This window comes from Capricornis sumatraensis, unplaced genomic scaffold, assembly GCF_032405125.1.
Source record: "Capricornis sumatraensis isolate serow.1 unplaced genomic scaffold, serow.2 scaffold13, whole genome shotgun sequence".
Taxonomy (NCBI): Eukaryota; Metazoa; Chordata; class Mammalia; order Artiodactyla; family Bovidae; genus Capricornis; species Capricornis sumatraensis.
Genome location: NW_027184624.1, coordinates 2,949,778 through 3,021,866, shown reverse-complemented (window position 1 = coordinate 3,021,866; position 72,089 = coordinate 2,949,778). Strand labels below are relative to the sequence as shown.

Genomic DNA, 72,089 nt, shown 5'->3' with positions numbered 1-72,089 from the left:
TCTTTGGTTTTTGTTGTCAATTTTGTACATTTAAAAACCCAAACTTCACTACCCAATTTTACCTGAGAGCGAGATTACTGGCGTGACCACTCTCTCCTCCTTTGGACTCTCCTTTTTCTCCACCAGGTGGCCTCTGTCTCTTTTCTCCCCCATCTCTTCTCTATCCAACTCTGTGAATCTCTGTGTGTTCCAGACGGTGGAGAACACGTAAGGAACTGGTTACTGGCAGGATTTGTCTCTCTCCTTCTCATTCCTCTCTCATCCTCCTGGCCACCTCTGTCTACTTCCTCCCTCTCCTCTTCCCTGTATAACTCTGTAAATACCTCTGAGCGGTCCAGACTATGGAACGCACATAAGGAAGTGACCACTGGCTAGCTTGCTCTCTCTTCTTTTGATCTCACCGCATCTCATTCCAGTCACCTCTAACTACCCCCTCCCTCTTCTCTTCTCCTTGTAACTCAGTGAACCTCTCTGAGTGTCCCTCAATGTGGAGAAACTTTTCATCTTTAACCTAGATGTTTTATCATCGGTGCTAAAAGAGGAAGAGGTAGGGAATCTACCTGAGAAAGAATTCCCAATATTGATAGTGAAAATGATCCAAATTCTTAAAATCAAAATGGAATCACAGATAAATAGCCTAGAGACAAGGACTGAGAAGATGCAAGAAAGGTTTAACAAGGACCTAGAAGAAATAAAAAAGAGTCAATATATAATGAATAATGCAATAAATGAGATCAGAAACACTCTGGAGGCAAAAAATAGTAGAATAATGGAGGCAGAAGATAGGATTAGTGAAATAGAAGATAGAATGGTAGAAATAAATGAATCAGAGAGGAAACAAGAAAAACGAATTAAAAGAAATGAGGACAATCTCAGAGACCTCCAGGACAATATGAAATGCTCCAACATTCGAATTATAGGAGTCCCAGAAGAACAAGATTAAAAAGAAAGACCATGAGAAAATCCTTGAGGAGATAATAGTTGAAAACTTCCCTAAAATGGGGAAGGAAATAATCACCCAAGTTCAAGAAACACAGAGAGTTCCAAATAGGATAAACCCAAGGCGAAACACCCCAAGACACATATTAATCAAATTAACAAAGATCAAACACAAAGAACAAATATTAAAAGCAGCAAGGGAAAAACAACAAACAACACACAAGGGGATTCCCATAAGGATAACAGCTGATCTTTCAATAGAAACTCTTCAGGCCAGGAGGGAATGGCAAGACATACTTAAAGTGATGAAAGACAATAACCTACAGCCCAGATTACTGTACCCAGCAAGGATCTCATTCAAATACGAAAGAGAAATCAAAAGCTTTACAGACAAGCAAAAGCTGAGAGAATTCAGCACCACCAAACCAGCTCTCCAACAAATTCTAAAGGATATTCTCTAGACAGGAAACACAAAAAGGGTGTATAAACCCGAACCCAAAACAATAAAGTAAATGGTAACGGGATCATACTCATCAATAATTACCTTAAACGTAAATGGGTTGAACGCCCCAACCAAAAGGCAAAGACTGGCCGAATGGATACAAAAACAAGACCCCTCTATATGCTGCTTACAAGAGACCCACCTCAGAACAAGGGACACATACAGACTGAAAGTGAAGGGCTGAAAAAAGATATACCATGCAAATAGAGACCAAAAGAAAGCAGGAGTGGCAATACTCATATCCGATAAAATAGACTTTAAACCACAGGAGGTCAAAAGACACAAAGAAGGCCACTACATAATGATCAAAGGATCAATCCAAGAAGATGTAACAATTATAAATATATATGCACCCAATATAGGAGCACAGCAATATGTAAGACAAATGCTAACAACTACGAAAGGGGAAATCAACAATAACACAATAATAGTGGGAGACTTTAATACCCACTCACACCTATGGACAGATCAACTAAACAGAAAATCAACAAAGAAACGCAAACTTTAAATGATACATTAGACCAGTTAGACCTAATTGATATCTAGAGGACATTTCACCCCAAAACAATGAATTTCACCTTTTTCTCAAGTGCTCATGGAACATTCTCCAGGACAGATCACATCCTGGGCCATAAATCTAAACATGATAAATTCAAAAAAATCGAAATCATTCCAACCATCTTTTCTGACCACAATGCATTAAGATTAGATCTCAATTACAGGAGAAAAACTATTAAAAATTCCAACATACGGAGGTTGAACAACACACTTCTGAATAACCAACAAATCACAGAAGAAATCAAAAAAGAAATCAAAATATGCATAGAAACTAATGAAAATGAAAACACAACAACCCAAAACCTGTGGGACACTATAAAAGCAGTGCTAAGAGGAAAGTTCATAGCAATACAGGCATACCTCAAGAAACAAGAAAAAAGTCAAATAAATAACCTAACTCTACACCTAAAGCAGCTAGAAAAGGAAGAAATGGAGAACCCCAGAGTTAGTAGAAGGAAAGAAATCTTTAAAATTAGGGCAGAAATAAATGCAAAAGAAACAAAAGAGACCATAGCAAAAATCAACAAAGCCAAAAGCTGGTTCTTTGACAGGATAAATAAAATTGACAAACCATTAGCCAGACTCATCAAGAAGCAAAGAGAGAAAAATCAAATCAATAACATTAGAAATGAAAATGGAGAGATCACAACAGACAACACAGAAATACAAAGGATCATAAGAGACTACTATCAGCAGTTCTATGCCAATAAAATGGACAGCGTGGAAGAAATGGACAAATTCTTAGAAAAGTACAACTTTCCAAAACTGAACCAGAAAGAAATAGAAAATCTTAACAGACCCATCACAAGCACGGAAATTGAAACTGTAATCAGAAATCTTCCAGCAAACAAAAGCCCAGGTCCAGACGGCTTCACAGCTGAATTCTACCAAAAATTTCGAGAAGAGCTAACACCTATCCTCCTCAAACTCTTCCAGAAAATTGCAGAGGAAGGTAAACTTCCAAACTCATTCTATGAGGCCACCATCACCCTAATACCAAAACCTGACAAAGATACTACAAAAAAAGAAAACTACAGGCCAATATCACTGATGAACATAGATGCAAAAATCCTCAACAAAATTCTAGCAATCAGAATCCAACAACACATTAAAAAGATCATACACCATGACCAAGTGGGCTTTATCCCAGGGATGCAAGGATCCTTCAATATCCGCAAATCAATCAATGTAATTCACCACATTAACAAATTGAAAAATAAAAGCCATATGATTATCTCAATAGATGCAGACAAGGCCTTTGACAAAATTCAAAATCCATTTATGATAAAAAAAACTCTCCAGAAAGCAGGAATAGAAGGAACATACCTCAACATAATAAAAGCTATATATGACAAACCCACAGCAAACATTATCCTCAATGGTGAAAAATTGAAAGCATTTCCCCTAATGTCAGGAACAAGACAAGGGTGCCCACTTTCACCGCTACTATTCAACATAGTTTTGGAAGTTTTGGCCACAGCAATCAGAGCAGAAAAAGAAATAAAAGGAATCCAAATTGGAAAAGAAGAAGTAAAACTTTCACTGTTTGCAGATGGCATGATCCTCTACATGGAAAACCCTAAAGACTCCACCAGAAAATTACTAGAGATCATCAATGAATATAGTAAAGCTGCAGGATATAAAATCAACACACAGAAATCCCTTGCATTCCTATACACTAATAATGAGAAAGTAGAAAGAGAAATTAAGGAAACAATTCCATTCACCATTGCAACGAAAAGAATAAAATACTTAGGAATATATCTACCTAAAGAAACTAAAGACCTATATACAGAAAACTATAAAACACTGATGAAAGAAATCAAAGAGGACACTAATAGATGGAGAAATATACCATGTTCATGGATCGGAAGAATCAATATAGTGAAAATGAGTATACTACCCAAAGCAATTTACAAATTCAACGCAATCCCTATCAAGCTACCAGCGATATTTTTCACAGAACTAGAATAAATAATTTCAAGATTTGTATGGAAATACAAAAAACCTCGAATAGCCAAAGCAATCTTGAGAAAGAAGAATGGAACTGGAGGAATCAACCTGCCTGACTTCAGGCTCTACTACAAAGCCACAGTCATCAAGACAGTATGGTACTGGCACAAAGACAGAAATATAGATCAATGGAACAAAACAGAAAGCCCAGAGATAAATCCACACACATATGGACACCTTATCTTTGACAAAGGAGGCAAGAATATACAATGGAATAAAGACAATCTCTTCAACAAGTGGTGCTGGGAAAACTGGTCAACCACTTGTAAAAGAATGAAAGCTCAATTCCAGAAAAATAAACGACCCAATCAAAAAATGGGCCAAAGAACTAAATAGACATTTCTCCAAAGAAGACACAGATGGCTAACAAACACATGAAGAGATGCTCAACATCACTCATTATCAGAGAAATGCAAATCAAAACCACAATGAGGTACCACTTCACACCAGTCAGAATGGCTGCGATCCAAAAATCTGCAAGCAATAAATGCTGGAGAGGGTGTGGAGAAAAGGGAATCCTCCTACACTGTTGGTGGGAATGCAAACTAGTACAGCCACTTTGGAGAACAGTGTGGAGATTCCTTAAAAAATTGCAAATAGATCTGCCTTATGACCCAGCAATCCCACTGCTGGGCATATACACCGAGGAAACCAGAATTGAAAGAGACACATGTACCCCAATGTTCATCGCAGCACTGTTTATAATAGCCAGGACATGGAAACAACCTAGATGTCCATCAACAGATGAATGGATAAGAAAGCAGTGGTACATATACACAATGGAGTATTACTCAGCCATTAAAAAGAATACATTTGAATCAGTTCTGATGAGATGGATGAAACTGGAGCCGATTATACAGAGTGAAGTAAGTCAGAAAAAAAAAAACACCAATACAGTATACTAACACATATATACGGAATTTAGAAAGATGGCAATGACGACCCTGTATGCAAGACAGGAAAAAAGCCACAGCTGTGTATAACGGACTTTTGGACTCAGAGGGAGAGGGAGAGGGTGGGATGATTTGGGAGAATGGCATTGTAACATATATACTATCATGTAAGAATCGAATCGCCAGTCTATGTCCGACGCAGGATACAGCATGCTTGGGGCTGGTGCACGGTGATGACCCAGAGAGATGTTATGGGGAGGGACGTGGGAGGGGGGTTCATGTTTGGGAACGCATGTACACCCGTGGTGGATTCATGTCAATGTATGGCAAAACCAATACAGTATTGTAGAGTAAAATAAAGTAAAAATAAAATTTTTTTTTTAAAAAAAGAAGAAGTCCAAACCACATGGGCAGCCTTCTGCAGGCACACCAGTCAACAGTCCTTGTCAGCTCCAGTCTTCAAGTCATCCCATCTCGGGTGCCAGACATGAAATTAAGATGATCTAGATGATTCCAGCCCTAGCCACTCAAATCCTCATGAGCTGAGGTTTCAGACATCAGTTATGGAGTAGAGACAAGCCATCTCCTCTGGGCACTGTTTGAATTGCTGATCCATAGAATCTGTGCATATGTTAAAATTTCTCTTCACACACTACTAGGTTTAGACTTTTTATCATGTAAGCAATTGATAACTGTAGCACTGTGTCTGTACACAGGAGATCTACATTTCACAGCACACGTACAAGAACTGATAAATCCCTGCATTGTATAAATTTTCTCTTTTAACCTCATAGACACTCCCTGAGAGAAGCAATATTGTCTCTATTTTATAGATGAGAAAACGGAGGCACGAACAGGTAACATACTTGAGTACTCAACAAGCAAATTTTAGTCAGGGTTTGAATCCAAGCAGTCAAGTTTCAGATCCCTTTCTCTTAGTCATCAAGCAATATGCTGAGAAAGGGGATGCAAGCTGAAAGCCATTACTTCATGTTCAAGAAGACAGAAAATCAGCAGGCATGGTTGAAAGAATGCAGGACTTGGGAGTTGTAAGACCAGAACTCAAGTTATGCAACGAATTCTCCTCTCATCTAGATATAGGTTTGTGTTAGAAAATGAAGAAGAGTACTACATATTTTGATTGTTAATGTCTGTACTTAAGAAAATTACCAAAGATGAGCATTTCACCAAGGAGTTATTTTGCAATGACAGAAATTACTGATTCAAAATTAAATCTTTATTAAGTATCCATTGCATCAGAAGTCTTTCCCATTCTGCATTTTAAAAATTCCTTTTCTGTCTATTCTTGGCTAAAGCCTTGAAGCCTAACATTTGGAAAGACAATAATTTAGGGGAGACTCCTATTTGCTAAGGTTAGAACCAAAAGAGCATGGTGGGTAAAAAGCTGCCCAAGGATATAAGTTCCTGCAGCTGGGAGGAGACAGAATGAATATCTGAAGATGTGTACTGAGCCAACACTAATTCTACAGCATCAAGTTAGAATTCAGGGAGCCAAACTGCTGGCAATTTTTCCTTATTCCACCCCCCGCCCCCGGCCCCCACCAAAAGCAGCAAAACAAGCACATTGGCAAATGAAGAGCATTAGCCATCACAAATTCCTTTTTAGAGGTGACCTAGCAAATGATTTGATGCAATGTAGACTATGATTTGGCTCCAAAAACCATAAGTCAGGCCTTTTATAAGAGGTCTGTCCTCAAATATCCATGATAGAATCTCCCCAGCTGATTATATTAATAAAATGCAAATAGGGTTAAGAGCCACCAACATAGCCAATTCTAGACACATAATATTGGAGAGAACATTTAAACTGAAATTTAGTTGAACAGTAAAACAAACTGTGACTTTACTGGCTGGAACTAGCTAAGGGCTGTGGATTTAGCAGGATGAGAGAAAAAGATGACTAGGGAGTAAATCAAATGCTTTACACCTGTGCTTAGCTAATTGCTACTCATAATTCAGACAGTCTCATAGTACCTGGAGAGAAGGCAATAGCAACCCATTCCAGTACTCTTGCCTGGAAAATCCCATGGACCGAGGAGCCTGGTAGGCTGCAGTCCATGGGGGTCGCTAAGAGTTGGACATGACTGCAGCGACTTGGCAGCAGCAGCATAGTACCTGAACCTTAAAATCCCTTAGTTCTGTTAAAAAAAAAAAAACTCTTCAAGTAAATAAATTCTGAGAATTATATAAATCATAAAGAAAAAGAAGAAACCTTACTTTCTGAGTTAGTTGCTTTCATATTTACTAGTTCACTTTCATGACATAAACTAGATTATTTTTCTCTCCAGTTTATATTTGAGGAAAATACGGCTTTAAAAATGGTACTGAAACAATTGAACATCCCTCCAAATAAAAATAATGATAATAACCTCAACCTAAACCTCCACACCTTATATAAAAAATAAATCAAAGTGGATCATAACCTTAAAAAGTAGAGGGAAAAAAATAGAAAATCTTTGGCATCTAGAGCTAGGTGAGGAATTCTTAGACTTGACAACAAAAGTATGATCAATAAAAGCAAAAACAAGAAATTGGATCTCATCAAAATGAATTAAGAGTGCTTCATAGAATATCCTTTTTAAGTGGATGAAAACTCAAATTACACACTGAGAAAACACATTTGAAATCCCATATGAGAAAAATGACTTGTATCTATAATATACAAAGTATTCTCAAAACTAAACTTCAAAAAATGTAATTAGAAAATAGGCAGATGCAGGCAGAATACAGGGAAAGACATTTCCATGGAATAGAATATACACATGGCAAACAAGCACACAAAAAGATGTTCAACATCATTAGCCATTAGAAAAACACAAACTAAGACCATAATAAGATATCACAGAATAACTAAAATTAAAATACAGTGACAACATCAAGTGCTGGTGAGTATGAGGAAAAATTGTATCACATTGCTGGTAGGAATAGAAAATGGTTTAGCCACTCTGAGAAACAGCTTGACAGTTTTATTTTTTTAATCCTAAAACTAGATTTACCCTACAAACCAGTAATTGTATCACTGAGCATTTATCCCAAAGCAAAACTTAAGTTCCTGCAGAAACTTAAACATAAATATTCAACTAACCACATTTCTTTCGATGGGTAAATGTTTAAACAAGTTGTGATCAAATATTGTGATAGAATACTACTTAGCAACAAAAAGGAATAAATAATATATGCCAAAAATTGAAATAAACTTCAAGGGAATGATACTGAGTCAAAAACTTTAAAAAGCCAATCTCTGAAGATTAATTCATGATCGTGTTCATATATCATTCTTAAAATAACAAAACTGTGGAGACAGGGAAAAATTAGAAGCTGCCAAGGGTTAGAAACGGGGGTAGAAGGTGCAGGAGGGAACTTTGTGAGTTGTTTTGTTTTTTTTTTTTGGTCCCAGTACAAATAACATAGCAATCTTCGTTTTAATCCCTAAAGATATTTAAAAGCAATTCCTAATATGAGGTGTCCAGATATTTAGCAATGGGAGCAGATCAGAGGTGACAACTTCAAAAGAGACTGTACTAATTCAAACTATGTGTCAGTTTTTACAACACCAGTGACACTACTTAAATGATACAAATTTTTTTAATGGAACATACTTTAACTATTCTGGATATCCAGTATACCAGATGGACCAGCAGCATTTTCTCTACATTTAATCTTATTTAAGAAAATAACTTTCATAATAAGACAGTAAGAGAAGAGAAGCCACAAACCTCAAGTACAGTTCTCACAGGAAGACGAGGTTAAAATAAGCGGTAGCAGTTCAAAAGCTTAAGCCATAGTACCTAAATTTGGCTGTGCCTTAGGATTATCTGAGAAACTTTTAAAAAAACCCTCACACTCAGGATGCACCCTAGATCAATAAACTCATTTTAAAGCTCCTCATGACACCAACATCTAGCCAGAACCAGCAGACTAAACAGAAGGGGATGTTTCTACAAAAATCTTTTAAAAGTAAGTCCTTTCACCCAATCAGATTTACCTCCCCCAAAGACCTCCCTACTCAGCAAGTAAAGAATCTCCCTGCAATGCAGGTGTCACAGGAGACAAGGGTTTGATCCCTGGGTCAGGAAGATACCCTGAAGGAAATGGCAACCCACTCCAGTATTCTTGCCTGGAAAATCCCATGGACAGAGGAGCCTGGCAGGCTATAGTCCCAAGGGTAGCAAAAAATCTGGCATAACTGAGTGACTAAGCGCACACGCACACACACACACACACACGCACACACACACACACGCACGCACACACACACATGTAAAAAAAGGCTAGATGTTGTCCATACTGAACTTTAATTAATACTTAGGACTTGCCAAAAACTTGAATCATGTTCACCCAAATTACATATCATTCTCTAAGTTTTTCAAACCCAGAGCTAAGGGGAAAAGTTTCCCAAAATGAGATTTTAAGTGCTCACAGAGGACTAGTCCCTGGAAAACCAGAAGAGCCATCACTCTGCGTTGAAACGTAAAGCGTTCTTGATAACCTTACCACTGCCAACAGATACTAGTCTCTGCCAACCAATGGAGAAAAGATATTTCCCATTCCTACCAGGGCAAATTCGGCTGTACTTCTCTTAGCTAGACCCCTTCTTTTCCAGGCACCACTGCCCTTCACCTGGTGGTGGACACTTTGGTTCTCTGACAGTGCAGCTATTTTAAAACTCTCAGGTGAATGAAAATCATCTGGAGGACCTATTATAACAAAGATCACTGAGCCCCTCTAGAGTTGCTGAGCCCATAAGTCTGGGACAGGGCCTTAAAACTTGAATATCTAACACAATACCAGGGGACACTCTCAGGCTGTCACCGAATGCCAAGTTCCTGTGCCTGAAGCACAGTGAGGCCAAACAAACCTAAACCCTGGAGTGTGGAGCAGAGAAAGGTTTACAGTAGGGCTGAGCAAGGAGAGGGGTGGTTTATGCTCCCAAAATCCCAAACTCCCTGAAGGGTTTCAGCAAAGCATTTTTTACAGGCCTGTCATAGGCAAGGGGCATCCCCAGGAATGTGATAACCTCATGTCTAATTTTGATTGGCTGATGTAGAGGTAATAGGGCAGTTAACATTATCAATCCTCAGGAGCCACAGGCCGGGGGGCTACAAGCTCCAGATCATCAAGTGGTTAATTTCTTCCATTTGGTGCTGGGTTTTAGCATCTGAAAACTCAGGAAATATGCATGAGATACTAGAGGGCAGCTACAGCTGAGGATACCAGGGACGGAATCTGCTCGAAGAAGGCCTGGTCGATTACTGCTTGGTTAATAGATGACCATACTTTGAGACCCACTCGAGGAAGGGCTGGTAGGTTACTGCTTGGTTACTAGATGACCATACTTTGAGAGCCACTCTTCTAGTGACTTGGAATGTTAAGTAATCGAATTCCTTTCCTTGTAGAGCCAACTATGGGGGGCAGGGAGTAAGTTTCGTCTTTGGTTGTGTTTCTTGTTCATTTAAATCAAAGCCTATTTGAGGGACTTCCCTGGTGCCCGAGTAGTTAAGAATCTGCCAGCCAATGCAGGGTACAAGGGTTCAATGTCTGGTCTGAGAAAATCCCACATGTCTTAGAGAAACTCAACCTGGCCACCACAACTACTGAGCTAGCGCTTTAAAGCCTGAGACTTACAACTACTGAAATTACTGAGGTGCGCATCCCACCCCACAACTACTGAAGCCTGAGTGGCCTAGAGCCTGTGCTTCACAACAAGATAAACCACTGCAACACCTCAATGAGAAGCCCACCCAACACAATGAAGAGAAGCCTACTGCCCCCACCCATCCCCCGCCCTTGCTGCAACTAGGGAAAGCCACCGTGCAGCAAGCAAGACCCAGCACAGACAAAAATATACCTAAAAAAGAAAAAGCCTATTTGAGACAGTGCTGCACTCAAGCAGGCCGGCAGACCTGTCTCTTGCTTCAACAGAGTTTGCACAGAACCGACCCACGTATTCCCCGTCCTCTAGCCTCCACCACCCTCCAACCTCTTTTCCAGGTGCAACCTTTGGAATCCACCACTCAGCTCTCCTCGGCCTTTGGAACTAGCCAACATCAGTTTTGAGCTTACTTTACTCCTGTTCCACCAGGAGCTCCCTGATTTGTCAGAATTATTCCACCGTGGTGGAGACTGCCGTTCACCGCCTGTTCATCACGCATCTGCGGGCACTTACCTCTTTCTGCGCTTCCACTGCAACCACAACAATGCGGCTCTGCACAAGCTAGGTCCACTGTTTTTTCCCCCATTGGCCCAGGAGAAGCCAAGAACGCCTAGAGTCTTCGGAAAACGCAAAACCAGTGTTGCGACTGCGCCCTCTTCTAGGATATGCAGAAGCTTCTCAAGAGAGTGGGGTAAAACCCAGGACGCTGTGAAGCCACCACTGTCATGGAGAAAAACCTGAACTGGGCCCTTCTGGATCTGTCTGCCCTGGTTCTCGCGAGCAGACTTGCGCCTCCGTGATTTCCTGGGGAGACCCGTCCTGGAGGAGCAGGTGAAACTCATATCAAGGCCTGTCTCCTCAGGCTCGCGGCCCCCCAGGCTGGGCTAGGTGAGTCTCTCTCTCAAAGGCTCACCCTCAAGCTCTACCAGGAGCCTCCAAAGCCCAGAGGCCTCTGAGGAGCCCCTCTGGCGTCAGGGCTTCTCCCTGAAGCCCCTTTTCGGAGCCACAAGGCAGCTGTTTAACCACTCTGGAGCCCTCTTTTCACGCCTTGAACCAAATGGAAACAGAAAAGCTTTTTGCAGTGGGGGGTGGGGCGGGGGGAAGCATGTTTGAAACTCAAACAGTATAATGAGATATAAAGAATAGATATATGAATTAATGTCCTTTTTACATATTTATTGCTCTCACTGTATCTGCATGAAATAAGTTTGTCCCCCTATTGGACTGGTTCTCAAACTTTGCTGCTTTTGTTTGAATTACCTAAAGAGCTTAAAAACAAAACAAAACAAAACGAGTGTCTGCGTCCCAGCCCCAGAGATTTTGATTTAATAGGTCTAGGAGGAGCCTGGGCACAGAGAGCTAAGTAGAGTTCCCCAGGTGATTCTAATGTGCAGCAAATTTGTGAACTGCCTCTTGGCTTCAGTCCAGCTAGTGATCAGCTATTAAATCTAAGACACATGGGCTATTGCGTGAGCTCTGTTGCTCTGTGTATTCCATTTTCTTCCTCCTGGAATATCTGTACCAGGGAAAAGGATGGACAGTTGTGTAACTTTGATGAAATGGACTGACATTTTCAATTAGCTTGAAGGCAGGGCGGGGGTAAATGCAATAATGCATATAGCCCTAGGTGAGTGGCTAGAAGCTTTTTCAATTGAGTCCACTCTACTGTTCATGCTAATGGTAATACTTCTCCTCTTAATGCAGCTGTAAACTTTATAAGCCCACAGGTAGAGCGCATCACAAAATATTCACCCCTCCCCATTGGCCCACTCTCAAGCTCCATTCCCTTCCCCAATACACCAAGGTACATCAGTGTGCTTGAGAGCAAAATAAACATATTGATCTTCAATTCCTCTCCTTTGCAGCTTCTCTCTTATCAGGAGATGTCAGCATTTAGTGCAAGGACAAATGCTTGCCTCTTGGGAAGTAATGCAGACCAAGCCTCCAAGAGACAAATGGCCTTTAGGGAGTGGGGGGAAATAGTCTTTCAAAAAGGTTGATGGCCTTTTCCAGTCATCTCATCTTAGAGATCAAATATCCAAGATAAAAATGGTTAAAAAGAAAAAGAAGAAGAAAGGAAAGAAAGAAAATATAACTTTCTTATTACATTATAAGAAGGCAATTTTCCTTTAAATAAAACACCTTAAATTCTCTTTCCGAAATAAAATTTGCTATCCCATCTTTAGACTATCCCTCTTACTTCCTATATTATTCATGATGCTTAATTCCCCAAATAGCACATGGCTGAAAACAGAAGCTAACCTCTTGTTAAGCATGAACTAAATCTTTTCCTAGAGCCCACATTCAAGGTACAAATTGGGGTTGGCCAATACAAATATTTTATCTGAAATAAGTTGCAGTATTATGCCTCTTCAATATATTGTTAACACAATATAATTAATATCGTTACTATAATCAATATAGTTAATATAAGTGCAAGACATGGTATGATGCCACTTTGGTGATTTCCTTCATCCATGTAATTTTGAAATTTGACTGCATATATTTTTTTGTATTCTAATGAGCTTAATAATACCTTTCCAGGGATACAAAAATAAAATAAATCTGTAATATTCATGTGTGGTTTGCCCCTGGGGTGGATTATCATAATGGCGGGTGAGATATTTGAGCCTTTTCCCAAGTCATTAAAAAACCTCTGGCAAGCCGCCCCTGGTCCTCTCCAGGGGGTGGGAGGAAAGGATCTTTAATCATAATAATCCTGGGGGGAAAAATCTCGGAAATAAGACATCTGCTTCTGTGCCTGTTGTTTTGTAGAATAGCAACGATTGCTTTAGCAGCTTCCATTGCCATATGTGTACAATAAGTAAATGAACATAAAATTGAACGAACACATAAAAGAAGGATAAACCCACCCAGCTTAACAAATCCAGTCTCTCACCTGCTGTGCCCTGAAACATGAAAAAAAGAATCCCTGGATCATAAGGATTAATAAAATAACAGTCTCTGTTAACAATACTGACAGGCGGTACAGGATCATTTGTCTGATGTGGGGACTGACAGCTTAGCTGCTTAATTCTTAAGCCTGCCCTCTTTTATCACTTTTCTCCTAATTAGGCAATAAACATCACCTATACATTTGTCTTAGAAAAAATTAAAAGTTTGTAGTCCAGACATTCCATTTTGTTTTCTGTCCAGCTGGAAATGGAATGCATGCCTGAGTTTTCTCCATCATTCAGACAGTCAGTGTGGAAAATATCAGGGCTGTGAATCTCAGCGCAGTAAGATCAGAAATTTTCATATTGGTCTTTCCAAACCACTAACAATTAACCAGTACTTTGTATAATGCTAAAATCTTAGACTTTATCTGATATTTTAAAAGTTCTGAAAACATTAGCAATTTTTCATAATCACATTTCTCATGCCTCAAACCTAGGTATTATTGAAAGTCCTTAATAATTCTTGATGAATAAATGTTTGTGAATTCTCACTGCTGCAGCAAAGTCATACTACTGATAAAAGAAATTTTATTTTAGATTTAGTAGAACAGGACAGAAGTAGGAGATTTTTGTGTGCTAACAATGGTAATAATTAAATGTGTAAAAGAAGTTTCATATATTGTTGTTGGTCATTCTAAAATGTAATTAATACCCTCAGTTTCACAAGCATTTATCACAAAGAAAGCATATCATGTGTTTCCATTCAAAGTGCTACAAGCTCAGGCAATAAATTCAAGAAGACCCAGGTTCAAGTTAATGGTTACCACTTACTGTCTATGTGACCTTGGGCAAGTTATTTAACCAAGCTAGGCCTTTATTTCCTCCTTTATAAGATAATGCTCGCTTCCCTGGTGGTGCAGAGGTTAAAGCGTCTGCCTGCAATGTGGGAGACCTGGGTTCGATCCCTGGGTTGGGAAGATCCCCTGGAGGAGGAAATGGCAACCCACTCCAGTATTCTTGCCTGGAGAATCCCATAGATAGAGGAGCCTGGCAGGCTACAGTCCATGGGGCCGCAAGAGTCGGACACGATTCAGCGACTAAACCACCACCACCACCACAGTTGCTGAGGAGAAGCTTCAGGGTTCTTGAGCCACCAGGAAGATAGTTGCGGTAAAGTGAAGTGAAGTCGCTCAGTCGTGTCCGACTCTTTGCGACTCCGTGGACCGTAGCCTACCAGGCTCCTCAGTCCACAGAATTTCCCAAGCAAGAGTACTGGAGTGGGTTGTCATTTCTCCAGGGGATCTTCCCAACCCAGGGATCAAACCCAGGTCTCCTGCATTGCCAGCAGGCGCTTTACCGTCTGAGCCACCAGGGAAGCCTCAGTTGCGGTACAAGGGAGTCTAAAATGATGTTGTACCTGGAGGGCTATTTGCAAGATGAAAGGTTACCAGGGCAGTTCTTACAGTAAAGGGGATGATCCAGCAGAGGGAGAAACTCAGGATCGGGAAACCCTCAGCCTAAACTGGAGTAGGGAGAGGGCTGTGATGAAGACTGCATGTGGAGACACTGCCATCGGCAGGAGCAAGGCCCTTCATCCCAGTGATAACGGGGAAGGAAGGGAGGGTGAGCCCACGGAAAGACATGAGCTCTGTTATGGTGGCCAAGAGGGGAGGGTTTTATATGAGTTGCTTCTGTTCTGTCAGTGTAATGTGAGGCTGGGTGGTCTACCACGGGCAGAGTGTGGAAGGCCAGTGGTTGGCGTGTGCGCCAGGACTTTGAAATGAGAGAAGAAGTAAATAGTAACAGTCATTTTGAGGAATTGGGACACCAACACAGGATTTCAGAGAAGTGACTAAGATGACCAGGCTGATTAGAGGGCCCATTTGAGATTTGTGTTTATGAATTTAGTGTGCAGGAAATTCCCTGGAGGTCCAGTGGTTAGGGCTCCAAGCTTTCACTGTGGAGGATGCAGGTTCAATCCCTGGTCAGAGCACTAAGATCCCACAAACCTAGTAGCACCGCTAAAAAAATTTAAAAATAGAGATCTGTCAGCATGCTTATGTATTTTTCTTCAGCAATATTTACCTATTTTTGGATTTTGTAAGAACTTTCTTTTTAAGATGATATATACCCTATCTCTTTATGATTAAATCCATTGAGGAAAAAATGTTACTTAATGTCAATGTGCATTCTATGATTAAAGAGAATATACACACAGAAAAAAATCTAGCTGTTTCGGTACAGGTGAGGATGTAGGAAATACTAAGTGTCAGATAATCTTTTTCTCAAATATATATGTATGTATTTTTTCAGAGACGCTAAATGACTTAACAAAGAAAGACGAAGTAGAAATTGCAAAGCTTTTACTGAAAATGTACTTTTTATAGCATTCATGATTTCACACCTGTGATTAACTAGCAATGATTTCAATACTTACAAACTCTTCTGCCTCTGAATTTGTGATAATGCATGAAACTAAGCTTATAACATTAAGAAAAAACAACAGCTCATCTAATCCATCTTTATATCCTTCATGACAGCAAGATGCACAATTGAGTTCTTTAAAAGGGCTAAAAGTGATTGACATAAATTCTGAGCTTATTTTTAAAGCTGTGTAAATGCAACATTTTTAAGACAACATTTAAAACAAAGGTCACACTTTATGAAAACAAAATTCTTAATTCAGGCTTTCTTCATTCTTAGTCATTTGGCATTCTGCTCCATTTAACATTTTATATTGCCCAACAAAGAGTGATTATCTTTCACTGTTTTTGGAGATGACTGAACAGATGACGGTGTTACGTGCCTACTACACAGGTGGGATCTTGCCTAAGATCAGTTTGCTTAAAGATATTATTTTGCTATATTTTTGTTGAATATTGGGGAGTACTTGTATGATTCAAGATGAAGTCTGTGCTATTTCTTTAAGAACTGAATGCTCTGGATATATATTTGATAATTAAGATTTTAGACAAATATTCACCAGCATTAGGTCTATTAAACTGAAATACACTGTGGGCCTAATATCAAATAATAAATACATGAAGTAAACATTAAGTATCTTAAAAGAAAGACCACATGATCCTTCTTCTGTAAAAAAAACATTATTTGTTTGAAAGTATGACCTTTCCCTCAACTATTACTTCCTGAATATGAAAAAGAGATAAAATGGGTTGAAGTAAAAACTCCAGTGTTACACTCCACAACCCTGAATGTAACTGGTGAGATCTTGGTTTTGACAATGACTTCTCCATGCCACCCTGTAGAGAAAGATGAAACAAATGGTAATAAGGTTGAAACATAGCTTCACTGTATTACCTATATTTCAAGTCCTTTGGGAAAACAACATAGTTTATCAATACATGAAATAAAAGCTACAGACAGATCCAAGTATTGCTATTTATTACCTGGAGATATGTATACCAAGGACTTCACATCTCCCCCAAACCTTCGCTGGGGCACAGAACATCTGAGTACAAATGTTGAGTCCTGTGTAGTTCACAGCACAAATGCAAAGTGCATTCCATATTTACTTAATGACAAAAATAATGTCAAGATATGACAAGGAATTAGTATAAGGTGGAGAATCTTAAAACCTCTAGAAATTCCCAAAAATAAATTGAGGAGTAAAAGAATAAGATTTTGAATCCGTTAAAGTAGATTGTTTCTATGTTATACACCATTTAGCATGAATCCAAAGCTGCAATTTTCAGTTCTCAGTACCATACTTTGCTCTTTGGAAATATTCTCTCACCTCTTTCATAACAATAGGATAAAACAGCTCTCTCCTTTAATACTTAACACATACCACACTCTGTAATGGGAACTAACATAGTGTTGTACATCCATTATATTTCAAACACAAACAAACAAAGCAATAAAGTCCTAGAAAAAGAGGTCAAATTTGTGGTTAGGTAGAGTGAGGGAAGGGGAATTGGATGAAGGCAGTCAAAGGTACTACAAACTTCCAGTTATAAGATAAATAAATACTAGGGATATAATGTGCAGCATGGGGCTTCCCTGGTGGCTCAGCAGTAAAGAATTTGCCTGCAATGCAGGAGATACAAATTCAGTCCCTGGGTTAGGAAGATCTCCTGGAGGAGGGAAGGGCAACCTGCCTCAGTATTCTTGCCTGGAATCATCCCATGGACAGAGGAACCTGGCAGGTAACAGTTTATTGATCACAAAAGTCAGACAGGACTTAGTGACTAAAGAGCAAAAACAAATATAAAGCATGATAAATATAATTAACACTGCTATATTTTATATATGAAAAGTGTTAAAAAGAGAGTAAATCCTAAGAATTTTCACCACACACAAAATTTTTTTTATTTCTTTAATTTTGTATCCATGTGAGATAATGGATGTTCACTAAATTTATTGTGATACTGTTTCCTGATGTAAGTCAAATCATTATGCTATACACCTTGAACTTACATAGTGCTTTATGTCAATTACATCTCAATAAACTGAAAGGGGAAAAAAAACCACATACCATGCTCTAATGCCTTGTGGATCACTGACAACCCTCTTGGCACATGCTACAGCTTGAGTGATGTCATCTTGCAGCAAAGCTGAAAAAGAGGTGGTGAGAAGTGAAAATACCATTCATAGAAATGTTAAGTTTAGGCTCAGTCAGCTTTATTCTGTTAGGCTGAGGAAAGAACAACTAAAATAATTTTTAAGGGTCTGCTTATCTGTTGATGTTGGGGGAAACTCTTCATTCCATCCCATTTGGCATCTGTTTCTCATTTACCAAAGTCATTGGAAGCTCTGGAATTATTAATTAGCATGATAGAAGGTTTTCTTTTTACTGGGAACTATTGGAAAAAAAAAAAAAAAGACAAACAAGCAGAAACTGGTCTAGCAGGTTTTTGCTCAGCAATTCAACGCTGGAAATTGATTCTAAAGAAATAATAAGAGATGTACTGAAAGACATGTATACAAACTGTTTCATAGCAATTAATAGAGGGCATAAATGGAACTAGCCTAAATGTTTAACAGTAAGAGTTAGGTTGATACATTATAGAGCATTTATATTGTGAAAATCTATTCATTTTTAAAAAACAATAAGGATTGGTATTTGTTGACAAAAATAATTTTGTGTAATAAAGACAAAATTGTAAAGCAGTGACTATAGTACAATTTCACTTTTGTTATGTGGGTACAAATGTGTATAATATAGCTTTACATTCATGTCCGGGATTGTTGTGTATTCCAAAAGAACATGTGGATACCAAAATTTCTCTATGGTCATACATGTCTGGGTAGTAAGAATTTTTATTCAATGACAACAGGTTATTCCATGATACAACATTTTTTAAATAAATTAACTGGATACAAAAGTATATTCTTAGACTCATCTTCACTATTAGGATTTGTAATATTTAAAAATTTAGCAGTATCAATTTTGCTATATTTCTCCAATATTTCAGGCACTAAAGATTCTACATGCTTTGGGAGGTTCAAAAAAAATGTAGGGGATATATGTGTACCAATGGCTGATTCACACTGAGGTTTGACAAAAAAGAACAAAATTCTGTAAAGCAATTATCCTTCAATTAAAAAATAAATAAATTAAAAAAAAATTTTTTTAAAGATTCCACATGCTTTCTCTATTTTAAAAGGAAATCAATAGAATACTTGTTTCACCTCAGTTAAGCAAATTTAGAAATTAACTTGTTAGAATGACAATTTTTATATAGGAGCTGTGTTTTTGGAGATTCGTTCTAAAGAATTTATAAATGAAATGTCATAATGTTTCTAATTCACCTTAAAATCACTCAGCAAAAAGAAGTTTATATACATATATATATATATATATATACACATAAGTAAATATGCCAAAATGTTAACAACTGTTAAAGTACGTGATGAGCATATTGATGCTTATTATAGTAATGTTTCTAATTGTCCATATATTTAAAATATTTTATCGTAAAAAGTAAAAACAATTTTTTAAAAATACCACGTATATTCCTCCACTTTGATTAACTAGTAATTCTTTTGTTTTCCAATAAAGGAGGGTAGATTTTTAAAAACAGACCACCCAACAAAATTATCGCTAATCCTCCCCAAACAAGGAAAGTAGAAGGAATGGCATTGTTTTCCAAAGTATCAATATGTCCAGTTATGATAAAGTGATAGGTCATTCCAGCAACTCCTGTATGTTAGCAAACAGCAAGCTTTTATGATTAGAAACTGAAGAAATTAGGAGGAGGAGAATAGAGTTTCTAGATATTAAAATGGAGTTTTTATAGGTCCCTGATGAACCCTTCAAGATTTTTTTTATTTCTATTGAATCTTGACCTATAGGATTGTTCCAATTTTCCCATAAGATGTTTATGGAAAAACCTGAACGAACTTTTTGGATAACTCAATAGGTATAACCAGGTGAGTCCTGTGCCATCACTCCACATTATCTTGTCTTACCGCTGCAGGGTATATGACAGGCATTAACTGCTCCTGGGGTTTTGCCATCATTACACCACCAGTGGCTATTGATTTGAAATATCCCATAATCAGTGCTTCTGTCTCCACTATTGTAGTTTGTAGCTTGTGTGTTATAACTGCTTTCCCATCTGGCCAAACACATCCCTGAAAAAAACATATTTTGAGTAATAAAGAGTGAATCATGTGACTTACAGTTCATAGCATAATCAGTTCTACTTAACTAGTTCTATTTTACTAACGACTTACTTTACAAGTATAAAGATGCATTTTACTTGTAAAGTGTTTTAACACTTTGGTGTTAAAGGTCCCTTCAGAAAATTCTTTTCTTAGCAAATGATTTGGTAGTACAAATGAAAAAGATAACATATTTTTAAAAATATCTTCCATTGCTATTACACTTTCCTTACTACTAACACCCAGGTAGGATTAAGCCTAGAACAGAAAAATCAACAGAGTTGTTGACTGGGTTTGGTCATTAGCAGCAGATGCATATGTTAATGGAAAAATGCTTTTTATCAGAAAAAAATAAGGATTTTCTGGGAGAAAGAAAATTTATGATACCGAAGGCGAATTTGGGTATCAAATTATAATGCAGGCAAGAATCATAGAATAGGAAAGGCTGGGTCATCCATCCATCCATCTAGCAATTGGCTAACTCATTCAAAAATATTTATGGAGGAGAAATGTCTGAATTCAGTACGAAAACTACAGTGATGACATTGACAAATATGGACTAAAATACAAAGGAAATTTTCCTTATGGCACATCTCAAATTCTGTGGAAGAAAATGAAAAATAATTAATGAACTAGAGTCAGAATAATAAAATGTCATTTCATGCTGCATTTCAGGGATCCTTATATAGATATTGATTGAGGGGAGATAGTTCTACTGTCCCTGTTTTAAGAGTTCAATGGAATTTTTAAAAAACCTTGATGTTAAAAGTGCAACATCATGTTAGGGGGATTAAAAATGAGAAAAATACTGCCTTATTCAGAACCCAAGATCCAAATTAGAAATGGCTAGAGTCAAACAACAAGGGCTTGACAGACATGTTCCAGGTGCTAAAATGTATCTTATAGTCAGTCTACATGCGCCAGTTGTCAAATTTAGTAGCACTAGAGGAGTACATGGGAACCTTGCATGCTTAGAATGATGTAGAATTTGACCCACCATGCCTCATTCCTTCACCTGGTACATCTGATTCTAAAAGAACAAGTGGATACTTTTAACCATTGTAAGTGTATAAGCTTTTGAACTGTGGTGTTGGAGAAGACTCTTGAGAGTCCCTTGGAGTGCAAGGAGATCCAACCAGTCCATCCTAAAGGAGATCAGTCCTGGGTGTTCTTTGGAAGGACTGATGCTGAAGCTGAAACTCCAATCTTTTGGCCACCTGATGTGAAGAGTTGGCTCATTGGAAAAGACCCTGATGCTGGGAAAGATTGAAGGCAGGAGGAGAAGGGGACGACAGAGGATGAGATGCTTGGATGGCATCACCAACTCAGTGGACATGGGTTTGGGTGGACTCCGGAAGTTGGTGATGGACAGGGAGGCCTGGTGTGCTGTGGTTCATGAGGTCGCAGAGTCGGACACGACTGAGCGACTGAACTGAACTGAACTGAAGTGTGTAAACCCTCCAAGAAAGAAAAAAACATTCACTCAAAGACCCTTTCTTTTGGTTCATCCTCTATTAGTATCTGTTCTACACCTAGCTAACTATTTGAAAGGATGAAAAAGAGTTAACTTACAGTTTGCCAGGCTGATTCCCCTAAAGCCATCCATTCCAAATCTTTTCAGAGTTCTGGCAAGCTCACATCTCTCAAAGACCTTGCCTTGGACAGCGACCGAAAGGAGGAGAAGCCCCAGAATAAGGAGAGCCTTCATGTTGACTGAGAAGCCAGACCTCCAGGCTGACCAGGGGAGCTGGCCCTGCTTTTTAACATCTTTTCACTTCCTTCTTATGCGACTGGTTTGGGAGCTCCACCCTCTGAGACGTGGAAAACAGGAAATGTTGATTGGTTCACTAACTTTAAAATTTTCTTTCTTATGTTTGAAGAGGGACATTCTGACGTCCTAAGAATTAATCTGCAAGAAAATAGTGAAATGACATTACTTAAAGACATTGCTCAGGACTAATTGGGATTAGCACTATTGCCAAAAGCGGAACTTTTTCCTATTTTATTATGAATTTGAGCAAGTATAAAAAAAACCTGAATGAACATTTGACTCAACTGAAAATGAATTCCAATCTTTCATTACATTTTTCTTCATTAAGTTGCTTTATGTGCCTTCTGTATGTTGCCTTCATCTTTTTCCTTTAAGATTATTTTATATACACTTTCCACAAAAGAACATTGCCTGTTGTTCAGATAGGTATATAGTACAACACTATGTTGTTCGGCCAAATTCCATTCCTAACTTCTTGGTTACTCTTGTAAATTCTTAATTTATAAATCAATGTTTCACTATTAGAAGTAAGCCTCGTGCAAATAACATTCTTAACTCCATGAACTGTGAACTTCCAGATGTTCAAGCTGGTTTTAGAAAAGGCAGAGGAACCAGAGATCAAATTGCCAACATCCACTGGATCATGGAAAAAGCAAGAGAGTTCCAGAAAAACATCTAGTTCTGCTTTATTGACTATGCCAAAGCCTTTGACTGTGTGGATCACAACAAACTGTGGAGAATTCTTCAAGAGATGGGCATACCAGACCACCTAACCTGCCTCTTGAGAAACCTGTGTGCAGGTCAGGAAGCAACAGTTAGAACTGGACAGGGAACAACAGACTGGCTCCAAATAGGAAAAGGAGTACGTCAAGGCTGTATATTGTCACCCTGCTTATTTAACTTATATGCAGAGCACATCATGAGAAACGCTGGGCTGGAGGAAGCACAAGCTGGAATCAAGATTGCCGGGAGAAATATCAATAACCTCAGATATGCAGATAACACCACCCTTATGGCAGAAAGTGAAGAGGAACGAAAAAGCCTCTTGATGTAAGTAAAAGAGGAGAGTGAAAAAGTTGGCTTAAAGTTCAACATTCAGAAAATGAAGATCATGGCATCCAGTCCCATCACTTCATGGCAAATGGATGGGGAAACAGTGGAAACAGTGTCAGAATTTATTTTTGGGGCTCCAAAATCACTGCAGATGGTGACTGCAGCCCTGAAATTAAAAGACGCTTACTCCTTGGAAGAAAAGTTATGACCAACCAACATAGCATATTCAAAAGCAGAGACATTACTTTGCCAACAAAAGTCCATCTAGTCAAGGCTATGGTTTTTCCAGTGGTCATGTATGGATGTGAGAGTTGGACTGTGAAGAAAGCTGAGCACTGAAGAATTGATGCTTTTGAACTGTGGTGTTGGAGAAGACTTTTGAGAGTCCCTTGGACTGCAAGGAGATCCAACCAGTTCACTCTAAAGGAGATCAGCCCTGGGTGTTCTTTGGAAGGAATGATGCTAAAGCTGAAACTCCAGTACTTTGGCCACCTCATGAGAAGAGTTGACTCATTGGAAAAGACTCTGATGCTGGGAGGGATTGGGAGCAGGAGGAGAAGGGGACGACAGAGGATGAGATGGCTGGATGGCATCACTGACTCGATGGACATGAGTTTGAGTGAACTCTGGGAGTTGGTGATGGACAAGGAGCCCTGGAGTGCGATTCATGGTGTCGCGAAGAGTCGGACATGACTGAGCAACTGAATTGAACTGAACTGAATTCCTTTCTGACAAAGCCTTACTTCACGTTTTCATGTTAGAGCATAAAGAGTCATTGTAAAGCAAGGGAATTTTACAGCAAAAAAACCCAAAAAAAACAGAATATGCCACCCCAAGAATCTTCCCCTTTGACACAAAAATTTTGAGCTGAAGGCAATGCAGAAGAAGAAGATCCAAGAAAAGTTCTCTGTTCTCCCCCCTATTTTCCTGAAAGCAGCACATAAATTTGTGCAAGAATTAATCATCAACATCCCTAGACACATATTAGGCCCAAGTCAGGACTAGAGAACTCTGGAAAACAACCTATACTGACTAGCTATTATTTTCCATTAGTTTCTGATGTATTTATTGTACCACTATTTGCTGCCCTTGGAAGCCCAGTACTCTTTGCCTCTGTCTTGTAGTTCCCCTAAAAATATATTGTTCTTTGGTTAAGATGATCTGTAAGTCCAAGTCCTAGACACCTCTTTGAGTTACTCACCACTTTCATCTCTCATAAGTATATATGAGATGTACATGTTAATATACTCATTTCCTTTTCTCTTGTTAAGCTGTCTTTTTGTTACAGAGTCCCAGCCAAAAACCTAAAATAGTGAAAGGAAACAAACATTTCCCCCTGTACAGTTTCTGGTGAGGAGGATGGGACCGTGAAAGGCTAGAACACTCCATTCTCCCTGGCGACTGCAATTGAAATATGGGATAACAGACAGCAGACCAGCAGAAGGTACAGATTCTTACCATGTCAGTCTCCCAGCTCTTTCTCTGTAGTGCACAGACAAGAGAGGAGGATAAAACTTTCTCCTTTTCCCTTCCTTTCCCAATTCACAGTGGCAGAAGAAAAACATTTGTGAAAACAGACCTTGAATTGTGATTCTCGTGAATCTGTTTTTGTTAATCAGCCCCTATGGTTACTGACTCTTAGCCTCGCAGGAAGAGTTACGTTTTCCTTTGTCGTCTGTCATAAGGACGAAAAACCATAAGATGAGAATCTCCATTTGTTTTGTTTTCTCTTCTGAGAACTTGGCTTTGTCACCAGTGAGAATACTCCCTTTGTGGGGTTGGCGGGGTGCAGGTTGTCAGGCTTGCATCAGCAGTTAGCCAGCCAGCCAGCTAGCAGCCGAAGACATGAAGGGGACAGGCAATATTCTCTTTGTCCAACCATGCTGGCTGTCAGGGAAATTTGTCTTAATGAAGTGTCTCAGGTCATAAGAGGCCTTTAGGGCCTCTACCTTTGCTGCCTGGTTTGTGAAGGAAAAATTCTCCTCTCAGTATCACCTTTCTGGTAGCATAGGTTAGGAGGTCAGTTATGTAAGGTGTCCCACTTTGCAGGACATAGAGCTTTCTTTGTCACCTGAGACAAGGAAGGTCTTTGTTTCTTAGGCTTTCTCTGGAGTGGCTCTGCATCTTGAGAGGCCTACGTTTCTTAAGGGACAGCTCTTGCGTCCTAATAGTATAAGCTCTAATATTAGTTTTAAGCTCTTGTAAGCCCTAATATTGGTTTTAAGCCATGAAAAAGGCTCACTGGCTCAGACTCACAGTTGGAATAGATCTATTGAAGACTTGAACTTTTACACCTAAAAGGACTTTTAAGATAGCTCTCATCTTAAACAAGTGTCCTACAGGTACCAATGGGAAGATCAAATTGAGAAAAAAAAAAAAAAGGAAAGAAAGAGAGAAAAGATAGAAATAGATACAGAAGGTACAGGGTTTTCCTGATGGCTCAATGGTAAAAAATCTGCCTGCCAATGAGGGGGACCCTGGGTCAGGAAGATCCCTTAGAGAAGGAAATGGCTACTCACTCCAGTATTTATGCCTGGAAAATCCCATGGACACAAGAGGAGCCTCGTGGGTTACAGTTCACAGGATTGCAAAGTCAGACATGACTGAGCGACTGTGTGAAAGAAAAACAAAACACTTCCTTAACTTTCTCAACAAGGTTAGGAGGGGAACATCAGAGGACTGTCAAGAGCTACAGCTGGCACTCAAGCACGTATAAAACTTACAGAAATATTGATAGCCAGGAAATAGCTTTGACAAAGGTCCAGAAAAGGCACATGAAGGTTTGATTTATTGTCCTTTACTTTGTAAAGCCAACCCCACCAGGTCCAGACATCCCATATTTTGGGCCTGCACTACCAAAAAAATGTCAACATTGTTGAGTTCTCCTATCCTCCTGTTAAACAAAGGGAAAATGTAATAATAATGACCTTAGGTTTCTGATAAGGGCAAATATACCCTTGAGTTCCATCTCATATAAGACCTACAGTCCCTTCTCTGACCCTTGGAAATATTGATCTTACTGTATCTTTGAAATGTAAGCACCCAAAGAGATCCTTGTTGCTAAAGCAATTCAGTTCAATTCAGTCACTCAGTTGTGTCTGACTCTGCCGCCCCATGAACCACAGCACTCCAGGCCTCCCTGTCCATCACCAACTCCCGGAGTCCACCCAAACCCATGTCTATTGAGTTGGTGATGCCATCCAACCATCTCATCCTCTGTCGTCCCCTTCTCCTCCTGCCCCCAATCCCTCCCAGCATCAGGGTCTTTTCAAATGAGTCAGCTCTTCGCATCAGGTGGCCAAAGTATTGGAGTTTCAGCCTCAACATCAGTCTTTCCAATGAACACTCAGGACTGACCTCCTTTAGGATGGACTGCTTGGATCTCCTTGCAGTCCAAGGGACTCTCAAGAGTCTTCTCCAGCACCACAGTTCAAAAGCATCAATTCTTCAGCACTCAGCCTTCTTCACAGTCCAACAATTACATCCATACATGACCACTGAAAAACCATAGCCTTGACTAGACAGATCTTTGTTGGCAAAGTAATGTCTCTGCTTTTGAATATGCTGTCTAGGTTGGTCATAACTTTCTTTCCAAAGAGTAAGCATCTTTTAATTTCATGGCTGCAGTCACCATCTGCAGTGATTTTGGAGCCCAGAAAAATAAAATCAGCCACGGTTTCCACTGTTTCCCCGTCTATTTGCCATGAAGCGATGGGACCAGATGCCATGATCTTCGTTTTCTGAATGTTGAGCTTTAAGAAAACTTTTTCACTCTCCTCTTTCACTTTCATCAAGAGACTCTTTAGTTCTTCACTTTCTGCCATAAGGGTGGTTTCTTCTGCATATCTGATGTTATTGATATTTCTCCCGGCAATCTTGATTCCAGCTTGTGCTTCCTCCAGCCCAGCGTTTCTCATGATGTGCTCTGCATATAAGTTAAATAAGCAGGGTGACAATATACAGCCTTGATGTACTTCTTTTTCCTATTTAGAACCAGTCTGTTGTTCCCTGTCCAGTTCTAACTGTTGCTTCCTGACCTGCACACAGGTTTCTCAAGAGGCAGGTTAGGTGGTCTGGTATGCCCATCTCTTGAAGAATTCTCCACAGTTTGTTGTGATCCACACAGTCAAAGGCTTTGGCATAGTCAATAAAGAACAAATAGATGTTTTTCTGGAACTCTCTTGCTTTTTCCATGATCCAGCAGATGTTGGCAATTTGATCTCTGGTTCCTCTGCCTTTTCTAAAACCAGCTTGAACATCTGGAAGTTCATGGTTCACATATTGCTGAAGCAATTACAGGACCGGAAACAAACAAATATGAGAGATAGTTTTTTAAGAAAACAAACCGTTTGATATTTTCATAAGCTCCCTTGCCCCAAATTTTGTCCATAGCCTCCACAAGATTATTCATTCAAGACAAGTAAAATTCTTAATAGTCTTTTCCACAAATATTGGCAAAAGGCTTTAGCCACCTGAGTGGGTAAATTTAACTTGTTCTATCTGCCAAAAATCCCATTTAGGTCTTCTATAAGCTAGAAAGTTTTTGTACTACTGTACTGGATATGTGGCTAAAATTTTTAAATGAAAGCTATGAGATCACAGTTTGCATCAGTCTCTATCTATATATCCATGTATATCTACGTATGTATGTTATGTATGTGTGATATTTTTATTCCTCTGGATAGTATTTGTAAAAACTTGTGAAAGACCTCTATTTAACTGGCTTAAAGACAATACAAGCACTTATTTAAACTAAGACTAGTCAAATAAGTTTATGTTGTCTCTACTTTGTGCTTGAAATTATAAAATTATAAATTCTACTCAAGAACTAAATTTACAATAGAAATTATTTCCTTAATGTATGTCAATATGGTAGAGAAAAAAGTCATCTTTAAATTATTAGATTCTTTACTTCTGTAAGTTTTGCTACTTGCCTAGTTTGTCAACAAGAAAAATAACATAAAATGATGGTTAATTTTTAATATCATTAAATTTTCATGGCGACTCAAGCATAATTGTTAAGTACACATGAATTAAATAGATATAAGTGGTAGAAATGTTCGTAAATGAATTTTGCAGGTATCATTAATAAAATGTGTCTGCTTAAAAATAGTTTTCAAAATCTTTTTGTAACATTAACTTTAAATGATATTCATTGATATCTAGTTCATTTCCAAATAAAATAGTGAAATATTAATTGCCAAACACATGTTTAAGTTTATATGCTTTTCACCTCTTATTACAGAGAAACTAAAGGTATTTGGGTTTGTTAATAACATGTTGTTTTTACCACTTAAAAAAATTGTACTATGAAAGGGCATATGTCTTTAAAAATCACGAAGTGATATATTCCTGGAAATTCCCTGGTAGTCCTATGGATAGGACTTGGCGCTTTCACTGTTGTGGTCTGGGTTCAATTCCTGGTTGGAGAACTAAGATCCTGTGGCGTCCACACAGCACAGCCAATAAATAAAGATATAAAAATTTAAAAGAGCAAATAAGATAAAAGATAAGGGTTCTAGTAAACAGGATTTTAATACAGGAGAAAGGAGAAGGGAAATTATTGAGATGAAGGGAACAGTAACCCTAAGGACTCCCTGGGGGAAAGCCAAGTTAAAGAAGTCCTGGAAGGCTTCCCTAGGGGTGCAGGGGATAACAATCCTCCTGCCAACAGCGGGCATGCGGGTTCGATCTCCAACTGGGAAGATTCCACATGCCGGAGCAACTCAGCCCGGGCGCCACTACTCCTGAGCCTGCCAGCGGCAACTACCGAAGCCCAGGTACCTAGAGCCTGTACTCTGCAACAGAAGCCAGCACAGTGAGAAGCCCAGGCACCACAATAAAGAGTAGCTCCCCACCCACTGCAACTAGAGGAAGTCCACGTGCAGCAGCAAAGACCCAGCACAACAAAAAATAAACGTTAGTTGACTAATTTTAAAAACCCTACTACAAATGTGTGTAATAGACAAGCTTAAAAAAAAAAAATGTCCTGGAATGTTTGAAACTATTGAAAGGAGTTTGACAACTCTGACTGAGATCTAGGGCGATGAATTAATACATGAATAAGTAAATGGAAGACTATGCAAACAAAAAGTAAGGCAATTGTCAATTCCAAGAAAACTAAAACACAAGAAAAGAAGATATACAACCAAATTATACGATCATAGTATACTCATCTGTGAGAGTTTGTACATGCTTGTAAAGGGGAACAAGACATGGGGAGTCCAGAGAGCTAAATCTTCATCTTCCTTGGCGGAAATCAGTAGAAAATACCCATGATTGAAAATAAAAAATGAATAGAATAATCATACTCTTGACATATATGGCCATAATAATAAAATAGAACTAAAGAAGCTAAAAATACCTAAGAAGTTGAAAGACATTGCCTCTAGTGTTGGGAATTGGATAAGAAAGTTTAGGGCTATCTTTCAGCATTTAACTTATAACACCTCATTTGACTTTAAAAAATGTGCGTATGTATTTTATGATTAAAAAAAACTTTAAAACGTCTTATGTAAGAAAAAGGACTAAAAGATACACACCAGAATGTTTATACTGACACTCTTCAGAATTTTATTCAACTTGTATATTTTGGCATTTTCCAAGTTTTGTTCTTTCAGCATATATTACTTTTATAATTAGCAAAATAATAAATAATTACACATACAGAGAGGAGTGTGCAGAATCACTAAAAAAAGAATGATTTTTTTGAAGTCCTCAACATTCCTCTGTGTATATGAACTCACCCATATTGGTAGAAATAGTCTGCCAATTAACTTTAAATTTATCCTTCTTTCATGCAGCTCATCTGTACCCAGATCAGTGGTCTCTTAAGCTTCAATAGAAAGGAGTTAAATATTAATTTTCAATGAACTTCATGAGATGCATTAAAATGGCATATAAGCTATAGAAAAAGAAACATGAGAGAATATGTCAGAACAATCCTGTTTTGTTTAGGATCATTTTTATTGTATCATTAACTTTCTTAAAAGACTGAAAAATACTCTTATAAGAATAGAATTTATATGTCTTGGAATAAGAGATAAGTTGCCAAGCTCCTGGAACACTGTCCCATCCAGGCCTTCATTTGGGAGATTATATTATTGAAGGAGGATAAAGCAGGAAGAAACATTTCCTGAGGCCTGGGTACTTGAGGAGGCAAATTTGGCCAGATCTGAGATGACAGTGGTAACAGGCTTGAGAAGTGGCAGGGCCCTGCATCCCACTCCGTGGGGGTCCCAGAGCAGTGGTAAGAGGTCTCTTGGATGGCATGCAGCTGCTGGGAAAGTGAACATGAATTGCTCTCCCTTGGGAATCAATAAAGCTTTTTTAAAAAATATTTATTTATTTGGTTGTGCTGGGTCTCAGCTGCAGCAATGTGAACTCTTAGTTGCAGCATGTAGGATCTAGTTCATTGACCAGGGATTGAACCCAGGCCCCCTGCATTGGGAGCACAGAGTCTTAGCCACTGGACCACCAGACAAGTCCCTCAACGAAGCTTCGAGAAAGAGCTTCTGCCTTCGAGTGAACCATGTCAGCCTGGCTAATTACCATCATATGAACATCTCAGTGATGGACTGAAACTCTAAGGTCTTCCTCAAGTTTTCTGGGCTTTGTCCTTTCTTGAGATGCTTGTAAGCTCCTGGGCAGGGGATAAGCTAAAGAAGTTTTACAACACCATCTTTTGGGGAAATGGGGCTTAGAGACAAATTTTGTTAGATTTAGAAAAATAAAGCAAAGTGATGGTTCTTGCACCCATTTATAGTATAGCAAATTTAGACCCTCTGCACTATTTGACCTAGACTTACCTTCTCTGAATGTGACTGCAGAGTGGGAAGTGAGATGGTTCTTGAGAGCCCTAGAGATGAAACTACTTTCCTGAAAATGGCTCTTCGATTTAATGATTTTGGTCACCACTGACCCTGGAGGTAAGCCACGGTGTTTTTAATTTTCAGTGACTCAGACCTCTCTGTCTTGATAATCTTGTTTCACTATAATCTATCCCATCACTTTTTTGCTGTTGTTGTTCCTGCAATCTGGTTTTTATTTTCTTGTCATTCAGTCACTCAGTGGTGTCTGACTCTTTGCAACCCCATGGACTGCAGCATGCCAGGCTTCCCTGTCCTTCATTATCTCCTGGAGCTTGCTCAAACTCATGTCCATTGAGTTGATGATGCCATTCAACCATCTCATCCTCTATTGGCCCCTTCTCCTCCTACCCTCAATCTTTCCCAGCATCAGGGTCTTTTTCAATGAATCAGCTTTTCGCATCAGGTGGCCAAAGTATTGGAGCGTCAGCTTCAGCATCAGTCCTTCCAATGAATATTCAGCACTGATTTCCTTGAGGACTGACTGGTTTGATCTCCTTGCAGTCCAAGGGACTCTCAAGAGTCTTCTTCAATACCACTATTCGAAAGCATCAGTTCTTAGGCACTCAGCTTTCTTTATGGTCCAGCTCTCACATCCATACATAACTACTGGAAAAACCACAGCTTTGACTACATAAAACTTTGTTGGCAAAATGATGTCTCTCCCTTTTCTAAATTAAAATCTATTTGTGTCAATATATGAAGGACATGAAAAACTATATGAAAATAGCATAACCTCAGGAAGTATTAATAACTGACACTGGTAAAAAAAAAAAAAAGACCGTATTAATGAAAAGAGGCATTGGAATGAGTTTTGTCAAAGATTGTAAATAGTCACTTGCTATGAAGCAGTGCCATTCCGTGGTCAGGGCAGCTCCTCTCATTAGCCAGCTGACACTGTCCTTGTGTAGTTTGGCTCAGGGGTGCAGAGGACCTAGTCTCATCTCTGCTGTGGCAGCATGGCTGCTAGGAGAATTTGGAAGAGGCAGGGGAGATGGGAGGGCTGGCATGTGGGGTAAGGGACACAGCTGGACTCTCCCAGGGAGCCCAGATGCTGAAAGCTGAAGATGGAGTAATTTCTAATGGAGCTGTGTAATAGCCCTGTGAAACAGGACCAGCATCCAGCTGCTCCCAGCAAGTCCAGCATCCTAGCCACAGGTCAGAGTGGCTCTCTGTGGGGACATTCCCTGACTCAGGGCAGTGCTTCACCCTAATCCAAAGCTGGCATTTTGTTGGCCAGGTTCTTGGGTCATTGAAAAATGGTAAATGATTTGGGTTTGCCTAATCCAAACCAGTGTGTCTTTTTCGAGGATTAGTGATCACTTTCTGTTCTTTTAGCTCTCAATGTCTCTGTAATTTCAGTTCCCGCTCTTTGCAAAACAGATCGAACAAGCAAGATGCTTTCCTGCATCTCATAACACCACCCAAACTCCAGAAATCATCTAACTTTTGTACTTAATTTACTATGTAGTCTTGGTGTTTTTGTGTTTTGAGTCAGATACTCAGTTCATGGGCTTTCCAGGTGGCTCAGAGATAAAGAATCTGCCTGCCAAGCAGGAGACGTGAGTTTGATCCCTGGGTCAGGAAAATCTCCTGGAGAAGGAAATTGCAACCTACTCCAGTATTCTGGCTTGGGAAATCCCATGGACAGAGATGCCTTGCAGGCTACAGTCCTTAGGGTCACAAAGGAATCAGACACAACATAGCGACTAAAAAACAACAATCTGTTCATACTGAGAAAAAATACTACTACTTAATATACACAAGAGAAATTATTTCTACTGTGGTGTCAATACTGTGCTATAAAAGTTATTGTGGTCTCGCACAGAGCCACAACTTACTGACCCATGAATTGATCTTTAAGCCTAAAACAGTACCAGCCTAGTCATCTGCCAGGTGCTTTACTGCTAATCACAGAGGAGACTCTACCATTCTTCACCCTTGCCATGCATCACTCTTTCATCTTTGTTCCTGCTGTCTCCTCAACGTGCTGTGCGGACAATGGAAGAAATAATAGGTGCTGGTGTCAAAGACAACGCTGGGGGGTGAGCAGAACCAGACCTAAAAGCTTAATCCCCGAAACAGTAAAGTTCAGCAATTAATCCCAAAGACAATGGAAAGTATTCATGAGTATTAAACTGGAAGGTAACTGGATCAAAATCTTAAAACAAAGTAAATTAACACTCTCGATTGCATTCAGGGACTGCTGCTAGAAAACTATACGAGTAATTCAGATGGCAGATGAAGTGGGAAGTGGATAATAGAACTAGGAGAATTCAAGAGATATTTAGGAGGTTTGAATAGTCAAGATTGGAGACTATTTTGAGACACAGGGATAAAAGGAAAGGTATATAATGCTAGCTTTTTTTTTACTCAAATGCTTGCAATGTGTTAGCCACTTAATAAACATTATTTATAATTCTTTCAGGGGTCTTAAAGATAGGTATTATGTCCATTTTACAAATGAAAAACTATGTCTCCCAGAGGAGAAAAGTCCTGCCCCAAGACATACAGATAGTGAGTGGGGGAGCTGGGAGTTAGATTCAGGTCAGGTCCATGGTCTTTTCAGTTTACCTCGTTACCTTGAAGTTCAAGTGAAAGGGAAGAAATTCTCTCACAACACACTATAACTTCTTTGTCTACCTCTTGCTGATTTTAGTTCCCAATATAATTATACAAATCCATTTTATGTGTTTTAAGTGTGATTTTCATCTAAGAGGTTAATCTAACTCCAGGCAATGCCGTTAAACAATCAGAGACTATTTCAAAATCAGTATTCTTTTTTTGTTAAACAGAGATGTTACTTATTTATTTTTGGCTGCATGGGTCTTAATTGCCACAGGTGGGCTTTCTCTAGCTGCGACGAGTGGGGGCTGCTCTCTAGTGCTTGGGCCTCTCATTCCCGTGGCTTCCCTTGTTGCACAGCACTGCTCTAGGCACTCTGGCTCCAACAGCTGCGGCTCCCAGGCTCTAGAACACGATCTCAGCGGTGTGGCACTGGGGTTATCTGCCAGGTGGCACATGGGATCTTCCTGGACCAGGGATCAAACCCATGTGCCCTGCATTGGCAGGTAGATTTTTAACCACTGGACCACCAGAGAAGCCCCTAAAAATCAATTTTCTTAATGTGAGTACAACTGATAATTGTGGAAAGTTTTTTATTTCTTTGTGCATACTTTCTTTGTACTATTTACAAAGTACATTTAAACTTTCAGATTCAATGAAATTATAACTTTAGAGTTCACTTCCCTTTTTCACATTATGAACAGATATTTCCCTTCCCACATGGGTCAGGTTACAAAAATCCTTCCTCAATTTACACAAAAATTGGGCATTCATCATTGAGAAATTGTAATGAAATAAGTAACTGATTTTTCAAACATGTGATAAAACATAATCTTGTTGACAAAGAGATGGGAATGTTCCTATTTTCGTTTGCTCTTTCTAGAAGAGTATTCTGATTTCATTTCTCTGTTAAGTATGACTTTTGAGTTTAAGGTTCGATCTTTTTATTTGTGCCAAATCAACTGCATATCATTAAAGTTCTTTCACTGAACTAAAACGCAGTGATTTCAATCTGTAAATTAGCTCTGGTAACATTACAAAATGCTGAGAAGAGAAGAAATAGTTGGAAATATGGGAATAAGGTAATGTACCTGGATCGTATTTTTTTTCCCTTTCTTGACAAACAAATATTTTATTTCTCCTCTTAAGAAGCAAATAAGATAATATGCTCAACTTCATATTAACAGCAATTTATCTGTACACACTGAATTGAAGATGCTTCTGTTCTCTCTTTGACATCACTCTAAATGAAGATGCAGCCACAAATTATTTCACCCCAACACCTCACCTCAAGTCAATATCATACCTCTGTAAGGTGGCTGGTTGCTGGCATGTGAGTGGTCTATTTCCAACTCTGTTAAATAGGAAGTGAACTCACAAACACAGCATCATTTTTCACACTGTCTCACATGAGCTGAACCAGAGATTATGAGGGCTAGTATCAGTGCTTTATACATTTATTTTGGAAAATAATTTCCTTGACTGCTGATTCAAAAGGATTTTCAATTAAAGAGTCACTTATTAATAGTAAATGAGAAATACTGTAAGAATATGGAATGATAAACTCTGCATACAGAATCTATGTGTTATCTTAGTAATTTTTATGTAAATCTCAAACTATTCTAAAATTAAAAGTTTCAGTTCAGTTCAGTTTAGTTCAGTCGCTCAGTCATGTCCGACTCTTTGCGACCCCATGAATTGCAGCACGCCAGGCCTCCCTGTCCATCACCAACTCCCGGAGTTCACTCAAACTCACATCCATCAAATCGGTGATGCCATCCAGCCATCTCATCCTCTGTCATCCCCTTCTCCTCCTGTCCCCAATCCCTCCCAGCATCAGAGTCTTTTACAATGAGTCAACTCTTCGCATGAGGTGGCTAAAGTACTGGCATTTCAGCTTCAGCATCATTCCTTCCAAAGAACACCCAGGACTGATCTCCTTTAGAATGGACTGGTTGGATCTCCTTGCAGTCCAAGGGACTCTCAAGAGTCTTCTCCAACACCACAGTTCAAAAGCATCAATTCTTCGGCGCTCAGCTTTCTTCACAGTCCAACTCTCACATCCATACATGACCACAGGAAAAACCATAGATTTTTTTTAAAAAAAAGTATAAGAGAGAACATAGTATGTTCTGGAAATCTCCTTTGAAGTGGGGAGTGGAAGTGAAGAATTTGGCTAGGTAGGCAAAAGACCTTTTATGCTATTCAAAGGAGATTCAATACATAAATTGTATAGGCTGGATGAGGATTCCTAGATCTGTGGATGGGCTTCAGGGGTGTTGCAAAACCTCCTGAGTTGTATAAGATTATATTGTCTGAATGTGTATAGTATGTTTTTCTCTGAAGAAAGTTAAAAACTTTAATTATTATTCAATTATTCTTAAAGGGAAAAGCACATAAAATTGTTAATAATCACTGCTGAAGGTAATGTTGAAATTGAAATATTTCAAGCAAGAGATATGAAACAATTCTATTTTTGTGTGCAAAAAAGATCCCTTCTTGGTAGTCCAGACTATAGTGATAATGTGTATGTATTTGGAGAAGGAAGGCAGGAGTTAAAGCCAAGATGGTGATAAAGACCATGATCTTCAGACTTTTTTGAATTGTGGTCTACTTTGCAGGGGAAAGGAATGACCCCATAAGATACCCTACCCTACTGTTGCCACTTTCCTGAGAAAAAAATTACGCAGTCTTTGGGATGAAATGTCATTTTTGTAAACCAAAGTTTGATGGGATTATATATACATCAACTTTATCATTGTAGATAAATGCACTGTACAAAAAAGGTCTCAATGACCCATATAACCACAATGGTGTGATCACTCACCCAGAGCCAGACATGCTGGAGTGTGAAGTCAAGTGGGTCTTAGGAAGCATTACTACAAATAAAGCTAGTGGCAGTGATGGAATTCCATCTGAGCTATCTAAAGTCCTAAAAGATGATGCTTTAAAGTTCTGCTCTCAATATGGCAGCAAATTTGGAAAACACAGCAGTGGCCACAGGACTGGAAAAGGTCAGTTTTCATCCCAATTTCAAAGAAGGGCAGTGCTAAAGAATGTTCAAACTACAGTACAACTGTACTCATTTCACATGCTGGCAAGGTAATGCTCAAAATCATTTAAGCTAGGCTTCGACAAGATGTGAGTCAAGCGATTTCAGATGTACAAACTAGATGTAGAAAAAGCAGAGGAGCAAGAGATCAAGTTGGTAACATCCGTAGGATCATAGAAAAAGCAAGGAAATTCCAGAACATCTACTTCTGCTTCATTGAGCACACTAAAGCCTTTGATTGTGTGGATCACAACAAACTGTGGAAAATTCTTAAAGAGATGGGTATACTAGACCACCTTACCTATCTCCTGAGAAACCCGTATACAGGCCGAGAAGCAACAGTCAGAACTGGACATGGAACAATGGACTGGTTCAAAAATGGGAAAGGAGTATGTCAAGGCTGTATATTGTCATCCTGCTTATTTAACTTATATGCGGAGCACATCATGTGAAATGCTGGGCTGGATGCAGCTCAAGCTGGAATCAAGATTGCCAGAAGAAATATTAATAACCTCAGATATGCAGATGACACCACCCTAATGCCAGAAAGCAAAGAGGAACTAAAGAGCCTCTTAATGAAGTTGAAAAAGGAGAGAGAAAAAGTTGCTTAAAAGTCAACATTCAAACAACTAAGATCATAGCATCCAGTCCCATCATTTCATGGCAAATAGATGGGGACGGGGGCGGGGGGGGCGGAGCATGGAAACACTGACAGATTTTATTTTCTTGGGCTCCAAAATCACTGCAGATGGTGACTGCAGCCATGAAATTAAAAGATGTTTGTTTCTTGGAAGAAAAGTTATGACAAACCTAGGCAGTGTTTTAAAAAGCAGAGACATCACTTTGCCAACAAAGGTCTGTCTAATCAAAGCTAAGGTTTTTCCAGCAGTCATGTATGGAAGTGAGAGTTGGACCATAAAGAAGGCTGAGCAATGAAGAATTGATGCATTTGAACTGTTATACTGGAGAAGACTCTTCAGAGTCCTTCGGTCTGCAAGGAGATCAAATCAGTCCATCCTAAAGGAAATCAGTCCTGAATAGTCACTGGAAGGACTGATGCTGAAGCTGACGCTCCAATATTTTGGCCATGTAATGCAAAGAACTGACTTATTGAAAAAGACCCTGATGTTGGAAAACACTGAGGGCAGGCGGAGAAGGGAATGACAGAGGATGCGATGGTTGGATGACATGAGTTTGAACAAACTCCGGGAGATAGTGAAGGACAGAGAAGTCTGGCATGCTGCAGTCCAGGGGGTCACAAAGGGTCAGACATGACTGAGAATCTGAACAACAACATGGGTCACTATGCACCAGCATCCTGGCAACAGAGAAGAAAAACTCTTCCCCCGGAACAGGGATTCCCACATGCTGCAGCAGCAACTATCTCCAGGCTGGTGAAAGGTAAAGCCCACTAACTTCTTCTGGAGAAGGACTGAGGCTTAGCAATAGTAACAGCAGCTTTACGATCAACAGGTCATTTTCTTGAGCTGTCTGGGATGTCCAGTTTCAGGATGAAGTTAGAGTAACTATAGATACCGTGGACTGAGTAAGTATCCTTGGATTCTTTGAACTTCAAAGGAAGAATTGTTTAATAAAGAAGATAGAACACAATTTCCTGTTAATGTGGCCAAGTGGGATCTTAATTAGGAAAACATCTCAGAATGGTGAAGCCCAACACTAAGGCAGGCCACCTTTCAGGATATAGAAGTAGCTATAATTCTATTGAGTTATCTACCTGTAACTCAGGTACTGGATAAATATCCTTTCTTTTCAACCTCACCTTACCATGAAGAGGTTATCTACGATTGAATTAGCACTATCAGAGCCCACATTTCCTATAAGTGATATAAACTTGGCTCCAAGTGCTTTATACATATTTGCCCAAGTAACCTATCTTAAAAAAAAAAAAAGGAGGAAAGATTACAAAGCTGCACTAATCTCTATGATCCTGCCAAGATCATTCTCATGAAGTTATACTTTATAAAGTATGTGCTTATGCTCATAATTTGTACTCTATGAAGCTCAATCTTTTCTTCTATAAAATGAGAGTACTAATGTTCATCCTGTAGCTTTGTTGAAATCACACCATGAAGATTACAGCAAAATTTAAACAACCAAATGACAGCTCCTTTTCTACCCTCTTAGTTCTTTCTCCTCTCTAAACAAGAAAAACAAATTATTATTTTAATATATCACATGCCATAGCATTTACATAGACCACTCTTGACGATCTCAACAAACCACAAACCCAGAGGTAAGAAGATTTTATCATAGTTGATGAATCTTATACTACAATAAGAGTGAGAGAAAACAGAAAATTTGTTACCTTCGTGGCATCTATTTATTAGTTGATTTTAGAAGTGTTTGAGGAAAAATAAATAATAAGAAATACCACCTGGAAAGACCACTATTAAAAACTTAGCACAGTAATCAAGATAGCATAATACTGAAGGGAAAATAAGACACGTAGGTCAATGGAACAGAATAGAAAGCCCAGAAACAGACTCTTACAAATATGCCCAGTTAATTTTTGACTAAAGAGCAAAAGTGACTAAATGGAGGATGGGCAGCCTTTTCAATAAATGGAACTAGAGAAATTGAAATTCATCAGCAAAAAAAAAAACAAAAAAAAAACTTGACCTAAAAACTCACACTTTATGCAAAATTGTACTGAAAACAAAATTTTAATTTAAACTATAAAACTTATAGAAAATAACATAGGAGAAAATCTTTCAGACCTAGAATTAGGTAAAGAATTCTTAGGCTTGACACCAAAAGCATAATTCATAAAAGGAAAAAACAGATAAATTGGCCCTCATCAAAATAAACTTTTGCTCTGCAAAAAGACCCTATACAAGGATAAAAAGACAAATTAGAGACCAGGGGAAGATTCTGAAAATCACTTATCAAAATTCTTTTGTCTAAAACACATAAAGATCCTTCAAATCTCAACATTTAAAAAATAATAATCTAATTAGAAAACTGGGCATGGACAAAAATTCACAGACATTCCTCCAAAAAGGACAGGTATACAGCTGGCAAATAAACAACTGAAAAGACTTTAACATTATCATCCATTAGACGGATGCTAATTAAAACTACAGTATCCTGTCAAAATTAACAATGGACTTATTATACAACCTAGCAATCTACTTTTGGGTATTTATCCTAGAGAAATGTCTTCTTTCCACATAAGAACTTGTATATGAATATTCATAGCAACTTTATTCTTAAATAGCCAATAACTGTAAACTATCCAAATTTCCTTGAGGTTCCTTAAGATGTTGTTTGTATCAATAGTTTGCATCTTTTTCTAAATCACTGAGTAGTATTCCATGGTGTGGACACACCAGTTTGTTTAATCATTCACCCACTCAATGAAATCTTACTAGTTTATGGTTTTTGGCTATTAAGAATAAAGTTGCTATGAATATTCATATACTTCTAAATATCACTTGGGTCAAAGAAGAAATCTCAAGAGAAATGAAAGAATTGTTTAAACTAAATGAAAATAGAAATACAGCTTATGAAAATGTATGAAATACACTGAAAATAGTGCTTACAGAGAAATTTACAGCATTAAATACATATATTAGTAGAGAAGAAGACGTAAAATTAAAAAAAGAAAAACACTAAAAAAAAAAACCCCTAATATTCTACCTTAGGAAACTAGAAAAAGAAGAACAATTCAAGCCAAACCAAATGCACAAGAAAAGAAATAATACAAATTAGAGCAGCAATGAAATTGAAAATAGGAAAACAATAGAGAAAATCAACAAAACCAAAATCTGGCTCTTTGAAAAGATCAATAAAATTGATAAACTTCTAGTAGGCTAAGAGTACAAGAGAAGACACAAATTACTAAATTCTGATACAGGTCCTGATCAGTCCAAGAAGAACTTTGAAAAATTATGCTAAGTGAAAGAAGCCAGTCACCAAGGACTACCTATGATTCCATGCACATAAAATGCTCATCCCAGGGAAGTACACAGAGACAGAAAGCAGATTGGTGACTGCCAAGTGCTGGGGTTAGGGGTCAGTAGGTGATAGCTGAAGGACACTTCCTTTCTTTTTGAGGTGATGAAAATGTTCTGAAATCAACTTTGGTGACAGGTATATGTATCTGTGAATACATTAAAAACCACTAAAGTGTACACTTTAAATGAGTGAATTGATGGTATGTGAACCATCTCAATAAAGGCATCTAAGAGAAACAACAGAGTGCAAAAAATTGTATACAACAGGCTAAATTTTCTAAGAAAAGAATGAGGGGGGGGTGACAAAATGTTTCAGAACAAAAAGCTTATCTATGCATAATATTTCAGGGAGGACCCAGGAAACAGAATATATCTATTGCCTCCAAGGAAGAGAACTGGTGACGGAAGGACATGCTTGGAGGAAACTTTACATTGTATTATCTTTTTGCATTTTCATGTGCCATATTATTAGGCAGATTTACCATGAAACTAATGAAGCTTAAACTTTGGGCCCCTCACTTGCACAGGCTCTTCATAAGGCCCCAAGAGGGCCCTAAAACATACTAACCTGTTTGTAAAATTGATGCTCATGTTTGTAAAATTTCCAAAAATGAGATGTGTTAACTTCCAACAACTCACCTTGCTATTTCTTTCCACTCCAAATTCCCCTTCTTTTACTTCTCCTTTTGTGATGTGTGAGGAAAGGAGAAGAAAGAATCTGGCTGCAAACATTTTTGGGAGCCCATGCTCTGCAACAAGAGAAGCCACCTTAGTGAGCAGCCTGAGCTCGGCAACTACGGAGTAGCCGGTGCTCGCTACAACCAGAGACAGCCCAAGCGTAGCAAGACCCGGTTCAGCCAATAAACAAATAAATGACATTTTTAAAAAAGAAATGTTTGACCAGTTTTATTGAGGTATAAATAACATACAAAAACCGCACTTTAAAGTATACAATTTGATATGTTTTTATATATGCATACACCCATGAGGCCATCACCACAGTCAAAAAAGATCATATTCTTCACCTTCAAAAGATTCCTCTCGTTCCTTCATCAGATATGTGCTTTGCAAAGATTTTATTCCAATATTTTCATTATCTTAGCAGCATCGTTTTAAAAGCAAAAGTTTTATAAATTACACTGAAGTTCAATTTATTTATTTGTCCTTTTCTTGAGTATGCTTTTGCTGTTGTATCTAACAAACAAGTCACAAGATTTTTGCTTATTTTTCTTGGAGGAGTTCTATTGTTTTAGGTGTTTCATTTAGGTCTACAATCCATCTTGAGTTATTTTCCGTATGTAGTGTGCAGTGTGGATTCAAGTTCATTTTTTTGCATACCGACATCTAGTTGTCCCAGCACCACTTGTTAAAAGGCCCATCCCTTCTCCACTACATTGCCTTTGTGCCTTTAAAGCATTTTTCTATATTTACAGAAACGTTGCAAAGGTAGTACTGACAATTCTGTCACTGAGTTTTCCCAATGTCAGTGTTCTAGTTTTGGCAAATGTAGTTTTCTCTTAGTTTTGTCTACGTAAGATGTAGACATTAGTAGATTACTATTAACTAAGTTCTAGGCTTTATTTGATCCCACTAGTTTTCCCACTAACATTCTTTTTCTGTTCCAGGATCCAACAGGGAATACCACATTATATTTGTTTTCATGTCTTCTTAGGTTTTTTGGTTTACACATAAATAAAAATGCGCTTAGACCAAAGTTTTCAACAGGAACAAGAAAGAACATTAAATATTACTCTGAAGTGCTAATCGTTGTGGCTATTAAGATTTTAAAGCAAAAGTGACTTCCCTGGTGGTGCAGTGGTTAAGACTCCATGCTCCAATGCAGGAGGCCCAGGTCTGACCCCTAGTCAAGGAACTAGAGCCTGCATGTTGCAGCTAACAGCATGCGTGCCACAATTAAAGATCCTGGATGCAGCAACTAAGACACATCACAGCCAAATAAATTTTAAAAGGAAGTTCAACTGGATTAAAAAAAAACGATTTTAAAGCAAAAGAATTTTCTTTCAGAGTTCATAATGAACAGCAGCATTATTAAATAGCAAATATTTCATAGGAATCATCAAAATAGCTGCTGTTTTCATCCAGGAACATTCGGAAAAATACTAAAATGAGAAAAGCTAATTAATATTTATCCAAAACACTTTATTAAAACTTAAAATGGAAAAATATGTATAAAATTAACTGGTAAAGAAACAAATCAGATAGCAAGTAATAGTCCATTACTGGAGACTTTATTTCAGCTATAACAGCCCTGATCAATTGTTGACTGTTGTGTAATATGGTTAATATAGAAAACCTTATGAGTGATTTTTAACTTTCTTATCAACTGAAAACTAGCTATGGCTTTATTCAACAAAGTGGAGCAACTTCTGGATGACTTGAACCTGTTGTTGAATGGTATTTGTAGTCAGCTGTATGATAAGAAAGCTATAATGAAAGATGTGAATAAAGCATTTTTTAAAAACATGAACAAGTACAGAATATGTGCTCTGTCTAGTTTCTTTAAATTCACTGGAGAAAATGTCACATCTTTGATATTAGGATTTGTTGAGTTGGATTCAACATTTTGCAACGATTATTTGTGTTCTTTTCAGGTATAATTCTCCACTTTTACAAAAGAATTCTGTTACTAGAATTGCCTACATGATTTTCCAAAAAGATTCTAATTCCATATGCTAACTCACAAATTATCCTAAATAAATATATAAGGAGTATACATGCACGCATGCTCAGTCCCTCAGTTGTGTCCAACTCTGAGACCCCCTGGACTGTAGCCCACCACACTCCTCTGTCCACGGATTTTTCAGTCAAGAATACTGGAGTAGGTTGCCATTTCCTAGTCCAGGGGATCTTCCCAACCCATGTACCTGGAGGCAAATGAACTTCTCCAGTGTGACGGCAATATGTGAGGCTAGCTAGAGTTATGGTGAGAGTTCGTGTCCTTGCCAAGTGCTTGGATTGTTAGAAACAGAGGCTCTTTTTAAGTAGATATACACCAAATTCTGGTAAAAGTTCATTATGCCCTCCAAGTCCCCTATGAGGACACTGGCTTACTATATGAGAACAAAATGAAGGTCCATCATTAGGACTGTGGACCCTTAATGAGGTCACTATTCCAGAACTTAATAAACACACTCACTACTCTCTGACCAGCTCACTGGGAGGTGGCTATCTTGTAAAAATGTGGGCTCCTTGGGAGCTTCAGCTTTATACAAGGCAACACATGGAAGATGGCCTCTCAAATGTGGCTTGGCCATTCCTGAACACAACATGACACTCAGATTGTGAAAGACCCCAGACATCCACTGATTAACAACATTCCCTTCCAGTTACTTTCCCATACAATGTTTTCTCCCATCATCCCCTCCTGAATTCAGTTCAATCATCCTTTTATCCTTACCACTCCATTAATATCATTCCACTCAAAGTCACCATGAGTTCCAGATGTCACAGCCAAAGGTCAACTCAGTCTTCATTTTATCAAAACCGTCAATAGTATGTGACACACCTCACTCCGTTTTGAGAAACTAGGCTTCCAAGACATCCTCCTTTTCTTTCCCTCTCTCCCTCCTTTCCTCTCCTTTCCTTCCCTCTCTATCCCACACTCCCTCCTTGTCTCCCCACACTTCCATCTCTCTTCTTTCTCTCCTCTCTTCCTTTCTTCCTTGGTTCTCTTACCTCACGAGCTGCTGCCTATCTTTTTGGTTGCATCATTCTATCTTCCCTATTTCTAGGTATAAGAGCCCCCTTTTTCAGACTGTTGACCTTTCCTCTTTATCCATAATTGTTCTCCTGGTGATCTCACCTGGTCCCACTGCTTCAAATATTATTAGATACTGATACCTCACACAGTTGTACCTCTAGTCATGAAATTGTCCCAAATTCCAGATATGTACATCCAAATGAGTACCTAGCTCCCCCTTGGTAGCCTAATCGTTGTCTCAAACTCAACATGCCCAATATGAAACTTTTTATTTCTGCTCCCACCAAAAAATTAAAATAAAAAAAAATCCCACCCAACCCTCCAGTTTTATCTCAGTAGAAAACAATTCTATTTTTTTATTTCTTAGGTCAAAGACTATAGAGATATCCTTGATTTCTTTCTCTCTCATTCAGCTTTTGTCCATCAACAAATGAAGTCAGCTCTACCTTTAAAATATACTGTCTTACTGCTTCTTCACAACTATTGCCTCAATCAAACCACTTCAATTTCTCACCACACTAATGCAAAATTGCCAGTTGGTCTGCCTGCTCCCACAACTGTTCCCTAACCATTTCTTCTCCAGATAGTGACCAGTGATAAAAGGGGGATTGCGACACTCCTCTACTCATACCCTTCCATGCTTCCTGTCACACTGTGAGTAAAAACTAAAATCTTCACCATTCCCTATAAAGCCCTACCCAGCCATGCCCCCAAACATCTTCCTAAATCCATTTCCAACCATTCTCCTCTTCCCTCATTCTCCTAGCCTTTGCTGCTTCACTTATACGTAAAGTTCCTGTACACACACAGCTCTGCAGCTGAATTATCTGTTTTAATTCACCTAGTTGTTCCTTTGCTAGTCCATACTCTTGTTATAATATTTTCATCGGATCCCTTAATATCTGGTGTAGTCATCCCCCCTTTAATTTTCTTCATCGACACAGATTTGGCAACTCTGAACTCCATTCTTTTATCTGAATTTTAGAATTTGTTATTTTGGATACCCTAAGTATCTTAACAGTAATTTGATTTGCAAAGCATTGAGTTTGCAATTTGGTTGATCTTTAACTTTGAACGTGAAGTCTTCCCATCTTTAAATATGGTATATTTGCCCAATTATTAAAACCTGTTTTATCTGCTTTGTTAGAGATTAAAATATTTCCCCATAAAATCTTGAATATTCTTAATTAGTTTGATTCCTTTTCTCTTTTGGCCTCATCCTTCTCCAGTCTTTCCCCACCTTAAGCCCCATACATATATACGTGATTCAACATTACTCTCTCAGTGGCCTCTCATGAGTTTTGCATTAGTTCTTCAGGTCTTCCTAGATTTTCTTTTTTATCCTGCGGCATCTCTGGAGCTAGGACGGCAAAGGCAACATGCGGCCTATGCTGGTTTGCCCCCATGGTCCCACTGATTGTCTATGATGGTTTGAGCTGAATTATTTTACTATTGGCAAGTGAATCTCCTAATTAAAACATGTCAGTAAGTGGCACATATAACAAAATGACAAATAGGGTTGTTTATGGGCATTATAGGAGAAAGCAATGGCACCCCACTCCAGTACTCTTGCCTGGAAAATTCCATGGACAGAGAGGCTTGGTGGGCTGCAGTCCATGGGGTCGCTAAGAGTCGGGCACATGACTGAGCGACTTCATTTTCATTTTTTACTTGCATGCATCGGAGAAGGAAATGGCAACCCACTCAGTGTTCTTGCTTGGAGAATCCCAGGGATGGGGGGAGCCTGGTGGGCTGCCGTCTGTGGGGCTGCACAGAGTCGGACACGACTGAAGTGACTTAGCAGCAGCAGCAGCATGGGCATTATTTTATATTTGTCATATGCTCTCTATCTCACACCATCCAGTCCTTCTTAATCTTCCAGGCTCCCTCTGAGTCCTCCAGCAGCCCAGGTCATCACATGGCTGCTAAGTCCTACTCCTCTTTCTGTTCCTTCCACCTGCTCTGCACAACAAAGCTCTTCAGCATCCAGAAAGGCTGGATCTTCCCTCTACCATCAGATCGGGATTTCTTCTTTTTGAAAAGTGATCTAACTTTAAAATTTAGAAGCGATCATTTGTTTGTACCAAGAGATTTTTCATCCTAACAGAGATAGTTTCAATCCAAATTAATTTATAATTGGTGCAAAATTTCACAGTATAACCAATGAAAGCAATTCAATAAGTATGGTAGAGAATGGTCCTGGGTTGTAGCATTATCAGGTAAGTAAACAAGTTCTAAGAGACTTCCACAGATGGTTTATTCTTTACAGTATTTTCTCCATTTTTATAACTTCTTCCTTTGTTTTCACTTTGCTTAGCACCTAGGTTTTATAATGTAAAAGTGAAAGTCACTCAGTTGTGTCCAGTTCTTTGAGACCCCATGAACTATATAGTCCATGAACTTTTCCAGGCCAGAATACTTGAGTGGGTAGCCATTTCCTTCTCCAGGAGATCTTCCCAACCCAGGTCTCCCACATTGGAGGTGGATTTTTTACCAGCTGAGGTTTTATAAAAATTCTACAGTTTTTTCTTTCTTTTTTCCTTATGCAACACTGTGACATTGTAATGTGGGCCTGTAGTTCTCTGACGGAGACAGGGTTTTATTCATCATGCTGTTTAAGTGCAGGTCAGTCTTAAGGCTAAGACACACGATATGAAAAAATTATGAAATCTGAGTCTCTTAAGCCTAGACATTAACCCAGCAAACCTCTAAATTCTGATTAGCTTTCTCTTTACCCTCATTTTACTTTCTCTTCCCATCTTCACTGTGTGAAATTTTAAGTTCGTAATAGGGTAAAATTGCTTCTACCTTTGTTTGTAAGATATGTCATTTCAAAATTTAATATCTGAAAAATATCCAGAGGGGAATTTCATCAGATACACTCCACTCATTAGTACAAAGGCTACTGAGGTTCTCTATAGAGTCTATGTAGAATATAAGGATCACTCTTTTGTGTGTCTTGCTTGTTTTATTTTTTCTTATTCTTGTCTCCTAAACTATCTGTAGTTACAAATATCTAAACAGGTATAGTTGGTACATGCAGAAGTCTGTCAGCATAATAAGCAAATGTTTTAAGTTAAAGTCTCTGGTAAATTACACTTGTGTTCTTGTACTGTTTAGTATGATTTTAGTAAATCATAAGAAAATTGATGGCTGCACTAATTAACTTTTTTCAGTAATTTTTAAACTTTCAGATTTATAAAATGTAATCATTGTTGCAATTCTTAGTGTTTTATATTTCTAAAATATGGTTGTTTCATGATAATCAAATATAAGTTATATTGGAAATATACTCGTTAAAAAATACTCCCTATTTTTTATATTTTCACTAGCTATACCTAGACAACATAAAGGCAGCTATTATTTTTTAATCAACAGTGGTTGTAAATATTCTATTTTACTTTCTTAGTACTAGACTATAGCACCAAGTGATACACTTACTGTTCTATTTCTGATATTACGATTTCAAGGCAGTTGTAGAAAATGCTTTAGTAGATGTAATAGTCAAAGAAGAGTCGCTAGAATTTGGAAAGTCATTTTGTAGTTTAAGGGGAAAATTAATTTTGTTTTGTTGTTTTAACTTTTGTTTGCTTTTCTCAAAAGTCCCTTCTTAACTAGTGAGCCCAAAATGTCAGGCCTGTAATCCCAGCTAGAGCTTTACCAGGTGTGTGTACTTCCCGGATCACACAGTTCAATGAGCTGTATTATCTGTCTCTGCACAATCTCTTCTGAAGTCAGTTGCTGATGCTGTAATCATAACCCTTGAAATGTATGGGTAAATAAAAGCTCCTTTATCAGAAATGTATGACTACTCACTTTCTCAAGAGACTCTTAATGGCAAAATTGTGGCAAAATGAGAAATGTCTTCCCTCCTATTTATTTGAAAACAACAAATTATAGTCATGATTTCAAGATTTCCTTCCAGGGCCTCATTAAATTGCCTCCCATGTCATAAAAAACCTCTTGTGAAAGATGCTTCCGGAGGAAACTTGTCACATTAAACTGTCAGTCAAGTCCTCTTCTCAAGTTTTGCTACTGTCTTTTGATCCAAGAGGAGCCACGGAGATGAACCATCTCTTCCTTAAGATTATTTAATAAATAATTTTCCATCCATTACTCTTATGCATAATAATCAGCAGCACTCTACACTATACAGTCTTGTATGTAGAGCCTACTTTAGATTGGGATGTGGAATAGACATTTTAGAATACTAAAATCATTTCCATACAAAAAGCCAAATTATTAACCTAGCAGGAGATTTTGTTGTGTTTGGTTTGTTTTCTAAAGACGGAGACACACTAGATAAAGCGTTGTTCATCTCTTCCACGAACCATAAAATTAAAGGAGATAACTGGGTTTTCCACACTTGATTCTTTGTCTCTGCAATAGAATAGGTTTTTAGCATTTGAGCAGCTTAAAGCCATTTGGTTAGTTTTTCCATATACTTTCTTTAAAAATCACTCTTCAAAAGTGCCAAGTTCCTGATTTTAAAACTCTAATCATTTGGTTTTGACCAATTGTGTGGGAAGAAATATAAAATAGTTTTTCTTCTGTTCAGCCATATTTTCTTTGGTCAATGCCATTTCTGTTTTCTTGGTTTATTCTTTCTGGATTTTTCTAAATCATTACCCTTCATACTGAATATTATGGGGGAAATATGAGCTTAATATTTTTTTTTTTTCCAAAACCAGTCTTTTGATAAAGGGCAAAGTTGAAGGCCAAAATAGACAGATAGCTCAATCAACAGATTGATTTGTACCTCCACTAGTTTGTTCCTCCACCAACATAGGCTACATTATATTTTCAGTAAAAACAGAATTTAAGACATTAGTAATAGAAGTGAACAATTCATTAAGTGTTTGATAGGTTCTCATTCTAGTTTATATATTAATCTTTAAAAATATTAACTACTGAGTAGCTCACACAAAATGGAACTTTTTAGAGGGAATTTAAGCTGATTTTTCTGTTCAGAAATTTTATAGTTAGTTTTCAGATCAGATTCATGATTTTCTCTCCTATGTTCTTTGTCTTACTTACACTGTTTTATCTCAGGGTACAACAAAGAACAAAATTAACAGTGCCTTAAATGTGAGAAAATACAGTGGGTCCTCATCATTTAATTCTTACAAGAATATTTTGAACTGAGTGTTTTTACTTTCATTTGCAGATAAGAAGGTTGCAACTTGAATGGCCTATGTAACTTGCTCAAAGTCATAGTGCAGAGCCCTGAGGTTCAAACTCAAACTTCTTTTATTCCAGAACCTAAATTCATAACTAAAATACTAACTCCTAAAAGCTATGTGGACATCCTAGTGGGCATTAGAAAGGTGTCAAAGAATGTTAGAATCAGACGAAATATTAGTGAGCATGTCATTTTAATATGGATAAATAGAAGTTTATAAAGGCAATGACCTTAATGTCATATTTTTGTTTAACGGCAGAAGTCAAATATCTTCCTATTTAAGTGCTCACTGAAAATAATCTCAAAATCATTATTTATAATTTTATTTAAAATCCTTTTTGACAGTATTACTTCTATAACGTAGAAAAATCTTATGGTTGTTATGTATGTATTTTCTTTTTGCTGTTCTAGTCTTGCATGTATGCTAAGTTGCTTCAGTCATGTCTGACTCTTGGTGACCCTATGGACCAGAGGCTCCTCTGTCGAAGGGATATATCTCCTGCATCGGTAGGCAGGTTCTTTACCACTAGTGTACCTTGGGAAGCCTACTAGGTTAATCAACTTAAAAATAAGTCTTTTGTCACAGAAGAAATTTCTAATTCCCAAAAAAGTTGATTTCCAACATGACAATTTGGAACCTCATGGGAAAGACTTGAAAGCCTGGCTCATGATAATTGATTTGATTCACAAAAATTACTTATCATCTTTTTTTCAATAATTGTTGCTTAAACATTAGGTAAAACAGACAAATTTGCTTAAGTAAATGTTATATCTCAAAATTTTCAGCACTATACTGATTTACAATAATTTTTCTGAGTTTAACCTCTGTTAAAAGGCAGCCATTCATTAAAAATCATTGCTCCCTCCATAACAATAAAGCAAATAATGAGTGTGTGTGTGCACCCACCTGTTTGTGTGTATATGTTTATATACACATATATATTTGAAGATATTCAATAGTTGCAGATGTAAAGAATTCTAAAAGTAAGATATAGAGAGGAATGAGATCTTGAGTAAATAAAGGAAGATTGTTGGCAATTCCCTGGTGACACTTGCTGAATACAAGCATAGAGGAGAAAGATCAGACCTAGCATAGTGAGAGGTAATCTGTTGGAGTAAATAGAATCCAGTAGAGTTTTCCACAGCTGTGCAGGTGACATGAATGACTGGAATCTGGCGGAACTAGTTTTTTCTTCCTATAAGACTTCACTCACCCAGTAAACATTTACTAAGAGTGTGGCATTATAGAATGCTGGGGGACAGACTGAGGAAGAAGAGGAATCTTCATAAGTCTTGCACTTTAGTTCCAAAGTCCTGCTAGAAGGATGTGCCTATAATAATATCTTATGGATATCAATCTTTAGACATTTGAAAGCTGACATGAATTAAACAAAAGTGGCGAGACTGGGCACATTCAGGGCGGTGAGGAAATGTAGATCAATGGAACAGAAGAGAAAGCCCAGAAATAAACCCATGCATCCAGGGTCAATTAATCTACAAGAAAGGAAGCAAGACTCTACAACAGAGAACAGAGAGTCTCTTCAATAAATGGTGCTAGGACAACTAGACTGTAAAAGAATTAAATTAGAACATTCTCTAATATCACACACAAAAATAAACTAAAAATGGATTCAATAGCTAAATGTAAATGTAAGACCAGACACTATAAGACTCCTTAGGAAAACATAGGCAGAACACTCTGACATAAATGGCAGCATAACTTTTTGGATCTGTCTCCCAGAGTAATGGAAATAGAGGAAAAACAAACATATGGGACTTAATTAAACTTAAAAGCTTTTGCATAGCAAAGGAACCCATTAACAAAACAAAAAGACAACCCATAAAATGGAGAAAATATTAGCAAGCAATGTGATCTACAAGAGATTAATCTCTAAACTATACAAACAGCTTATATAGCTCAGTATATTTTTAAAAAGCCAAGCAAAATATGAGGTCCAAATAGACATTTCTCCAAAGAAGCCACACAGATGGCCAAAAGGCACATGGAAACATGTTTACCATTGAGAACGGTTAAAGAGATGCAAATTAAAAGTATAATCAGGTATTATATCATCTCAAGTCAGAATGGCCATCATCAAAACATCTACAAACCTATTTATGAAACAGAAATAGTCACAGATGTAGAAAACAAACTTTCAGTCACCAAGCAGTGAAGGAGAGAGAGGGATAAATTGGAAGATGGGGACTGACATGTATACAACACTATATATAAAACAGGTGAGTAATTAGAATTTACTGTATAGCATGGGAGCTCTACTCAGTACTCTGTAATGACCTCGAAGGGAAGATAATCTACAAAAAGAGTGTTTATATGTATATGTATAACTGAATAACTTTGCTATACAGCAGAAACTAATACAATATTGTCAATCAACAATACTCTAATAAAATTAATTTTTAAAAACACACAAATAAGAAATGCTGGAGAGGCTGCTGAGCAAAGGGAGCCCTGCCACACTGTAGGTGGAAATGTAAATTGGTGCTGTCATTATGGAGAATAGCATGCTATGTGCTAAGTTGCTTCAGTCAAGTCTGACTTTTTGAGACCCCATGGACTGTAGTCCCCCAGGTGCCTCTGTCCACAGATTCTACAGGCAAGAATACTGGAGTTGTTGCCCTCCTTCAGGGGACCTTCCTGACTCAGGGACGGAACCCATGCTTCTTATGTCTCCTGCACTGGCTGCTGCTGCTGCTAAGTCGTGTCAGTCGTGTCCGAATCTGGGCAACCCCATAGATGGCAGTCCACCAGGCTTCTCTGTCCCTGGGATTCTCCAGGCAAGAACACTGGAGTGGGTTGCCATTTCCTTCTCCAATGTATGCAAGTGAAAAGTCAAAGTGAAGTTGCTCAGTCATGTCCGACTCCTAGCGACCCCATGGACTGCAGCCTACCAGGCTCCTCCATCCATGGGATTTTCCAGGCAAGAGTACTGGAGTGGGGTGCCATTGCCTGCATTGCCAGCCCGGTTCTTTACCACTAGCACCACCTGGGAAACCTGGAAAACAATACTGATGTTCCTTAAAAAACTAAAAGTAGCATTACAGTGTGAAGCTACAATCGCAGCCTGGGTGCATATCCAGAGAAAACCATAATTTGAAATGCACCCTCAGTGTTAACTACAGCACTGTCTACAAAAGCTAACATATGAAAGCAATCTAAATGTCCACTGACAGATTAATGGATTAAAAAGATGTGATATATTTGTACAATGGATTGTTGTGTGTGTGTGTGAAGTCACTCAGTCGTGTCTGACTCTTTGCGACTCCATGGACTGTAGCTTACCAGGCTCCTCTGTCCATGGGATTTTCCAGGCAATGGTACTGGAGTGGATTGCCATTTCCTTCTCCAGGGGATATTCCCAACCCAGGGATCGAACCCAGGTCTCCTGCATTGTAGACAGATGCTTTACCCCCTGAGCCACCGGCTGACATAATGCAATTTACAGCAACATGGAAGCACCTAGAGATTACCACACTGAGTGAAATAAGTCAAAGAATAACAAATATTGCATAATATTGCTTATAAGTGGAATTAAAAATAAACCATGGTACAAATAAATGAACTTATATACAAAACAGAAACAGACCCATAGACAAAAAAACAAACAAACAAACAAACTTACAGTTACCAAAGCAGAAAGGAGGGGAAGATAAATTAGGAGTTTGGGATTAACATAGGCAATGGCACCCCACTCCAGTACTCTTGCCTGGAAAATCCCATGGATGGAGGAGCCTGGTAGGCTGCAATCCATGGGGTCGCTAAGAGTCGGACATGACTGAGCGACTTCACTTTCACTTTTCACTTTCATCCATTGGAGAAGGAAATGGCAACCCACTCCAGTATTCTTGCCTGGAGAATCCCAGGGACAGGGGAGCCTGGTGGGCTGCCATCTATGGGGTTGCACAGAGCTGGACACGACTGAAGCGATTTAGTAGCAGCATGTATAAAATAGATAGCCAGGAAGGACCTACTGCACAGCACAGGGAACTATATTAAATATCTTGTAATAACTTATAACGGAAAAGAACCTGAAATTCTTTTTCAGAGTCACATATATAAATATTTACATGCATATATATGACAATTCAATCATTTTGCTGTATACCTGAAACTAACAAAACACAGTAAATCAACTGTATTTCAATTAAAAAGGAACACAATATTCACAGAAGAATTAAAAAGTTCTAGCGAACTGAAGAAAAAAAAAAAAGGAAGTTAAATTGCAACCCACTGCTGACATGGCTCATCTCCTGAATCAATCGATACATAATCAGTTTCTTATCCTAACTGCCAGAGAGAATGCTCTCTTGCTGGGATGGGGGACAGATATTTCTTTGTCTGTTTGTTTGTTTGTTTTTTAATGTATAATACCTGACATACAACCACAAATTTCAAAACACGTAAAGAAACAGAAAAATGTCAACCAAAATTAAGAGCAAAAATAAAAAATAGAAGCAGACACATAGCATCGCAGATTAGAACTTCTGAAAAGGAATTTTAAATGTCATTATACATATGTTAAAGAAATATAGGCAATAAAGACAAGAACTGAAAAAATAATCATTTAACAAAGAAATGGAGACACAGAAGAGAAAATAAATTGAATACTGTACAACTGAAAAATAAGGTGTTTGGAATTAAAAATTTTTGAACAGATTTAACAGAAGATGGGCAGCAGACTGAAGCATCAGTGAATTTGAATTAGGTCAAGATAACTTATAAAGACAAAAGCACAGAGATAAAAAGAATGGGAAATAAAGAACATAGCATCAAATAACTTCTTCCACCAACATATAAGTTGTAATATCAGTAGAACCCATACTTTTCCTTTCAAAACTGATGCATACAATAATATGTCAGGGGAGAATAGTCTTTAACAGTCTTTTTCTTCTCTCTTGTCCTCAAGGAGAGGGATGTGACATCATTTTTTTTTTCTCTCAAATATAAATTTCTTGAGTATATTCATTAAACTAACATTTAGGAAATTTCTACTGTGGCATCGGTTCTGGAGATATATAAGTCAGTAACTACTATATGGTAGAATGGTGGAGTATGTAGATAAAGCAGCGAGCAAAATAAAGATACTCTCCACGTGCATGCACTTTACTTTTAAGCAAAATGAGACAGAAAATGAAACTGTGTGTATGTGTGTGTGATCATAAGGGTTTAAAAACAGTCAAGTAGTAAAAGGAGATATCATATGCACAGGGGATGGAGGAGTGTGTAATATTTGAGATAGTTCATCTGGATATGCCTCCCTGGTGACTTCACATGTGAGTAGACACTTCAAAAAAGTTAGCTGACATTCAGGCCATGAAGATACGTTGGAAGTGTTTTCAACAGAAGGGATGATGAGTGTCAAGACAGTGAACCAGAGGCATTTACGCTGTGTTGGAAGGACAGAGTGTACAGCCTGGTTAGTGGAGAGATCAGGGTGCAGCACAGTAGGAAAAAAAAGGAAAAAAAGGTTAGCTGGAGATAGATCATCAAAGGAAGCTGAACCAGATAAGACCTTGACCTGTACTCTAAAGGATGTGTGGGGGGTAATCTATCTGGCATATTTGAAAACAAAACTTTCTCCTCTTTTGTAGAAAGACAAAACGAAACAGGTAGAAATAAGAACAAAGAGTAATAGTCCGGTTAAAACATGTTCATGGCTGGGCTAGGATGGTGATAATGGAAGTGGAGAGATGCAATCAGAATTTAAATATAATTTTTAGATAGTATTAAAAGCATTTAAGTATGGATTCAATGTGAGATAAGAGCAAAAAAAGGAATACATGAGTTACCCAGTGGCTGTTTAAAATGTTAGTGGGTACAAAATTTTCATCTTGTTTGTGAATTGCCAATAGTTTCATAGAAATGCTTTTGAAAGGAAAATTTTGAGTCAGTGTAAAAAGAAAAAAAAAAAAACGGTTGACATAATTACTGATGTTGATCATGTGTCAAGTTGAAGAAAATACTGGGATATACACCATGTATTTGTAATCCTTCAATTCAGTTCAGTCGCTCAGTCATGTATGACTCTTTGTGACCCCATGAACTGCAGCACGCTAGGCCTCCCTGTCCATTTCAACTCCCAGAGTCCACCCAAACCCATGTCCATCGTGTCGGTGATGCCATCCAACCGTCTCATGCTCTGTCGTCCCTTTCTCCTCCTTCCCTCAATCCCTCCCAGCATCAGGGTCTCTTCAAATGAGTCACCTCTTCACATCAGGTGGCCAAAGTATTGGACTTTCAGCTTCAACATCAGTTCTTCCAGTGAACACCCAGGACTGATCTCCTTTAGGATGGACTGCTTGGATCTCCTTGCAGTCCAAAGGACTCTCAAGAGTCTTTGCCAACACCACAGTTCAAAAGCATCAGTACTTCAGTGCTCAGCTTTCTTTATAGTCCAACTCTCACATCCATACATGACCACTGGAAAAACCATAGCCTTGACTAGACGGACCTTTGTTGGCAAAGTAATGTCTCTGCTTTTGAATATACTGTCTAGGTTGGTCATAACTTTCCTTCCAAGGAGTAAGCATCTTTTAATTTCATGGCTGCAGTCACCATCTGCAGTGATTTTGGAGCCCAGAAAAATAAAGTCAGCCACTGTTTCCCGTTTCCCCAACTATTTGCCGTGAAGTGATGGGACCGGATGCCATTTTAGTTTTCTGAATGTTGAGCTTTAAGCCAACATGTTCACTCTCCTCTTTCACTTTCATCAAGAGGCTCTTTAGTTCTTCTTCACTTTCTGCCATAAAGGTGGTGTCATCTGCATATCTGAGGTTATTGATATTTCTCCCAGAAGTCTTGATTCCAGCTTGTGCTTCCTCCAGCCCAGCATTTCTCTTGATGTACTCTGCATATAAGTTAAATAAGGAGGGTGACAACGTACAGCCTTGATGCACTTCTTTTCCTATTTGGAACCAGTCTGTTGTTCCATGTCCAGTTCTAACTATTGCTTCCTGACCTGCATACACGTTTCTCAAGAAGCAGGTCAGGTGGTCTGGTATTCCCATCTCTTTCAGAATTCTCTTGAAGAATTTTCCACAGTTTCTTGTGATCCACACAGTCAAAGGCTTTGGCATAGTCAATAAAGCAGAACTAGATGTTTTTCTGGAACTCTCTTGCTTTTTCCATGATCCAGTGGATGTTGGAAATTTGATCTCTGATTCCTCTGCCTTCCCTAAATCCAGCTTGAACAGCTGGAAGTTCATGGTTCACGTATTGCTGAAGCCTGGCTTGGAGAATTTTGAGCATTACTTCACTAGTGTGTGAGATGAGTGCAATTGTGTGGTTTTTTGAGCATTCTTTGGCATTGCCTTTGTTTGGGATTGGAAAGAAAACTGTCTTTTTCCAGTTCTGTGGCCACTGCTGAGTTTTCCAAATTTGTTGGCATATTGAGTGCAGCACTTTCACAGCATCAATTTCCAGGATTTGAAATAGCTCCACTGGAATGCCATCACCTCTACTAGGTTTGTTTGTAGTGATGCTTCCTAAGGCCCACTTGAATTCACATTCCAGGATATCTGGCTCTAGGTGAGTGATCACACCATCATGATTATCTGGGTCTTAAAGATCTTTTTTGTACAGTTCTTCTGTATATTCTTGCCACCTCTTCTTAATGTCTTCTGCTTCTGTTAAGTCCGTACCATCTGCCCTTTATTGAGCCCATCTTTGCATGAAAAGTTCCCTTGGTATCTCTAATTTTCTTGAAGATTCTCTAGGGCATCAGTGACCCTACTTTGCTTTCATTTATCTACAAAACTGTCAAATATTTAGTTTATTTCTTCCACATATTCTTCATTGGTTTATTGAGATAAAATCTACATAAACTGAAATATGCAGACTTTAACTTGGTGATTTTTCTCAAATACACACACACACACACATACACACACACACACATGCAACCGCACTAAAAGATACAAGAAAATTTTTAAGAAAGATATTGTTTCTTCTATCTCTGGCTAGTCTTAACTTCCCCTTTGTATTTACTATTTAGATTTTTACTATTCTAGATTAACTTGGCCTGGATTCAGTTGATTGGTCTGATTTTTTTCACTCTACGTTTTGAGGTTTATCAATTTTGTTTTGAGGATCAGTTAGCTTAAGTTTTTAAATTAATGTTAAGTAGTGTTCTCTCTCAAAAAAAAAAAAAAAAAAAAAAAAAAAACCCCAGTATGTTTACCTGTTCTCTTGTGGATTGGTATTTGAGTTGTTCCAGTTTGGGGATATTTAAAATAAAACTGCAATATATATTTCTCTACAAATAAGATTCTTCATTTTAACTTATGATGTTTTCTTAGCAGGATATAAAAATTAGGTCTCATAAAAAATAAATTCATAATTGTACTGTGCTCAGCTGTGTCCAACTCTTTGTGAGCCTTTGGAGTGTAGCCAACCAGGATCCTCTTGTCCATGAGATTCTCTAGACAAGAATACTGGAGTAAGTTGCTGTTTCCTCCTCTAGGGGATCTTTCTGACCCAGGAATCAAACTCACTTCTCCGGTATCCCCTCCACTGAAGGATGATTCTTTACCTGGTGAGCCATCAGGGAACCCCAGATAAAGCCAGAATCTTTAAAAGGAGACCCCTCTTTCTACACTAAAATAAAAATTATCTTAAAAAGGAGAAACATGGAAGAAAAAAATAACTTTCAGGTGGCTTCCTAGAAACAATCTTTTTTAAAGAAATGAAAAAATCGCCTCTGAGTGTTTGCAGCCATATTTAGCTCTTGCACAGGTTTCACGTTACAACTGATGCCATTGGGGCGTTCTGAATATATTCAAACTGGTTTTTAATTTTAAAGTTTTGGATTGCTTGTTTATTCAGGCACACAACTGAAGCAACACCAAATCTTTTCTGGAAATGGATTAATGTTTAAAATCACCCCCCATAGTTTACCATACATGCTAAAGAAAATATCGCCCACCTTCTACTACACACACATACACAAAGAACATACTCGGGGAAAAAAGGTACCATGAGTGAGAGTTGATAGAAGCAATAAACTGAAGAATTAGACTCACAAAGTTTGAAGATACTGTAATTATCAGATAGAGATCATGAAAATTTTGTTTATTGTTGTTGAGGAAATAAAAGAAGGAACTGAATAAATGACTGAAAAAACAAAAGACAGAAAAAATGACCAGACAAATTGAAAATATAATATCTAAAAGAGAAAATATAACAGGTAAAAGAGAAAAACTATAATTGTTAAAAGGTAAATCTCAGTACATAGACTAGCAAGAAAAAAGACATACTTAAAAAGTAAAATTTGTAAGCTGGAAATTCGTTTTTCTAAGGCTACCTAGAATGCAGCAGAGAAGGATAAAGAAAAGGAAAATGTGAAAGAAATGTTAAGAGACCTGGATAATACCATGACACTTTCTAATATACAGTTTCAGAGGGATAGAATAGAGAGCACATAAAAAGGAAATAGATGTATATCATCTCTCAAAATTACAGGCTGGCTTGCTTTCCCTTACTCACAATTTTTGAAATTGAGACATCATTCACATCACTTAAAATATACCCTTTATGAGTATCTAACTCAGTGGTCTTTATTTATAAAGTTGAACAGTTAGCACCATCTAGTTCCAGCACATTTTCATCGTCTTCCAACAAATGGGGCTTTCTTGGGTGACTCAGTAGCAAATAACATGTCTGCCAATGTAAGAGTCATGGCTGGGAAGATCCCCTAGAGAAGGAAATGGAAACCCACACCAGTATTTTTACCTGGGAAATCCCATATACAGAGGACCCTGAGGGCTACATACAGTCCATGGGATCATGAAAGAGTCGACACAACTTAGGGACTAAAAAAGAGATACTATTCCCATCGAGAGTCACTCTTCATTCCATTTTCTGTCTATGTGGAATTATCTATTTTGCACATCTCAAATATATGAAATCTTCACATATGTGATCTTTTATTTCCTGTTTCTTTCACTTAGCTCAGGTCACGAGCTCCTTATTGCAAAAATCATGCTTAAATTGAAGAAAGTACAAGAAACCACTAGGTCACTCATGTATGACCTAATCTAATCATTTATGATTATACAGTGAAGGTGATGAATAGATTCAAGGGGTTATATCTGGTAGACAGAGTGCCTGAAGAACTATGGACGGAGGTTCATAACACTGTACAGGAGGTGGTGAGCAAAACCATCCCACAGAAAAAGAATTACAAGAAGGTAAAGTGGTTGTCTGAGGAGCCTTTACAAATGGCTGAGAAAAGAAGAGAAGTGAAAGGCAAAGGAGAAAGGGAAAAAATATATCCAACTGAATACAGTTCCAGAGAAAAGCAAGGAGAAATAAAAAGCCCTTCTTAAATGAACAATGCAAAGAAGTAGAAGAAAACAAAAATAACAGAATGGGAAAGACTAGAGATCTTTTCAAGAAAACTGGAGCTATCAAGGGAACATTTCATGCAAGGACGGGCACAGTAAAGAACAGGAACAATAAGGACCTAAGAGAAGCAGAAGAGAATATTAAGAGGTTGCAAGAAAGCTGAGCCCCAAAGAACTTATGCTTTTGAACTATGTTGCTGGAGAAGACTCTTGAGAGTCCCTTGGACTGCAAGGAGATCCAACCAGTTCTTCCTAAAGGAAATCAGTCCTGAACATTCATTGAAAAGACTGATGCTGAAGCTGAAACTCCCGTACTTTGGCCACCTGATGGGAAGAACTGACTCATTGGAGAAGACTCTGATGCTGGGAAAGATTGAGGACAAGGGGACGATAGAAGATGAGATGGCTGGGAGGACAAGGGGACGATAGAAGATGAGATGGCTGGGAGGACAAGGGGACGATAGAAGATGAGATGGCTGGGAGGACAAGGGGACGATAGAAGATGAGATGGCTGGATGGTATCACCGACTCAATGGACCTGAGTTTGAGTAAGCTCTGGGACTTGGTGATGGACAGGGAGGCCTGGTGTTCTGCAGTCTATGGGTTCGCAAAGAGTCAGACACAACTGAGCAACTGAACTGAAGAATACATAGAAGAAGTATACAAAAAGGTCTTAATGACCCAGATAACCACAATGGTGTGATCACTCACCTAGAGTCAGAAATTTTGGAGTGTGAATTCAAGTGGGCCCCAGGAGGCATTACTATGAACACAGAGGAGGTGATGGAATTTCAGCCGAACTATTTAAATTCTAAAGGATGATTCTGTTAAAGTGCTATACTCCATATGTCAGCAAATTTGGAAAACTCATCAGTGGCCACAAGACTAGACAAGGTCAGTTTTCATCCCAATTTCAAAGAAGGGTAGTGCCAAACAATGTTCAAACTACTGTACAATTGCACTCATTTCACCTGCTAACAAGGTTATGCTCAAAATCCTTCAAGCTAGGCGTCAGCAGTATGTGAACCTAGAAGTTTCAGATGTACAAACTGGGTTTATAACAGGCAGAGGAAGCAGAGATCAAATTGCCAAATTTCACTAATCTTAGAAAAAGCAAGAGAATTCCAGAAAAACATCTACTTCTGTTTCACCAACTATGCTAAATCTTTTGACTGTGTGGATCACAAAAAACTGTGGAAAACTCTTACAGAGATGTGAATACCAGACCATCTTACCTGTCCCTTGAGAAACCTGTATATAGGTCAAGCAGCAACAGTTAGAACTGTACACGGAACAACAGACTGGGTTGTTGCCACCCTGGTTATTTAACTTCTACGCAGAGTACATCATGTAAAATGCTGGGCTGGGTGAATCACAAGCTGGAATCAAGACTGCTGGAAGAAATATGAACAACATCAGATATGCAGATAATACCACTCTAATGGCAGGAGGTGAAGATAAACTAGAGAACCTTTTCTTGAGGGTGAAAGAGGTGAGTGATAAAACTTGCTTAAAAGTCAACATTCAAAAAACTAAGATCATGGCTTCCAGTCCTATCAATTCATGGCAAATAGAAGAGGGAAAAGTGGAAACAGTGACAGATTTTATTTTCTTGGGCTTGAAAACCACTGCAGATGGTGACTGTGGCCATGAAATTAAGACAATTGATCCTTTGAAGGAAAACTACGACAAATCTAGACAGCATATTAAAAAGCAGAGATATCACATGGCCGACATTGTTTGCATAGTCAGAAAAATGGTTTTTCAAGTAGTGATGTTCAGATGTGAGAGTCAGACCATAAAGAAGGCTGAGCAAGGAAGAACTGATGCTTTTGGATAGTGGTGCCAGAGAAGACTCCCGAGAGTCCCTTGGACAGCAAGCAAGGCTTCCCTGGTGGTTCAGTAGGTAAAGAATCCACCTGCAATGTGGGAGATCTCAGTTCGATCCCAGGGTTGGGAAGATCCCTTGGAGAAGGGAATGGCTACCCACTCCAGTATTCTGTGACCAGAGAATCCCATGGACTATAAAGTCAGATACAACTGAATGACTTTCACTTTTACTTCGGACAGCAAGGAGATCAAACCAGTTAATCCTAAAGGAAATCACCCTTGAATACATACTCACTAGAAGGACTGATGCTGAAACTGAAGCTCCAATACCTTGGCCACCTGATGCCAAGCGTTGACTCATTGGAAAAAACCCTGATTCTCCAAAAGACGGAAGGAAAAAATAGGGGACAGCAGAGAATGAGAGGGTTAGATAGTATCACCAACTCAATGGACATGAGTTTGAGCAAACTCTGAAAGATAGTGAAAGACAGGGAAGCCTGGCATTCTGCAGTTTGTTAGGTAGGACATAGCGACTGAACAACAACAACAACAATTTGTAAAATTCATCCACACTGTAGCAAGTATCACTTCATTCCCTTTAGTGGCTGAATACTTTCCCATTGTATGGATATACCACTGTTTACGTCTCCATTAATCAGTGAGGTTCATCATTTGGGTCATTTCCACTTTTTGGTTACTGTCAATAGGGCTATTGTTTTGTTTGGTCTGATGGACATTCTACTCCAAAGCTTTAACTAACACTCTCTCAATACTAGTTTTTAACAATTATGCCTGGCCCTAAACCTTAAACGTATGTTATGATACTGGGAGCCACGCCCTAGGCAGTATGTGTTTAGATGTAATGAAATACATACATTCCATTATGTATGTATTTGTGGAATAATGTATGTAATAGTGGAAGAAATGTATGTAAAAGTGGAAGAAATTATTTAAAAGTGGAAGAATACGTACTTCCACTTTTATAAATTCATGGGGTCACAAAGAGTCGGACACGACTGAGTGACTGAACTGAACTGAACTAAAGGGGCATCTCTGTGTTGGCATTTAGGCTGGATGTAAATATACTTAAAATATCCCATGCTTTCACTAACCTCATGGTCTTTCAAAGCAAAAAATTTAAAAACCTAAATAATTTTAACTCCTACTGAAATGTGTCCTGAAATAGATTTCTTACTGCTCTCTAAGGAAATCACAATACATTATCAATATTTTATTGTTTTTCTTTTCTTCCTTGGAAGTCTGTGAAGAAGTCTGTACAAAAAATCAAACAGTTTTTTAAATCTTTATCAAACAAAACTATTTTAATGAATCTTTATTCTTTGTTAGAGATACTCTATCTGCTCTATGCAGCATCTGATTGAGAGAGATTTTTAATTATGCTAAGACTCATTGGAAAAGACTCTGATGCTGGGAGGGATTGGAGGCAGGAGGAGAAGGGGACGGCAGAGGATGATGAGATGGCTGGATGGCACCACTGACTTGATGGACGTGAGTCTGAGTGAACTCCGGGAGTTGGTGATGGACAGGGAGGCCTGGCATGCTGCGATTCATGGGGTCGCAAAGAGATGGACACGACTGAGCGACTGAACTGAACTGAAGGTACAACTGAGAGTCCCTTGGATTGCAAGGAGAACCAACCAGTCCATCCTAAAGGAGATCAGCCCTGGGTGTTCATTGGAAGGACTGATGCTAAAGCTGAAACTCCAATACTTTGGCCACCTCATGCGAAGAACTGACTCTGATACTGGGAGGGATTGGAGGCAGGAGGAGAAGGGGACAACAGTGGATAAGATGGCTGGATGGCATCACCGACTGGATGGACAAGAGTTTGGGTGAACTCTGGGAGATGGTGATGGACAGGGAGGCCTGGCGTGCTGCAATTCACGGGGTTGCAAAGAGTCAGACACGACTGAGCGACTGAACTGAACTGAACTGAAGGTACAACTGAACCTAACATGAAGCATGAAAGACATGCTTCGCTTTCAACTGCAGTCTTATTTCTGTCCTAGCTCACAAACTTTCAAGCCTAAGTCAGAATATGCTGTCTTTTCTCCTTCACTTAACATCTGATGTGTACAACTGAAGCATGAACAGCTGGTACTGATCAGAACAGGCCAAGCACTCAAAAACTTACATCAGTGGAGCAATGCCGGGGGTCAGACGTCCTTGGCAAAACTCACTAAACATTTTTGTAAAATTACTTACAGATTCATCAAGTTACCAGTAATATTTCTACATGGATGAGATCCAAAACACATTTATGTGCCTGTTGATGTGCTTTTCAAACTCAAGCAAAAAGTAAATAGTTGCCCAATCAGCATTACTGAAAATATGGGACCTGAGAGAAAGGTGCATAAGAGGCAAATTAAGTGAGAGGGGGAAAATAAAAAGGTATTCCCAGAGAGAGCTATTCTAGATGTTACTAGGATAACTTTTAAAAAGAAAATGACCTTGAAGGTTGGAAGTTCATTTGAGAGGGGGTAAAAGAAACAGTCAGGTCTGTGATCCAGAATAAAAAGGAAATGGAAGTGCTTTTATTTTGCCCCTAGAGCAATGGAAATTTATTGTGTGTATTTGGATATAGATTTTATTTTATTTTTTACTACCCTGGTGGGTGAGCTGAGCAAAAAAAAAAAACAAAAAAAAATCCATTTTATGACATTATGGACCTTTTAGACAGAGATTTAGGCCACTGGCAAGAAACATTAGTTTATTTGGGCAAAAGGTTAGTCCAAAGATAAGGCATCTTTCTCACTGGGCTGGCTTACCAAAGGGACTCTTCTTTTCCATACACCTTGAAACAAAGGGAAGGGTAAAAATTCTTAGGAAAATAAAATCTATGTTAGTTCTGTGAGACAGTGTGTTGTCACTGAGTACACAAATCTTGTTGGCTTACTTATAAAATAAGCAAATCAGATAGGGAAAGCTGTGAAATTAAAGCTTAAACTTAGGATGCGTTTTGTTTGTATTTCTTCAACAGGCTTCTGGGAAAGTAAACTCGTCTTTGATTTTCTCTTTGCTCCTCTCTTTGCTTGCTTTTCCTGTTGTTGTTCAGTTGCTTGGTTGTCTCTGTCTCTTTGAGATCCCGTGGACTGCAGCACGCCTGGCTGGCTTTGCCCTCAAATTATGGCAATTGTTTACTGTTTGAACGCATTTCTCTTTGAGAGACAGGATTATGTCTTTTTTAAAAATTATTCCCAGTGTCTGGCATATAGTAGCTGCTCAATAAATATACAGACTAAATCATTCATTTGCAGCAATCGAGATTATGAAAAGGCTGTCCTACAAACCATACTAGTTGAGATTAAGATCATTATTCCTTATTTAGAATCTTTTCTCTGAGAGCATGTAAATCCCTTGGGTTTGGGAGAAAAGAAAAAAAAAAAAAAACTGGAAGAGTTCAGTGGATTGGCTTTCCTTGAAAGACAGCCAACACTTTTTTCTCCTGATCCATAATTAGAATAAAGTAAGGACAGCCATTTAGATGTTCTTTCAGCAGTTCCTAAATTAACCCAGACTCACAAGAGAAGGGGGAGGAAGAGACTGGGAGGGAAAAGAAGGAGAAGATAGAAGCAAAAAGAAAGGGAAGCAGAGGAGGACAGAGGAGGATTGGCTAAGAAATCTTAGCCAATGTGTTTGTCTGAAGACATTAGCACTTTTTATTTAATTGTACTTTTGGTCCCAAAATTTATTTTTACCACATGTGCCTTGTTTTAAACTAACTCCCAGAACTGTGCCACAAAATATTCCTGCTTCAACATCACACCTGGGTCCAGTTCAAGAACCTAACTACTTCTAGTCCACATGCTAAAGCCTTGCTCTCATATGCCAGGAAAAATAGCCAGTGCCATTTAACATCTGGACCCAATGTACTCTCTTTACTAATTTATATTTGTGTAATATTTTATTTACCAAAAGATAAAATCAGTAAAAGTAGATAGTGAAAATCATTTAGAAATTTTAATGAAAATCTGAATATAGTAAACGCAGATTTATAATTTATACTTTCATGATTTTAATGTTATATATGCCTAAAATGGAAAATATCTTTTAAATGCAACTAACTGCCCATCAGCAGTCAGGCATGAACCTGGGATGTATCCATTCTGTAGTACATATTCTGTATTTCAAATACATATTGAAGAGGTTCTAGCTTATCATTAATCCTGGTTCTTACTGAATTTGCATCATCAAAATGCAACACTTAAAAGCAATTTTTCAGTCTCTTGGATGATATAATTTTGGTTGTATCTTCTTTGCTCTATACTTAAGACCATTTTCAGTTTTACATCTATAAACACAATTTAGAATGATCAATGAGTTTTTAAATTTCCTCATGACTTTCTCCCCCAATCACCTTTTCTTACACATCTGTCTTCAGCATTTGCTGATTACAAACTGTATCAGGTAAGTTTGGTGCAGAGATATCATAACAGGTGAAAGAAGGGTGTCACACATCTTTTAAATAAAATGGAATGGTCTTGTTTTTCTCACAAATATAGATGGTAATGTGCTTTCTGTGTTAACAGTTAACTATGAGGAAACCAAATATCTTTTTCATCCTTAAAATTTTATTTTGGATCATTATTGATTTTTGAATTTGAGAAAATTTATCCAGGACATCATAATCTGAATGTCTGAAATTTTTGCTTATGAAATGAATTTCACTGTCAGATTATAGAATGTTCCTAATCTGTCTGCATTAGGATTCTGAATCATCTCGCAGTTGTGAAATATCTTCCTCTTACAGTTTTCTTCAATTTGCCATTATGGACAGAGTATGAGAAATTATGAGTCCAAAGTTACGTTCCACAAAAGAGTGGAGTACAAAGATGATGTCTCCAGTCCCCTTTTATATCTTCTCAAAAAGAGAACCTGAAGCATGAAACAGTAGTGATAGTTTATTTTAATAATTTACTATCCTTCTAGGTTCCTTAATTACTCTTGTGTTTGTTTATAATTTTTTTAAAGTATATCTGGGAATAATTGATAAGTAAGTTGACTCATTGGAAAAGACTCTGATGCTGGGAGAGACTGGGGGCAGGAGAAGAAGGGGACGACTGAGGACGAGATGGCTGGATGGCATCACGGACTCGATGGACGTGAGTCTGAGTGAACTCCGGGAGTTGGTGATGGACAGGGAGGCCTGGCGTGCTGCGATTCATGGGGTCACAAAGAGTCGGACACGACTGAGCGACTGAACTGAACTGAACTGAATGAGAAAATAATTCCTAGGATGATTAAATAGCAAATGTTTCAAGAAACAGAGAAAGATGAAATCACTAAGAACTCGTATCTCAAATATGTTAAAGGTTCCAATGGATTCAAATGATTATTACAAAACAGAGCTTTATTCTAGTTTCATAAAAATAGGTGTATCTTTCTCTTTATTTTTTGGAATAAAGAGAAAGAAAGAATAAAAGTCAAGAAATATCAATACTTGCAAATAAAGTTATTCCAAAATAATTAATAAACTAAAACTGGGTCATATGAACCTTAATGGTATATTGAGTTAATCAGATATTATAGCAAATACTTTAGAACAACAGAAATCAGCAGTATATATTTGTGAGTATGTTGAAACATACCACCCATTCTTACAATTCTGTACAATATTGGGACTAATACTCTGGTGTTCCATTTCCATTTTATTCACTGCAACATTCCTCATAAATCCAATTCAGCATCAGTTTTACTCTGGATCAGTCCTGAGGACTTTGATCTAGCTCACTGCCCCCACAGGTGGAAGAGTGTGAAAATCTTGATTTGGTAAACAACTTGAGCTTTTGATCTGAAAATAAATAGCTTCCACGGAAATAGGACCAAAATATATTTTATTTCTCTGGCTGTCTCTCTCGTTTTCACTCAGAAACTCCAACTGCATACAGATGACCTCTCTCCACATTTTATCTAGGAGCACCTAGTGGGTATCTCACACGTGCTGAAGAAAATGTCAAGTCTCTTTCAGGCATAGTGCTTCTTGGTACTTCTCTATTAGAAATAGCCATGGTCCTGGCAGGAATTGCTGGTCCAAGTGCATAGTTCTCTCATTGATAAAAGCAGCCCACAATTTCTTTATCAGTAGAGGGTACAAGTCTAGAGGAATGAATGATGTCTATTTATTCTCTTTAATAATTGACTGGAAGGGTCCCGAAGGATTACTGCTTGGGCCCTAATGTGTTACAGAGTTCAGGGAAGCAATGTGTCCAGATTTTTCCTACAACTCTCTCTTGATTTCCTTTTGCCTGAGATAGGATTCCACAACATTTGGCAGGGCTGGCTTTGAGTAGAGGCCACCTGCAAATACTTTTTTTTTCCTGAGGATGACTAAAAACATCTAATTACTGCGTCTTCACTTACTTTTGTTATGTCCTGGTAGGTTTTCTGCAATCTCCTTGAAAATGGATGCCCATTAAATTCCCTTAACTAACTGGTTAGATATGCAAATTTCATTACAACATTCTCTTTCCTTTTGGATAATTCAGACAATGTACAAAGCTAATGCATGTGGTGCGCTCATCCAAACATTTGCCAAAAAGGGCCCACATTTTATAAAGGCAGTGGTGCAAAAGAAAAGGCAATGTCTTAAACTGCAGTCCCTCTGTAGTTAAATCTAAAGGAAACATATGATTTTTTTGTCAATAAATGTTATATATTCTTATGTCAGAATTTGGAGGAAAACAAAACATGAACGAAAATATGGCCTGTGTCATACTATGCTCATGATTATTAACCCGAGCTGAAGACAGATATAGAGAAAAGAGATGGAATGGTATTTTAAATTTGAAATTCATTTGTCTTAACTGTTTATGCTGTGACAATATTTTGGTTGATTCCTTTTAAGTTGAATAAAAATAATTATGTTAAATATTCAATTTTACAAAATTGGCATCACATTGTAAATTTAGCTTTATATTCTCCTTTTTCACTTAAATTTATATTTGAGCATTTTCTATGTCATCAAACATTACTTGAAAATACATTTTAATGGCTTCATAATAGATTATTTTAAAGAAAAAATACCACATATTTAACTAATCTCCTATTGTTAGACACTTAAATTGCATCCAATTTTTCATTATTATTAAAAAAAATTATAAACAGTATTATATGTAAGTTTTTGACTTAGTATCTCTGATTGTTGGTTTCTCTGGGATGGATTTCTTGGAATAGACTTACTACTCAAAGTTTATGGTATTTCTAAGGCTTCTGAAGATACGACAAGCTTGCCCTCCCAAAAGGGGTTTATGTATTTACAGTTGGTTAAGTGCCTTTCAAAGCATTGATTCTAAGTCCAAAAAACTTTTCAAACTCTCTTCTGCCCCATTTCAGAGCTGAAGTGTCAAATCAGATGGTTCATTTATTTATCTGACTTACTTTCCCAGAAGCATGCAAAAATGTGTTTGTTCCGACAAATTCTAGTCTTTTAACATTTCCCATAGGTTATTAAGATAACATGACCTAATAAGAAAATTCATTTAAAGGTGACAAATTTTGCCTCTGGTTGGGTGACCCAACTTACTTAGAAATATTTTCTTTCATTTTTGAGTGCCTATTTTGAGCAAACTTGCCAAGGTCCACACAATTTTGGAAGGGAAGGATTATTGATCCTGTTGTTTGTATGGACGTTGAAGATGACACTGAGAAAGCTTTGTCCCATATGACATATATAATACATGGCAGAGTCATGATTCAAAACTCAGGTCTAATCCTATAGACTGGTAGAAAACATTTGCAAATGATACAACCAACAAGGGCTTAGCTTCCAAAATAAACAGATTGCTTCTACAATTCAGTAACAAATAAACAACCAATCCAATTGAAAAGTGGGCAGAAGACCTTAATAGACATTTTTCCAGAGAAGACAAACATATGGCTAACAGACACATGAAAAGATGCTCATCAGCGCTAATTATTACAGAGATGCAAATCAAAACTAAAACAAGGTATCACCTCATACTAGTCAGAATGACCATCATACAAAAGTCCACAAACAATAAATGCTGGAGAGCATGTGAAAAAAAGGGAACTCGCTTACATTGTTGGTGGAAATATACATTTGTGCAGTCACTATGGAAAACAGTATAGAAGTTCCACAAAAAACTAAAAATAGAGTTACCGTATGATCCAGCAATCCCACTCCTGGGCATAAACCCAGACACAACTATAATTCAAGAAGATACCTGCACCTCTGTGTTCACAGCATCTTTATTCACAACAGCAAAGACATGGAGACAGCCTGAACATCCACGGATAGCTCTGTTTACAGGAGCCAACCATGGACACTACCTAAAGGTCCATTGACAGATAAATGGATAAAGATGTGGTGTGTATACAACGGAAGACTACTCAGCCATAAAAAAGAATGCAATAATGCCATCTGCAGCAACATGGATGGACCTAGATTATAAGTGAAGTCAGAAAGAGAAAGACAAATATCATATACTCTCACTTATACGTGGAATCTAAAATATGACACAAATTCACATATCTAATAACCAAAATCAACTTAGATACAGAGTACAGACTTGTGGTTGTCAACGGAGAGGAGAGGTAGGGGAGGGAAGGACTGGGAATTTGGGTTAACAGATGAAAAGTATATATAAATAAATGGATAAACAATACGGTCCTATAGGATAGCACAGGGAACTATTCTCAGTATCTGAGATAAATCAAATGGGAAAGAATATTAAGATGAACATATATATATGCATATATATATATATATCTGAGTCAGTTTGCTATATAACAGAAATTAAACACAACATTTTAAATAAACTGCACTTCCTTAACTTTCTCGACAAGGTTAGGAGGGGAACATCAGAGGACTGTCAAGAGCTACAGCTGGGGCCGGCCCTAGGCTGCGTGTACTTCCCCGGTCCAAGCCGCTCAGGTTCGGCGCTCAGGCAGCCCTCAGAGGCACAGATTCGGCTGGGACTGCGCTCCGTGCCCTTCCCAGGTCTGAGTAGCTCAGGAGTTTGGCGAGCGCGATCGCCGCGGTTTGTCACCTTTTCTGCCGCTGCTGCTCAGCTTTCTGGGTGGACCGCTGGCGGCCCCCGTAAGGCAGATGGTGACTGTCCAGCACCCCCAGGAGTCTTAGCAAAGAAGCCTGCTTGCAGTTAGGTAGGTAAAGTCTCTCCGGGTCTGCAATTGCCCCTTTCCAGTCCTTACGGCTCTGGCTGCCTATCCCCGGCGGGGGATGGTCTGCAGCCGGCTTTTCCGTTCCGTCCTTCGTTCTGTGCTCGGTCCTGGCGGTGTCTTATGTTCGAGCTTTTCGTGCGGTAGCTATCCCACAGGCTGGTTTGCTAGCCCAAGTTAGATCGTTCTGGTTGCGCGTGGGGCGTTCCTGCCCGATTCTTACAAAGCACTGCAGCCCGTGCCTCCCGCGCGTCCCTGCCCTGCCCCCACTTCCCAATGGCGGATGCAGGCGTCTGTGCTGCTTTTCCGCTGGGGGAGTTACTGTTGGGCTTGTAATCTCTTGGTTTTAATTATTTCTTTATTTTTCCTTCCTGTTATGTTGCCCTCTGTGTTTCCAAGACTCGCCACAGACTCGGCAGGGAGAGTGTTTCCTGGTGTTTGGAAACCTCTCTTCTTAAAATTCCCTTCCCGGGACGGAGCTCCCTCCCCACCTCCTTTGTCTCCTTTTTCGTCTTTTATATTTTTTCCTACCTGTTTTTGAAGACAATGGTCTGCTTTTCTGGTTGCCTGATGTCCTCTGCCAGCCTACAGAAGTTGTTTTGTGGAGTTTGCTCAGCGTTGAAATGTTCTCTTGAGGAATTTGTGAGGGAGAAAGTGGTCTTCCCGTCCTATTCCTCCGCCATCTTTATACCACTTCACACCAGTCAGAATGGCTGCGATCCAAAAATCTGCAAGCAATAAATGCTGGAGAGGGTGTGGAGAAAAGGGAACCCTCCTACACTGTTGGTGGGAATGCAAACTAGTACAGCCACTATGGAGAACAGTGTGGAGATTCCTTAAAAAATTGCAAATAGAACTACCTTATGACCCAGCAATCCCACTGCTGGGCATACACACCGAGGAAACCAGAATTGAAAGAGACACATGTACCCCAATGTTCATCGCAGCACTGTTTATAATAGCCAGGACATGGAAACAACCTAGATGTCCATCAGCAGATGAATGGATAAGAAAGCAGTGGTACATATACACAATGCAGTATTACTCAGCCATTAAAAAGAATTCATTTGAATCAGTTCTGATGAGATGGATGAAACTGGAGCCGATTATACAGAGTGAAGTAAGCCAGAAAGAAAAACACCAATACAGTATACTAACACATATATCATATGGAATTTAGAAAGATGGCAATGACGACCCTGTATGCAAGACAGGAAAAAAGACACAGCTGTGTATAACGGACTTTTGGACTCAGAGGGAGAGGGAGAGGGTGGGATGATTTGGGAGAATGGCATTCTACCATGTATACTATCATGTAAAAATTGAATCGCCAGTCTATGTCTGACGCAGGATACAGCATGCTTGGGGTTGGTGCATGGGGATGACCCACTGAGATGTTATGGGGAGGGAGGTGGGAGGGGGGTTCATGTTTGGGAACACATGTAA

The 72,089-nt window shown here is 38.5% G+C and overlaps 1 protein-coding gene across 2 annotated transcripts; it reads right to left on the bottom strand.

The window, feature by feature from the left end:
* Positions 1-15,839: 15,839 nt before the first annotated feature.
* LOC138072365 (lysozyme C, kidney isozyme) lies at positions 15,840-71,318 on the bottom strand. 2 transcript variants are annotated; one of them, XM_068963455.1, is made up of 6 exons: positions 71,175-71,318; positions 41,029-41,138; positions 21,676-22,012; positions 19,909-20,073; positions 17,972-18,050; positions 15,840-16,736 (listed from the first exon to the last, which is right to left on the bottom strand). In XM_068963455.1, exons 3-6 carry the CDS (start codon positions 21,809-21,811, stop codon positions 16,670-16,672), a joined length of 447 nt encoding a protein of 148 aa, XP_068819556.1. In that variant the 5' UTR covers positions 21,812-22,012; positions 41,029-41,138; positions 71,175-71,318; the 3' UTR covers positions 15,840-16,669. The 2 variants fall into 2 exon arrangements, with proteins under 2 accessions (XP_068819556.1, XP_068819557.1); XM_068963456.1 differs by lacking the exon at positions 41,029-41,138.
* Between the last annotated feature and the right edge of the window lie 771 nt (positions 71,319-72,089).

What these genes read in the sequence shown, in the direction of transcription:
- LOC138072365 (XM_068963455.1), bottom strand. Translation starts at nt 21,811, where the DNA reads ATGAAGGCTCTCCTTATTCTGGGGCTTCTCCTCCTTTCGGTCGCTGTC. An exon ending in GGGAATCAGCCTGGCAAACT is followed by an intron (nt 20,074 to 21,675) that starts GTAAGTTAACTC and finishes TGTTTTTTTCAG; the next exon opens with GGATGTGTTTGGCCAGATGG. An exon ending in CCACAAGGCATTAGAGCATG is followed by an intron (nt 16,737 to 17,971) that starts GTATGTGGTTTT and finishes CTTTCTCTACAG; the next exon opens with GGTGGCATGGAGAAGTCATT.